Below are 70,690 nucleotides of genomic sequence, written 5' to 3'. Positions count from 1 at the left end.
TTTGTTGTTGTTGCTAAAGCTTTATTTATTTATTTGAAAGGAGGAGTTACAGAAAGGTAGAGGTAAAGAGATTGAGTCTTCCATCCACTGCTTGGTTCCCATCAGATGGTCGCAGTGGCCAGAGCTGTGCTGATACGAAGCCAGGAGTTTCTTCCAGGTCTCCCACATGGGAGCAGGGGTCCAAGTACTTGGGCTATCCTCTACCACTTTCCCAAGCCATAGCAGAGAGCTGGATCGGAAGTGGAGCAGCCAGGACTCAAACCAGCACCCATATGGGATGATGGCAATGCATGTGGTGGCTTTACCAGCTATGCCAAAACACCTGCCCCAAGAATGATTTCTTGAATTTTATATATATATGTAGAGAGAGAGAGAGAGAGAGAGAGAGAGAGAGACCCACACATGATAAAGCGTGGTCTGTTATCCACTGGTTCACTCCCCAGATGGCCACAGCAGGCAGACCAGGCCAAAGCTAGGAGCAAATAACTCAATCCAGATCTCCCACTTGGGTGGCAGGTGTCCAAGCATTGGGGTTGTCTTCTGCCCTCCTGGATGCGTTAGCAGGGAACTGAAGCAGAAGAAGAGCCAGGATTCAAACAGGAAGTCCCATATGAGAAACTGGTGTTCAAAATGCAGCTTAACCCTCTGCACCACACCTCCAGGTCCACTCAGGTTTATCCAGTATCAGACAAAATCTACTTTGTATTATTGAATGTTAAGCTCATTTTCACACAAGATCTTGCACTAGGAATGTATCATGGAATTCTAATAAATGGTGGTTTGGAAAGCAATATGGAAATAGATCTTCAAGAATGAAAGGTTCAAAAGGAAGATTGAGTCAGAGTTGGAAAGAATGTTTCTCAGGTTCATAATTTACCCTCCAGGAAAGCAGAATTAGCAGACAGCAAGTATCCTCATCTGTTACAGAGTAACCATTCCATGTTGGAATGTTCCCGTCTTGCTACACTCTCAACATTCTGGAAATGCTTTCATTTTGCATGAATCAAAAAAAAAAAAAAATCTGTGGGCCGGCGCCGCGGCTCACTAGGCTAATCCTCCGCCTTGCGGCACTGGCACACTGGGTTCTAGTCCCGGTCGGGGCACCGGATTCTGTCCCGGTTGCCCCTCTTCCAGGCCAGCTCTCTGCTGTGGCCCAGGAGTGCAGTGGAGGATGGCCCAAGTGCTTGGGCCCTGCACCTGCATGGGAGACCAGGAGAAGTACCTGGCTCCTGCCATCAGATCGGCGCAGTGTGCTGGTTGCAGCGCGCCGGCCGCGGCGGCCATTGGAGGGTGAACCAACGGCAAAAGGAAGACCTTTCTCTCTCTCTCACTGTCCATTCCTGCCTGTCAAAAAAAAAAAAAAATCTGTGTACCAGTGACTCCAGGATTTGCTTTTCTTCCAGACCTTTCTTAGGATCTTTATATTTGTGTATCCATCTATGTAGCTGTGGTTTACATTTGAACATCTACGTAGATATTTCAGCATTCTGGATTTGTCCCCAGTTCTGCTCACTTAGCATCTTTCTCCCTTTCAGTTGATGGCAATCTCATTTTTGCCAGGCCCAAACCCTCCAATCCATCTTTGATTTCTTCTTCTCTTTCACATCCCATAGCCAATGCACTGGGAAATCCTCTTGACTCTCCTAACAGTACTGTTATACCCAGACCACTTCATCACCTGCATACCTGCCAGTCAGCTCCAAAACCCCCTCATCCTTCCCTTGCAGTAGTTTAGCAGCTTTCTGTGTATTTCATTGCTCTAGCCCTAGCCTTCTTCTATAATTTGAATATGCACTGCCCCCCCAACAGCATGCAGACATTTAAACCTCAATGTCATATATTAATTGTACTCGGAGGGTAGCACCTTAATCCAATTATGGTGTTTTAAGAGGTGGACCTATAGGGACTCCTTTGGCCATTGGGAGTGTGCCCTTAGAGAGTTCTTGTGGTTATGACTGAGTTGGGCCTAGATGCTTTCAGCCTCTTGACTTGCCAGGTGTTCCTCCGCATACATCATGCAAGTGCCATACTTCTCCCTCACTGGGTGCCAAACTCATGAGTCCACTCAGTCTTCAACTTGAACCTCCCAAACTCTGAGCTAAATAAACATTTCTCCCTATAAATTTAGTTGGCTCTGATCTTCTGATGCAAAATTGAGTTATACACCTTCTTTTCATTGTGAACACGGTAGGCAAAATACTTTTTTTAAGATTGTCAAATCTGCTGTTGCCAACACTGAATTTCAGCAATCCTACTTTTTCTCAGAGGAAAACCAGTCATACTCATAAGAATCTCCAAAGCATCCATAATCTGCCTCCCCTCTGGCCTCCAACTTTGAAATCTTTTGTCTTCTCCAGCTGACAGTGCTTTTCTGATGTTCCTTGAACAGTGCATTCACGAGCAGCCCTCAGCACCTTTGTAATGACTCTTCTGACATCCTGGTGAACTCCTTCACCTCCTTCCAGTCTTTGCTCAGATGTCATCTCATCGAGCTGTGCTCCTCACATTGCCTTCCTTCCATCAGCCGTGGCTTTCTGATCTTCCGTACCTTGTGCTGCCCCTTCCTGTCAGTATAAAATTTAGACCTTTCTCTCATGCTGTCTGTCATGAGGGTGTTTCATGAGGGGACTTTCCATGAGCTTTCTGAAGTTCATATGCAAGGATTTTTTTTTTTTTTTTTTTGGACAGGCAGAGTGGACAGTGAGAGAGAGAGACAGAAAGGTCTTCCTTTGCCGTTGGTTCACCCTCCAATGGCCGCCGGTGCTTCTCCTGGGCCATCCTCCACTGCACTGGCCACAGCAGGGAGCTGGCCTGGAAGAGGGGCAACCGGGACAGAATCTGGCACCCCGAACGAGACTAGAACCCGGTGTGCTGGCACCGCAAGGTGGAGGATTAGCCTAGTGAGCTGCGGCACTGGCCCATATGCAAGGATTTTTTAAAAATGCACCAAAATAAACTTGTAACCACCAGTTTCCACAAACTTGGTGAAGTACTCTTGTATTTCTAATTGTTTTGCCTTTCATTGTTTTAATCCTCATTAGAACATAAGCTCTCTGAGATAGCAGAAACTTTTGTTTTGTTCAACAGGGTGTTAGAAGTCCCTAGCACATAGTATGTGCTCATGAACATTTGTCAGCTTCATTGAATCACAGAGTGAGTCCCAGGTCTAGCATTAAACACAATAAATTAGATGGTCCTATATTGAAAAAAATGCAATCCTAGGTGCAGAATTTGTTGAAATTTTGTAATCCCGTGTAACAAGTCATCCTCAAACACACAGATTGAATGGTAATTATTAATTTCTCACTATTTTGGGTATGGATGGGAGGTGCATACTTCAAGTCCCTTGTGTGCATAGTCTGATGGTGAATGGGGCTAATGGTTCCTTCATTCATGAGGCTGTTGAAAGTTGGTGGAAGGTAACCAATTCTTCCTCTAGGTGGTGTCTCTACTTGGCTGACTTCAGCTTCTTCGCAACATGGCAGTAGGTGTAATTTCTTATACCAAAGCTGGATCCCCATAGAGCCAGTGTTAGCAGGGGCCCAAGTGGCAGCTGCCAGTTGTCATGTTGCTTTAGAAGCCTTAAGACCATTTATGCATGTTCCAGGAAGGAAAGAATTTATCTCTAAGAGAAAAGGTACCCACAGGATGTTATAGACAAAGTGACCTTATGAACAGAATGCCATGGAAATATGGAGCAAATAGTATTGATTAAGAACGGTGTGTCTGGTTAGATTGCTTTGGGCAAGTCCTGACTTCACCATACCCTACTTACCTTTGGGATGATTGCATCCCTTTCAGTTGTTTTGTGCAATTTAAAAAGAATTGGGAATGGTTCTTCTTAAAATTTTGGTCAAATTCAGCAGTGAAGCCATCCACCACCTGCCAACCCTCCAGGTCAGACACAAAGTCAATGGGTTCCAGGAATTGATCTCTCCAGGAAATTCTCCCAGTTGTATGTGAGCCACAGCAGCCTTTGCTTGTCTTATTAAGATTACATTCTCTACCCCTGATAAATGTGTTTACCATATTCATAAGGATCCTACTTGCTCTAGGTAGTATAAATATTCTTAACTTTTTATAGACACAATTGAATTTATAACTTTAATGACTCTGGTAATAAGGTTTTAATTTAAAAGCAATATTTAAGTATGTCACATTTTGTATAACTCTTAATTCATTGGTAAACATTGGATTATTTACACTTTTTGACTTCTATGTGTAATGCTGCTGTGGACATTGGTATACATCTGTCACTTGGAATCACTGTTAATATTTTCTAGATTATTTAATAGTTTCTAAAATTTAATAGTTCTTATTTCCTAAAATGCCAAGAAGCAACTGGCCATTAAATTTGGAGTTCTGAATTTCTTTTGAAATGAAAACTATTCAGTAGGATTATGAGAAATAATTACTGTTGATTTTATATGTTTTATTCCTTATCCAGAAGGACAGTAAGTAATTGTCTAAACTTTTTTTCCTGCTGGGAATGTGTTTTCCTCTTTGGATGTTTGAAAGGAAGGAGATATCAGAGAAAAGTAAAAAAATGACCACTCTAGTATCACCTTATTGAGCAATAACTCTGCTCTGAATGCTAGAAGTTCAGGAAAAAACTCCTAGTTACTCTATGTTCATCAGCCTTTACAAAAACTTACTTAAATTTAATAAAGATTGATGTGTAGTCCAGGATCCTAATTTATTGATGTTTAGTGAATACTATGTAACTATTTATCAAGACAGCAGGATTCTCCTGTAATTCATGTTGTCCTTTAGCAGAAGTAATTCAGGATTGCATGGGCACTCTTAATATTGAGCAATAAGACAGCTGATTCTACTAAGGGTTGAAATAAAAATGGCTGTAGTACAGTTGAACTGTACAGATACACATAATTGGAGATCTAGAACATTAGGTTGACTGGTCTTTCTCATGACTTAGAAACTTTGAAAGATTATTTAACTAGACCTATAATAAAATAGTTCCATATATATGACATGACATTATGTTGATATATGTGGACTTCTGGATTGAAAATGACAGGAGGTATCCCTTTACACAATTGTCATACAGAAAAATGTTTAAAAATTAGACACTCAAAATTGATGCAGTATCTACATTTATAATTGTCCTTGTTCCGAATTCATGGTTTTCTCTAAATCCATGTAGAAAAGTTAATTCATAATCTATTAGAATTCTTAGTAACTATGAATCAAAAGTTAAATAAGAAACAGCTTTCAGCCAACACAATCAGTAGCCTCTAATTTTGCCAAAGGTTCTCATCCTATGTATCTCTCTACCAGAGAGTACATTGAGTAAGATATTTCATGGACACAATTTTAAAGTGAAGAATCTGCTTTGGGACATAGACCTAGCTCTAGCTGGCTATAATTGATATAGTTGAACATATCTGGAAGCAATCTCAGAAGGCTTCCTTAGGATAATATCTATCTATATCTATATCTATATCTATATCTATATCTATATCTATATCAAGAAAGCAGAGAAACCATAATCTGGCCCTTGTGAAAGATTTGCCTTAGAAAAGCAAACAACACAAAATATTCTGGTCAACATCCTATGAATGAACTTACCCCTAAGATGAGAAAACAACATTTCACTCAAAGATATACCGATAAGAATCAACATAAAGTATAAAATTTGAGTTGTCTACATCATGTGAATGTTTGTTATTCTGTGGTTCAGTATGTCATCTGTGAGTAGTGAAAAAGGAGATTAAAGATGAGCTTAATAAAGAGGAAACATTTCAAAATATGGGTTAAGCAGTCTGATCTGAAGACATGGTATTTAAGGAATAGTGAGAACATTTTTAAAGGATTTGAAAAAGGACTAAAATTTGAAGGCTTCTGCATTTGAAAGGGACATTGATATTAAATCAGAAGCAAAATTAAAGCTATACCAGCACAAATCAAATAATTTAATAATTTAAAATGCCCTGAAGGAAAATTCAGTCATATCTGAATATGGTCACATACAGAGCCAGGTAATTTAAAAAAGTGTGTACCCAATAGCTCAGAAACATACCTTGTCTCCAGGGGAAGAAAAGATGGCCCTAGGAAATATTTTACTTGAAGACACTGTTCTACCACTGAAATTTTAAGTTAGAATTTGTTAGTGCTCATACATATAGACTCATAAAAAGGATTTTATATTCCTAATATTAATTTTAATGCCTTTATCATGACATATTTTAACTCTGATGATGTTGACAGAAATGCTCATTCACAGGATTATTAGGAATTTAAACACTCAATTTGCTGGGTTGCCCTGACAGTTCCCCCTAAATGTCCTGATGAACTACAGCATAGATTTTATATATAACAATACTTTTCCTTTGAGCTTTATATATCTACATATGTATATATTTGCATATAGATACGTGATTTATTTATTTATTTGAAAAGCAGAGTTACAGAAAGGCAGAGGCAGAGAGATAGAGAGGAGGGAACCTGCATCTGCTGGATCACTCCACAAATGGCCTCAATGGCTGGAGCTAGGCCAATCCAAAGCCAAGAGCCAGGAGCCAGAAACTTCTCCTAGATCCCCCATGTGGGGACAGCAGCCCAAGGACTTGAGCCATCTACAGCTTTCCCAGGCCATGGCAGAAAGCTGAGTCAGAAATGGAGCAGCCAAAACATGAACTACCACCTATATGAGATGTTGCCAATGCAACTAGTGGCTTTATCCACTGTGCTACAGTGCTGGCCTCCTTTTTATGATTTTAGATTGTGTAATTTTATTTTCATTCATGCCAATTTGTCTTAAACCTTAAGATACCTCAGTATCAATTGATGTGGGGTTTTTTGTTTTTATCTCAGAGTCATTCTTCAATGGAATCTCCTAATAAATTCTGGACTTTGCAAAAATTTGGATAATCTTACCAAATCCACTTTAATTTAGTCATTGATACTTTACATTTCATTTTGGACATTTTTTAACAAATAATTTGCTTTTTTTCATTTCAATACTCCATTCCTATTGTTTGTGTTTAACTTGTTCAGTACAAAGATTGTACTATGACTCATAGATTAGGCATTGGATCTCCATTTTCAGAGGTTTGAAACTCTCATGATTAATAACTAAGAGTTGTGTGAGAAAGAGAAGAGTGTTACAGGAACTGAGGAAGGAGTTTGAAGAAGAGGTTTGCCTAAAGCAGTGTTGGGGATCATCCACTGTGTAATCATTATTTTTTAAAATGTATTTATTTATTTAAAAGTCAGAGCTACACAGAGAGAAATGGAGAGGCAGAGGGGGAGAGAGAGGCCCTCCATCTGCTGGTTCAGTCTCCAATTGGCCTTAACAGCCAGAGCTGTGCCAATACAAAGCAAAGAGACAGAGCATCTTCTGGGTCTCCCACACATGTTCAGGGCCCAAGGACTTGGACCATCCTCCATTGCTTTCCCAGGCCAGAGCAGAGAGCTGGACTGGAAGAGGGGCAACCAGGACAGAATCCGGCACCCCAACCAGGACCAGAACCCAGTGTGCAGGCGCTGCAGGCGGAAGATTAGCCTATTGAGCCACAGCGCCTGCCATCCATGTCTTTTTTTAATCAGAATAGTACTAAGACTGCCTTATTATTACACAACCACATGTTTTTGTCTTCCAAAATTTATATTTTATTGATTTTTTTAAAGATTTATTTTATTTATTTGAAAGAAAGTACAGAGAGTGAGAGAGAGAGAAAATCTCCATCAACTGGTTCAATCCCCAAAGGTTGCAATGGTGAGGGCTGGACCAGACCAGAGCCAGGAGCCAGTATTTTCTTCTGGGTCTTCCACATGATTGTAGGGCCCAAGTACTTGGGCCATCTTTTGTTGCCTTCCCAGGCACAGTAACAGGGAGCTGGATTGGAAGTGGAGCAGCCAGGACTTGAACCAGTGCCCATCTGGAATGCCGGCACTGCAGGTGACAGCTTTACCCACTATGCCACATCAGGCCCTGTCTTCCATAATTTAAAATGTTTGAGATTATTTTTAAAAGTAATACTCTTGGACTATTTTGAAATTTTGTCTTAAGCATTAAGTTACTGGGGCCAGTACTGTGGCATAGTAGATTAAGAATCCGCATGCAACACCAGCATCCCATATAGGTGCCAGTTTGAGTCTGGGCTGCTCCACTTCCAATTGAGCTCCATGCTGACGGCCTGTGAAAGCAGTGGAAGATGGCCCAAGTGCTTGAGCCCTTAACACCCACATGGAAGACTTGGAAGAGTCTATGTCTCCTGGCTTAGGATCAACGTAGTTCCAGCCATTGTGGCCATTTGGGGAGTGAACCATCAGATGGTAGACCTCTCTCTGTGTATCTCCATTTCTGTCTGTAACTATGCTTCTCAAATAAATTAATCTTTTTTTTTAAAAAGAATTAATTTCATTGAATTAAAATGCATATTACCAGAATATTCTATAATTAAATATTGGCATACACTAATAAAATATATTATATTCTTGAAACAAATATTCATATATATCATTGAAAAATTGAGTTCTATTTTTTTCATATCATCTCGTTTTCCTTTTTTCAAATTAGAGTTCTGTTTTTCATATCATCTCGTTTTCCTTTTTTCAAATTAGAGTTCTGTACAAATTTGCCTTATTTAGTTATAAGTTTACTGTACTACTATTTATCTTCCTGAAATCAAATGTTTTCCTTAGTGCATTCATCAGCTTCTATTCCAAAAAACTTCACCCAGATGTGTTTCCCAACTCTGTGTGGTGGCTCAAATATGAAAGGTACCAAATAGCTGACATCATCATGCATCTTTATATTCCTGCCAGAATGGTCTTTCTGAAGTGTATTTGTGATGACAGTGATGATATAACTGTTTTTAATGAGTGAATGCAACCTGTGATACCGCTAGTTGCTCTGTATTTTTTCTAAACATAACACAAGGTAAGCTTTTCTTACTACTTTATCATTTTATCCAACCATTCATCAACTGCCACTGTAGCTCTTTCCCTTGGTTTTCACTCTTGACCTAAAGCCAGGTCCCTGCAGCCACCACATCCTGCTTATCTCTAAACCCAAAGGTCCAAATCAACAGACTTCATGTTCTGCAGATTATTTCTCACCCTGAAATACACAGCATTCCCTTGGAGATGGCACCATCTAGATAAGAAGCAAGAGTCTCAGTCTACACATTTCTCACAAGCATAAAAAAAAGTTATTAAAAAAAAGAAAAAACAATGAAAATATCACTATTTACTTTCCAGAACATATTTTACATATTTCAAAGGCTTTTTCTACTGCCAATTGATGCCATAACCACTTTTAAGTGTCTGCTGAGTCTCAGATCCGTTATAAACTCTATGATGGCTTTATCTTACAGTATCCTTGGTGTTAAAAATTATTTTAAGCCTGACCATAAGGTAGATATCAAAACAAACACAAGGCAATCTAAGTGTCAGGTAAATGCATCCATGAGGTGGCATGGTAAAGGAAGTAAATTAAGAACTTGAGAAAGGCTTTATGAAGAGCTGAGCCTTGAAAGATGAATGGGATTCAGTTAGGCAGAAAGAATAAAAGAAAGAGGAGAGGGAGGGAGAGAGGAAGAAAGAAGGAAAGAGAGAAAGAAAGAAAAAGAAAGTAGAAATAACAAAGCTTTGGTGTGGCCAAAAAGATGGGTTTCATCAGAACAACAGGTTTACAGGTAAGGAATGAATGGAGACAGGTCTGGAGCTACAGACTACACAGGTGCTTTTTTTTTTTTTTCAAGATTTATTTATTCAGCTGGAAATCAGAGTTACACAGAGAGAGGAGGAGAGGCTGAGAGAGAGAGAGAGAGGTCTTCCATCTGCTAGTTCACTCCCCAATTGGCCACAACAGCTGGAATTGTGCCAATTAGAAGCCAGGAGAAACGAGCTTCCTCCGGGTCTCTCACGTGGGTGCAGGGGCCCAAGGAATTGGGCTGTCTTCCACTGCTTTCCCAAGCCATAACAGAAAGTTGGATTGGAAGTGGAGCAGCTGGGACTTGAATCGGCGCCCATATGGAATGCCAGCACTGCATTCCATATGGCCTGGAGAGGCAGTAGAAGATGGCCCAAGTCCTTGGGCTCCTGCACCCACATGGGAGACCCAGAAGAAGCTCCTGGCTCTGGGCTTCAGATCGGCCCAGCTCTGGCCATTGTGGCCATTGTGGCCATGAGTGAACCAGTGGATGGAAGACCTCTTTCCTCATCTTGCCTCTCTGAAACTCTGATTTCAAATAAATAAATCAATCTTCAAAAAAAAAGTTCTAATAAGAGTAGTTTACAGTCTATAAACACCAATCATGAAACACGTCAACCAATCAGTATTCCAATGACCACGGCTGCATTCTCATGAAATACAACATGACAAAAAGGAAAGATATCCAGGTAGCAAATCACAATACCAATGACAACTACATGGGAAATGAGACAGTAAGGTCACACCACAGACTCCTTAAGGTTGCCCCCAGAGGACAGCCCAACAGCCCCAAAAGATACCAGGAATAGCTCCATCTGTCTATCAGCTTAATGTGCAGATCCCTTCTCTAGACCAAGCCTGTGCTCCAGAACCACAGGGACTGTGTGACCATGACCTACTTAATCCTCCTGTTATCCAAAGAGGGGGTAGAGTGCTCGCTTCGGCAGCACATATACCAAAGAGGGGGTAGAGGGACAGTGCTGTGGCACAGCGGGTTAAAGTCACAGCCTACAGTGCTGGCACCGGTTCAAGTTCCGGCTGTTCCATTTCCAATCCAGCTCCCTGTTAACGCACCTGGGAAAGCCGTAAGAGACAGCTCAAGTTCTTGGGCCCCTGCACCCATGTGGGAGACCCAGAAGCTCCTGGCTTCAGATCAGCCCAGTTCCAGCTGTTGTGGACATTTGGAGAGAACCAGCAGATGGAAGATCTCTCCTTTTCTCTTTCCTCCTCTAACTCAGCCTTTCAAATAAATAAACTTTAATAAAAAAAAAATACAGGAAAAGCAGATTTGCATTAAGTAGCTAACTGCCTTAGATTTCCAATAGTCCATCCTACTGTGAACTCCTGTGTCTCAATATTGCTTACAAAACAAGGAAACTGGAGACATAAAGCAAGCAAAAGTGGGGTCAGGGTAATGGAGAGGAGTATAAGTAGCAAAAGGGAAAAAAAAAAGTGTTAAGCCACTGGATGCCTCAACTTCCAATTCACACTGACTATAGGCATTTTCTAAAATGTGCATTTCAAAGCACTTCTACTTTACTCCTTTCTCTTTTTGGGGGGAGGTGAAACAGTGACAGGATACAACGAAATTGTAATTTTGGCAAAGCTGATACTAGGACCTGTTCTGTCTCTAGTGACTAAATGACCAGACTGAATCTGCTCATTAGTAAAAGTGGCAAGCTTTCATTACCATAAGTCGGTCTTTATTATACCTCCGCTTATTTTTGCAGTGTCAGGCACTAACAGACATTCTATAGTGTCTCCTTCCAGAAGATTCTACCGCCTATACCTCTGTGGAAAAATCACTAACTTCAGGAAGCCCCAATTTCCTCACTTGTAAAACCAGAGTGAGGCCTTCAGTGTCGCTTGCAGATTGGATAATTATGTAAGAGTGCTTGTCACCACAGAGCAATGCAAACATAAAGGATACTTGTGTATAACACTATAGCAACTCTCCTTTTACCTCCTAGAACTGAAAACATCACGAGGTTAAACAACCCTTATCCTGCAAGATCAGGAAAGGCAAGGCCACACCTACCTGATCTCTTCCATCAATGCACCCTCGAAAAATTCAAGGCCTTCCCACATTAATCTTATCATTGGGCGAGCAGAGAGGCTACCAGAAACAGAGGGGCAAAGGGCCAGCGTAAAGTGATTTCGCCTCAGCAGACAAGGAAAGCCTGGCTTTTCACCAGCTCAGGCCTCATCTACCGAGCCTCTTCTTCCATCCGCGGAGAAACTATTTCCTACTCCTGGGCTCCACGGAGCTGTGTGGGAGCGGGGACCCAGCACCCCGAATGCACATCCCGCTGCGACCTCCACCTGCTCAGTGCCCAACGAGGCCCGCCCCCCTTCGCCCACATTCAGCTCTCCCTTAGACCCACGGCCCCACGTCGAGTCCGGGACCCCATCGCAGAACCTCCAAAACGTTAACATTCCTGCACGGCGGAGCCCCGCCGGCTCTGCCTGCCACGTCTGCGGCTTCACGAACTATGGCGCTGCAGACTAAGGTTACCAACGGCACAGCCTGCCAGCATCCCCAGTCGGAGCTCCACAGCTCACGGCCCACTTCCTCCGCTGGCTCCGCCCACTTCCTCCGCTGGCTCCGCCCCGCAGCGGCCGAGAGAAACCTCCGCCTCTGGAACCAATCGGGACAGGCAAGCCGGAGGAGCGCTTACGGTCAGCCGTCGCTACCAATAGAAACTCCTTCACTAGCGCGCCGCGCAGTTTCCGCGCTTCCGGTCTTGCGCAAGATGCTCACCGGGTTCCCGTGGAGGCTGCGGCGGGGAGGCGGAGCGTGGCCTCCGATTGGGTGAGGAGAGGGCGGAGCTCGCGAACACCACTCTTTTGCCTAGTGGGGGCTGCCGAGCCCAAGCTGCTGACTGTCCTGTGCTGGCGGAGCAGCAGTCGTCCCTGGGTGGACGTCTGTCTGGCCGGCTACGGTGGGAAGGGGCGCGTGGGCTTAGCGGTAGGGTGACGCTCCCACTCCCACTCCCTGACTTTTAGGGACCAACTCAAAGCTGTGCAGAGGGAAGCTCCAGGGCTACAGAGGCGCCCCGAGCTGGGTGTTTTCCGCGCTTCTGGGGAAGGGCATTTTCGGGGCGCGTGTTAGCGCTTCGCAGAGCGGCCCCAAGAGTGCTCGAGTGCTCAGCACCCTCTGCCCCGTTCTCTTGAAGAATCAGCACCGTGCGCTCTGAACTGCGGTTTCCTCCCGGCATTGGGCAGGCGACAGGGTGTGAGGGTGCTGGGGCTGCTGCAGTGCTGTGGACAGAACCGGGAAGGAGGGAGGGTCTGGTGCGAGAGGCGGACGCCCAGCCGCTCTCAGCAATGCCAGCCCGGCCCGGGGACCCACGGCGCCTCTGCAAGCTCGTGCAGGAGGGTCGGCTGCAGGCCCTGCAGGAGGAGTTGCGGGTGGCTGGAAGCTGCCAGGGGCCGGCCGGGGACACCCTCCTGCACTGTGCCGCCCGCCACGGGCGTCTGGACATCCTGACCTATCTGGCCGAGGCGTGGGGCATGGACATCGAAGCCGCTAACCAGGACTACAAGCGGCCTCTGCACGAGGCTGCCTCCATGGGCCACCGGAACTGCGTGCACTACCTGCTGGGCCGAGGGGCAGCGGTGGACTGTTTGAAGAAGGCCGACTGGTAGGTGGCCAGGATCCAGATAGACGCCCCGCCCACCTACTGCCTGTAGAAACGTCGGGTTTTGTGTACTGCATCCACCTTTTTCGACATCATAGCTTTTTTCAGCGCCCAGACCTCTACCTAGGCTTGCTCTACGGCAGGATCCTCCTGCCCCAACCTTCCTCTATAGTGGAAATGACTTGTGGTGTGCTTAATTCCTGCCCTTGGCGGGGAGGGGAGAGTTAGCTGGCTGGTTGGGGCAATCATTTCCCCTCGCAAGGTAGAGAACAGTGTAGATTGTAACTTTACAATGTTCCCAAACTACATGTAGTCCCCAGTGTGATGTTCTGGGAACACTAAATTATTACTTCAACAATTGCGTTGTTTTAATTGACATTGCTACAATCAATATACTCATTCAAGTTTCATCAGCTATACACACATTTCTGTAGAGCCCTGTGCAATTTTATCATGTGTATAGCCTTGCAAAACCACTACCACAATCAAGATATGCTACTGTACCACTACGCCAATTCCATTTTGTTTGTTAGATTCAACAGGTTTTCAGTACTCATTACGTCAGGTTCCTTGGGGGTTGTGTACCTCTTAAGGTTCAGAACATCATGAAGTGCCTGCGTTCCAATGATTCCTGTTCAGAAATAAATAAGAAACACAGGACAGAGTTATATTTAAATGAAGTAACCATCCCCACTGGGAATATGGATCCCTGCTGTACTGTGAAGAGCTTGTAAGCAGCTTTGCCTCCCAGCTGCCCTTTCTGTAGGTACACATTCAGCACAGTCTCCCCTTGTCTTCACAGTGGGCAGGCAGATTGCCAGCCAGAGCAATTTTCGTGGCTCCCAGACCCCCGAATCCTCTAGTGCCAAAGGATGTACATTTTCTGAAGACCTGACCCCTCACTGCTGTCTCAGCTGCCTTCCCTCTGACAGTTTCTCCTGGTTGGCCTTAGGACTCCTCTGATGATGGCTTGCACAAGGAAGAATCTTGAGGTGATCCAGGACCTTGTGGAACACGGTGCCAATCCACTTCTGAAGAACAAAGATGGCTGGAACAGTTTCCACATTGCCAGTCGAGCAGGCGACCCTGTGATCCTCCAGTACTTGCTCACTGTTTGCCCAGATGCTTGGAAGACAGAGAGCAAAATTAGAAGAACTCCTCTGCATACCGCAGGTAAGGCCTGCAGCTCTGCAGCGTGCAGGCACACATGGGCAGCCTGCCTCACCCAGCACTGTTGTTCAAGTCATCTGCAGAACAGAGGCATTGGGAAAGTAGAGGGCAGGGAGTAGGAGAACCCTGAGACCTTTTGGCAAATAATTAGTTTCCTAAGCTAATGTAACTCAACAAGCATGCTCTTCTTGTATTCACTTTTCATGTGTATCTGTATTATCCTCCAAGTTAGATGATAAGCTGGTCCCGTTCCTTCCAAAGTCCTTGACTTTGTGCAAGGGACTTGGGTCTCTTGTGAGCAAGTCTCCTCGGCCCCAAAAACTGATAGTAATGATACCCAAGTTGCAAGCTTGTTGTAGGGTTTAAGGAGCACGGTAGACGTGTGTAAACCCCTTAGCATGATGGTAGGCAGTGAGTGAGCACAGCTGTGATTTTCTTGGATCATTTTCCATTGGTATTATTAAAGGCAGGAGAAGGTACATGTCCTCACAACCTTAGTGATACCTACCATGCTGCTGTAATTGAAATAAATTTAAATGTTTCTAGTTAAATACCTGGGCCCAAATGTATTTGACTTATCTAATGATAATACCAGATATAAAATTGAGAGGCAGTTTTCATTGTCTGGAATAGTGATTGTTTACTCTGAATTTTTGTATTCTTTTCTTATTCTCCCTTATTCCCTGAGTTATCTTTTACTTCCCACCCTCTCCCCCTTCTTCCCTTTCTCTCTTCCTCCAAGTGACAGTTAAATAGAGAGCTCCCATCTAGTTGTTCACTTTCCTGGCCAGGGCTTAAGATGAGAGCTCAGAGTTCAATCCAGGCCTCCCTCCTAGGTAGTAGGAACCCAATTATTTGAGCTATCACCACAGCTTCCCAAGATCTGCATTAGCAGGAAAATAAAGTCAAGTGCTAGAACCAGGTGTTGGACCCAGGTACTTTAATATAGGACATGACCATCTTAACTGCTAAGCTAAATGCCCACCCCATCGCTTAGTTTAAATTAGTAAAACAAAACTTCTGGACCTAACAAGAAGTGGACACCAAAGGGCTCACTTATCCTGACCTAGAAATTTGTAAATTAACTTTTATCCTCCTGGATAGTACATTGAATTAAGGTATAGGACGTCTAGTTTCTCTCAAAGTCACTACCTTTGATGTGATATAGACCAGGAAATATGCATACAATTTTATAGCCACAATTGGAATTAAAGATTAAGAAATCTTTTTCAAACTTTGCAGGTTATAAAAAAACAGAAAAACTTTGCAAGTAAGTAGAAAAAGTTCAGTTCATGAATTATGTGACCTGCTTTCTCCCTAACACCCTTCATTCCCTTGGAGAAATAATCAACACTCAAAATAGTGGAGAGGAGACAGATAGTCAAAAGCTTTTGTGACTATAGTTAGTAGAATTAAATTTCTGATTATTTTGTTATAAAGTGATATTAAGATGTTTTGTGGGCCAGCATTGTGCCAGTGGGTTAAGCTGTACCCCATATTGGAGTGCCAGTGAGTCCCAGCTGCTCCTCTTCCCATCTAGCTCCTGGGAAAGCAGTGGAAGATGGCCCAAGTACTGCTGCTCATGTGGGAGACCCCAATGGAGTTATGAGTCCTGGCTTTGGCCTGGACCAGACCCAGATGTTGTAGCCATTTAGAGAGTGAAATAATAGATGGAAGACCTCTATCTCTTGTTTCTTTACTTCTACCTCTCCTCTCTCCCTCCTTCCTGCCCTCCCTCTCTGTCACTCTACCATTCAAATAAATAAATCTTTTTTAACAAATGTTTTGCATTTTCCTAGGCAGAAACTGACTGGCCCTGGAGATTTGTCACACAAAAGTGGGGAGATAATTTGTGATTGAAAGTTTGCCATGAAAGTGCTCATAAGATGACAGTATCAGGTGTTGGCTGTGTGATTGTCAAGTGAAGGCATAATTTCTTATCACTTATGCAGTTAAATTTTTATTCTTCTAGGGCAGTAGCAGTGAACTTAAAATTTAATTACTCCTTCCTGTAAGTCTTGACTACCAGTTGGGGCAGAGAATGGAGCCAGAAAGAAAGAAGCATTTTGAATATGCACTAAAAAAACTCTGTTTTCTCAACTCTCTTCTTCCAGCAATGCATGGCTGTCTTGAAGCAGTAAAAGTGCTTCTTAAAAGGTGAGAACAAAAAAGAAAATTGGGGGAAATATTTGTTAATTATTTCAAGGAGTTAATATTGGTGCTACATAAAAAGCTCAGATCAAGAAAGAAACTGGGCTTCCAAAAGACGGATGAATAAAGGACATAAGCAGATAACTAAAGGAATATAAAACAAAAATAGCTAATGAACACATGGGGAAATGTTCATAGTGGCAAAATCATCCATTTTTCTGTTTATTTGACAAGCATGCATATTTATATATTTATTGCCTAATAGAAATGAAACCCTGTGCCAAATGTAGAGACTTTAACCAATGAAACAGGTGTGCTTCCTATCCTCATAGAGTTGACAGGAAAGAAAGTCTAAGTAAGTACTCTCAGTCTGATAAGCATTATAAGGACCTACAGGATCCCTACAGCACATAATAAGAATGTCCAGCTTGGCCTGGAAGTAAGGAATCTATATGCCATTGATTTTTAAGCTGTGAGCTTAAGGAGGAATAGCAACGAGCTGAATGTGGAAGGCAAAGGAGTCTTCCAGACAGAGGTAGCAGCATCTGTGGGTGCTCTGAGCCAGGAAGAAGCACAGTATGTTTGAGAAATTGAAAAGTTCATAATGTGCTGATACCTTAACAGAGTTGGAAGAATGAGCTCTGTAGGCTATGATAAGGACTTCAGATATTACTCTGAGCTTGGAAGATGCCATTGAAGTGTTTTAAGTGGAAGAGTAACAAAATTTCAAATATCCTTTATTCTCTGGTGAAAATAGGGAATGGGTGGAGCGGGGATTGCATAAGATAATGTTGTTCAGCTGTTTGGAAGGCTGTTGCAATGAAACAGGAGAGAGATGGTGATAGCTGAATTAGAGATGGAATGAAGAAAAAGCTTTGGAGATATTTAAAAAGTAGAATCAACAGGGCCAGGTGAATAAATTGATGAAAGGAATGAGAGGGAAGGAGAAGTCAAGGATGACTCAAGTGTGGTGGTACAAGCGCCATTTCCAGAACCTGGGGGAGGGGGAGGGGAGTAGAGCAGATTTGGAGGAGCTATTTTCGCTTCTGGATGCACTGGGTTTCAAGTACTTGTGATATATGAAGTGAAGACATCATGGAAGCAGGTGTAGACACAGATAACTGAGATAGAAATGTGGAGCTTATCTACATAGAGATGATGACTGGAGCCAGAGGAACGGAAGATACAACCTGAGACACCACCTATTGCAAGATAATAGAAGAATACTTGACACTCTGCCTTGAGAGCATTGCTCTGTGGGAGGCTTGCCTCTCAGAAATGAGAACATACTTGATTGTCTGCAAACCTAAAGCTATTTTTTCCCTTTATTGATTCAAAAAAACATTTTGGGGGGGCACTTCCAGTGTGTTACAGTCCCGGCGATAAAGTAGCACCGTACTTTTTTTTTTTTTTTTTTTCAACAGTGCCTATAGGATAGTGTGGGAGACAAGCATAAACAATCCCACAAATAAATATCATGTAATTCACCAAGTGTGGTAACAAAATCAATGAAAAGTACAAAATGCTGTAAGAGAGCTGAGATCCTCACATAGATGGGGGAAGCAGAGAGGACAGGTCAGGCAAGGCCCTTGTTGAGGTCACTTACCTTGAGACTCTTGAAGGATACGTTGAAGTTAGCCAGGAGAGGAGTAGAGCAATAATGTTCTAAACAGAGGGCCCAGAAAGTGCAGAGGCAGGAAAAGCCCCAGCAGCAGGAGGACCAGGAAGCAGGGAGGAGCATGGCGAGCCTGGGGTGGGGAGCTCTGGAGCGATGAGCAGGTGCCATAGAGGTCATGCAGTAGAGAGCAGTTAAAGGTTTTAAGCAGGAATGACTTTCCTAGTTAAACAGGGGATTGCAGGGGACAACCATGGTTGCTGTGGAGAACTGTGCAGTGAGGCAGAAGTCAGCATGAGAAGACCGTTAGAAGGCTTATGGCCAACAGATTTGGTCTTAAGAGTGAAAGCAGAGGTGGAGGGAAGGATACTGATGTTTTAAATATTTTGTTTGTAGAACTGAGAGATTTGAGTAATAGCTTGGTTATGAGTATAAGGACAGGCAATGGCAAGGATGACTTCTTCTGGCATGAGAAACTGGAGAGACAAAGATGCCCTCGACTGGGATGGAGAAGGTTGAGGAGGAGGGGTTTACTGAAGGTGGTGATCCGCATGCTCCCAAAGACCTAGAGCTCAGTGTGCAGACCATTTGTACGGCACACAGTCTACTTGCTGATGATCAGTTGTCAGCTGTCATTGGGTATGAAGTGGCAAATGTTCTCAACTCCCTTGTTTTGTGTTTTGGCTCTAGATGCCAGTATGAACCAAATAGCAGAGACAACTGTGGCATTACCCCCTTTATGGATGCAATTCAGTGTGGTCACATCGATATAGCCAAGCTGCTCCTTGAAAAACATGAGGTATAAAAATGGTTTTCTTTTATTCCATCAGTCATACAAATTTTAGATCATAGGCCAGGTAGAGCACTTTGTTATTAAGTAAAAGGTGAAAGATTCATGTGATCTGAAGAGAAACCAGAGTGTACACCTTGTTATTTAGAACCTGGGTTCAAGTCCAAGCTCTGCCAAGTTACTCCTGTGGGACCCTGTTGACCTCTTTAAGCATCAATGTTCCCATCTATAAAATGGAGACAAATTTAATTTCTTCATAATGTTCCTATAGGTTTAATAATATAGTGTGCAGAAAGCATTTAGTAAAGTAAATATCTAATAAATAGCAACATACTCAATAGTAAAAACACAGTAAAAATTTTGGCACTATAGCCTGGACCACTGATTCTAAACCATTATTTTGGTTGGAGAGTCCTTTCAGAATCATACAAAAGTTGTTTATTTTCTGCCCAAAGAAATGTACACAGACAACTAAGTTTTCCCAAAATATCAGCAGGTACATGGACACAGTTAAAACTTATTTGAAAGGCAGAGAGAAAGGGAGAGACAGAGAGATCTTCTGTCCTCTGGTTCACTCCCCAAATGACCATATTGACCTGGGCTAGGCTAGGCCAAAGCCAGAAACCTGAAGTTCCATCTTGGTCCCCAGTGTGGGTGGCAGGAGCCCATATACTTGAGCTGTCTTCCACTGCCTTCCCAGACTCATCAACAGGGAGCTGGATCAGAATTGGGATGGCCAGTACTTGAACCTTTGTTCATTTGGGATGCCAGCATCACAGGTGGCAGCTTAACCCACTGTACCAGTTTTAGCCCCTCTCTGCTTCTTACCTTATCTGCAACTCTCTCCTGTCTACTAGGCTTGCTTTTCAGCTGAGGATAGCCTGGGACTCCAGGCTCTGCACAGGGCAGCAATCACTGGGCAAAATGAAGCCATTCGATTCTTGGTGTCTGATCTTGGTATGGATGTGGATGTGAGAGCAGCATCAACCCACCTCACAGCACTTCATTACGCGGCTAAGGTTGGTTTTTTTCTTCCTTACCCTTACCCTCGTCCACTAATGGATATTTCTGTATTCCTGGTTTCTTTGGCTCCCTTTCTGTAGAAGCTGCCCTTGTAAACTCCTAAAATATTTATGATTCTGAATCCCTTTATCCTTTTTAAGTAGAAACATGACTTACCTGTTTTCTAAGCAAATACTAGGGTTGAAAAAGAATCCTTATTCCATACAATGCCTTAGCTGTGTTCCCTCCTCCCTTTTGTTTTCAGGAATAATGTGATTTGAAGCCTCAGGGATCTGTTGTATGAGCTTCGCAGCTCTCTACCTGGATTTCAGAAGTTCAGATCTCTCACTTGGGAGAGGAAATTGCCTTACTGGGTCCTCTACTATATGTAAATTTTTCCTCTAGCAAAGAAACTTTTATATTTTAGGAGGGTTTTTTGCATATTTATTATTTATTGGCTGTGTGCCTTGTTTTTCTAGCAGCAGAATAAATTCTTCCCCCTTCATTACACTCTCCTGCCTGATTTCCCCCTTGTGGGCAGGTGGGTAGGTATATAATAAAGGAATGAGTCTGTTCTGCAGCTACAGGAAGAGAAAGCCAATGGATTCTCCCACAGGGAAATTGAATCTATAACCTTTATTTTAATTAAAGCCTATTAATAGACTAACTGGTAGACAAACAGCATATAAATTACAATACTAGCTGTAATAGAAATCCTATTTCTAAGAGGTTACAGTGTTTTCTAGTTTGCTTTACAGATTCTAGCAAAGACTTCATGTATTTGTTTAGGAAATTTTGGAATTGTGGGTTCTGAATAAATCACAGTATTTAAATTGCTTGCATTGATGGAAACACAACTGGCTTGGGTCAGTAGTTTGGCCTGCAAAGTTGGTAATCTGTTTTCTCCACTTCATCTTACACAAAAGGTGGAAAAACAACAATCATCTATATTCTAAATAATTAAATATCACCAAAATATTTATTTAATGACTTATACTAGTATTTGATATAGTAAGTCTACCTTTGGCTATGGAAATTCAGTTTTAGCAGTTGATTGTTTTACAAAAGATACCTAATGTTCATTAGAGATTGTGTTTAGAAGTTTGCTTTTGTTCTTACAAACATTGATAATGAATTTATTTTAATGCCCAGGAAGGACATATTAGCACAATTCAGACTCTCTTATCCTTGGGTGCTGACATCAACTCTAGAGATGAAAGAAATCGATCAGGTACAGCTTCACTTTATATATGCCTTGAAAATTATGAGTAAATTGAATGTAAGCAGTACACGTAGTTTCATATTAAAAACATTGGTTTAGGGGCATGCATTTGGCCTAGTAGTTAAGATGCTGCTTAAGATATCAGTTAAGGCCAGCGCTGCAGCTCAATAGGCTAATTCTCCGCCTATGGTGCCAGCACACCAGGTTCTAGTCCCAGTTGGGGCGCCAGATTCTGTCCCAGTTGCTCCTCTTCCTGTCCAGCTCTCTGCTGTGGCCCGGGAGTGCAGTGGAGGATGGCCCAAGTGCTTGGGCCCTGCACCCCTTGGGAGACCAGGAGAAGCACCTGGCTCCTGGCTTCAGATCAGTGCGGTGTGCTGGCTGCGGTGTGCCGGCCGCAGTTCACCAGCTGCAGCGGCCACTGGGGGGTGAACCAATGGCAAAGGAAGACCTTTCTCTCTGTCTCTCTCTCTCACTGTCCACTCTGCCTGTCCCAAAAAAATTAAAAATAAAAAAATAAAAAAGATATCAGTTAAGATGCTGGATTCCTGCTAGTGCAGACCCTGGGATATAGAAGGTGATGATAGCTCAGGTTGTTGGGTCCCTGCCACTCATATGGGAGACCTGGACTGAGTTCCTGGATCCTGGCTCCATCCCCAGTCCTGGCCATTACAGGTATTGAGTAAACCAGCAAGTGGGAGCTTGCTCACTCCTTGCCCCTTGAAATAAATAAAATTAGTTTCATATTTTAGCAGTTACTCATCAACTTTTCTTAAAAAACTTTTCCTCTGTTTGTAAAGTTATAGAATTATTGCTATTGCCATGACAATGATTATTGCTACTCATTATTACTGCTGTTGTTACTGTTGCTTTTATTATTTTTTAAAAAGATTTATTTGAAATACAGAGGTACAGAGAGAGAGAGAGATCCTCCATTTGCTGGTTCACTCCCCAAATAGCTGCAATGGCTACAGCTGGGCCAGACAGAAGCTAGGAGTCAGCAGCTTCCTTCAGGTCTCCCACGTGATGCAAGGGTCCAAGCACTTAGAGCCTGAAACAAATACATATGTCAATATCTCCAAGTTCCCCATTCATATCTCCTGCAAGGCCCTAGAGCAACATGTGCCAGAGAATGACTCGTCAGATGTTGAGGAAAAAGATGATGAGGGTGCCCAGCACTGTGGCACAATTTAATCCTCCACCTGCGACACAGGCATCCCATATGGGCGGTGGTTCTAGTCCCGACTGCTCCTCTTCCGATCCGGCTCTCTGCTGTGGCCTGCGAAACCAGTGGAAATTGGCCCAAGTCCTTGGGCCCCTGCATTCATGTGGGAGACCTGAAGGAAGCTGCTGGCTCCTGGCTTCGGATTGGCTCAGCTTTAGTCATTGAGGCCATTTGGGGAGTGAACCAGTGGATGGAAGACCTTTCTCTGTGTCTCTCCCTCTCACTGTCTGTAACTCTACCTCTCAAGTGAATAAATAGAAATCTTAAAAAAAAAAAAAAGATGATGAAGATGTGGGGAAAAGAGAATTTGTGTGTGACGATGAAAAGGGTGAGGGGAGTTAGGTAATTTGGGAAGATGGGTAAACTGGATGCCAGTGGTGATGAAGCTCAGGATGATAAGTGAAGAGGAAGAATAAAAGTCCCTTAATGCAAAACACAAAGGCAAAACAGCCTTGAGAGGACCTTTGCCGTGAAATCAAGCCTATGTAGAGAGTATGAACAGGGGGCAGAGCCCCATGGCAAAAGTCAGAGCCACATGATCTCCCTGCAAACATCTATAAACAGGACGGAACATTTAAGAAAAGAGAAAATGATTCTCAGAGCTGATTCTTGGGACTTGGGCCTCAGAATAAACCCTCTAATTAACATTCTGTGAGCCAATGGCTATCTTACAAAGACTTAGTTGGATTTTTTTAAAAGATTTTATTTATTTGCTTCAAAGAATTACAGAGTGTCAGAGGCAGAGAGACAGAGAGAGAGAAAGTAAGTCTTCCATCTGCTGGTTCACTCCCAAAATGACCACAATGGCTGGAGCTGAGCTGATCAGTAGCCAGGAGCTTCTTCCAGGTCTTCCATGTGGGTGCAGGAGCCCAAGGACTTGGGCCATCTTCCTCTGCTTTCCCTGGTCATAGCAAAGAGCTGGATCAGAAGTGGACCAGTGGGGACTCGAACTGGCACCTATATGGAATGCTGGCATGGCAGGTGGAGGCTTTACCTGCTATGCCACAGTGCCAGCCCTTTTAGTGGGATCTTTTATGATACGTCAGAGCTCTGCGGTAACAGCTCATTCTGTTGCTGGAAAGTTCAGCTGCTAAGTCCAGGAAAGGGTCACAGGCTTTCTTCTCAGGGCAGGGCAGCAGAACCACCAGTTTTTTTGGACTCTCAGCACATAACAAACGTCAGCACTGATTTCTTCATATGGAATAGGAAGATTTGTCAGTAGGGTTTTTTTTTTTTGGTCACACCATTCCTACCTATAGTAACACATTTACTTTTAAGAGAATTCAACAAAGCTTAGAGTTTTATGTACCATTTAAAATCTGTTTTATTAGCACACAGGAGTGACAGTGAGTTGGACTAGTCTCCTGTTTCTCATTAACTTGCTTGGTTGCTTTAGGTCAGTTTCTTAAATCCTCTCTAACTGGTTTTGTTGTCTTTAAAGCTGTTTAAACTCAGGTTAACAAGAAAAAAGTACTTTGATCCAGAATAGGCAAAGGCATAGTGATAGATTATGAAAGCATAAACCTGTATAATTGAATGAACCAATACTTTGAGGGCAGTCGACTCACATAGTATTGCTCTAGGGGTCATGTACTAAGCTTGTGTCATTTTTGTCACCCCTCAGCCCTGCATTTGGCCTGTGCAGGTCAGCACTTGGCTTGTGCTGAGTTTCTCCTACAGTCGGGGCTGAAGGATTCTGCAGACATTACAGGCACCCTGGCTCAGCAGCTCAGCGAGAGAGTGGATATGCCTCAGGGCTTTGACCGCAGTGCAACGACTTGAGCATGTTTCTGAAAGCAGGCCAGGAAGTACATGGTAATTTACATGCTGTTTTCTAAATCACTGACTGATTCCGTGAAATCAGTCCCTAAGCAGTGTTGTTTTATTTTGTTTTGTTTTTAAAGATTTATTTATTCATTTATTTGAAAGTCAGAGTTACACAGAGAGGAGAGGCAGAGAGAAGTCTTCCATCCAATGGTTCACTCCCCAATTGGCCGCAACGGCAAGGGCTGCGCTGATCCGAAGCCAGGAGCCAGGAACCTCTTCTGGGTCTCCCACATGGGTGCAGGGGCCCAAGGACTTGGATCATCTTCCACTGCTTTCCCAGGCCATAACAGAGAGCTGCATCAGAAGTGAAGCAGCTGGGTCTCAAACTGGTGCCCATATGGGATGCCGACGCTTCAGGCCAGGGCCTTAACCTGCTGAGCCACAGCGCCGGCACCCCTAAGCAGTGCTTTCCCTCTCCTCCCACTGTTCCTCCCACTTCATGCTCCACTTCTGCTGAAGATTTCCCAGATGACCCAGAGGCTGAGTTCTTGGCTCCAGGATTGGCATGCTGTGGAATTTTGAGCACAGTTGTGATCATTCCACAGTCCACATTACACTGTTTCTGCCCTTAAAGTGGAATTAGGTAATGTTTATGAAGTCCATCTCTGAAATCCTTAGAGAAGCATGTAACATACATGAATATAATACATGCTTTTATAAATATTTGAAATGTCTTATAGGGAGTACTGCATGAAAACTAATGATACAATTAAAAATATAACATAAATTGCTGTTAGCTTGAACCATAACACATAATTAATTTCTTCTTTATTAGGCTTTACTTGGCATACAGTGGTCCTACTTTTGGATTCAAAACTGGGAAGGAAATGCTTATAATGCGTTTATATAGACATTTGCAGGCAATTAATGAAAATATTCTACCTTTTAAACACTGCTAGGTAAACTATGAAGTTTTAGTCTTGCGGTTGTTGGTTGTTTTTTTTTTTTAATTAATTAATTTATTTGAAAGTCAGAGTTACACAGAGAGAAAAAGAGATGCAGAGAAAGAGAGAGGTCTTCTATCCACTGGTTCACTCCCCAGTTGGCCGCAGTGGCCAGAGCTGCGCTGACCAAAGCCAGGAGCCAGGAGCTTCTGGGTCTTCCCACGTGGGTGCAGGGGCCCAAGGACTTGGGCCATCTTCTACAGTTTTCCCAGGCCATAGCAGGGAGCTGGATTAGAAGTGGAGCAGCCAGGACTCAAATTGTTGCCTACATTGGATGCTGGCACTGTAAATGGCAGCTTAACCTGCTGTGTCACAGTGCCATCCCCCCCCCTTTTTTTTTGGTTTGTTTTAATAGATGAGTTCTGTGTTAGCTCTTTTCAGGTGATAAATATAACCAGAAAATGCAACTAAGATATTTCCAAAAAGTTTTTTGTCAACTGAGATTAAGGATGGAATTTAGCTCTTAAAAACCCCACACATTACATTTTCTATTTCATGCCATCTATCCACCAAAGCCTCTGACTGTGGAAGAATGAAACATTGACATTATAACTTTAAAAAAAAATCAAGCCGGCGACGTGGCTCAATAGGCTAATCCTCCACCTTGCGGCGCCGGCACACCGGGTTCTAGTCCCGGTCGGGGCGCCGGATTCTGTCCTGGTTGCCCCTCTTCCAGGCCAGCTCTCTGCTATGGCCAGGGAGTGCAGTGGAGGATGGCCCAGGTGCTTGGGCCCTGCACCCCATGGGAGACCAGGAAAAGCACCTGGATCCTGGCTCCTGCCATCGGATCAGCGCGGTGCGCCGGCTGCAGCGGCGGCCATTGGAGGGTGAACCAACGGCAAAAGGAAGACCTTTCTCTCTCTGTCTCTCTCTCTCACTGTCCACTCTGCCTATCAAAAAAAAAAAAAAAAAAAAAAAAATCTCAGTTCTCTTAAACAGATTAAAATGTAATGAGGTATTTAATTTCTTAAGGGTTTTTCCTTTTCATTTTTTTTTAACATTTTCTGTGAAAGACTCTGATCTCTAATTTTTTAAAAAAGATTTATTTTATTCATGTGAAAGGCAGAGTTATAGAAAGAGAGAGAAACACACATAAAGATCTTCCTTCTGCTGGTTTACTCCCCAAATGGCCAAAATGGCCAGGATTGGGCAAGGTGGAAGCCACAAGCCTAGAACTCTACACAGGTCTCTCACACTGATGAAAGAGCTCAAGTACTTGGGCCACCTTCTGCTGGCTTCCTAGACAGATTAGCAGAGAGCTGGGTCTGAAGTTGAGTACCCAGGACTCAAACCAGTGCTTATATGGATGCCGGTGTGTCACACTAGGGCTTAACCTCCTATGCCACAAAGTTAGCCCAAGACTCCAATCTTTTAAAAAAACACATGTGGGGCAGATGTTTGACACAGTGGTTAAGATGTCACATGGGAGGCTCACATCCCATGTCAAAGTGCCTATGTGCAAGTCTGCTCATTTCTTCTCATTCCAACTTCCTGCTAATGTGCACCCTGTGAGGCAAGCGGCCGATGGCCCAAGTACTTGGTTCCCTGTCAACCATGTAGAAGACCTGGATTGAGTTCCAAGAGTCAGCTTGGGCCTTGTGCAGCCCCAGCTGTAATGAGAATTTGGGGAGTGAACCAGCTAATGGAAATGAAAGATCTCTCTCTGTCTCGCTGCCTTTCCAATAAATAATAAATTTAAAAATTTTTTTAGCCAGCACTGAGGCTCAATAGGCTAATCCTCCGCCTGCAGCACCAGCACCCTGGGTTCTGGTCGCTGTCGGGGCGCCGGATTCTGTCCCGGTTGCCCCTCTTCCAGTCCAGCTCTCTGCTGTGGCCCGGGAGTACAGTGGAGGATGGCCCAAGTCCTTGGGCCCTGCACTCCATGGGAGACCAGGAGAAGCACCTGCTCCTGGCTTCGGATCAGCGCAGTGTGCCAGGTGCAGCACGCTGGTCGCAGCGGCCATTGAGGGGTGAACCAACGGCAAAGGAAGACCTTTCTCTCTGTCTCTCTCTCTTTCACTGTCCACTCTGCCTGTCAAAAAAAAAAAAAAAATTTAATAATGCACATCAGTCGCAAACAAGATTTAATCCTCTTCAGTGTAACCTTACAGGTACTTAATATACACCAACCTTTTCTTTAATACTTATTAATTTATCTGAAAGGTAGAGTTACAAAGAAACAGAAGGAGAGATAGAGATCTTCCATCCACTGGCTCACTCCTCAAATAGTGGGAACAGCCAAGGCTGTCCAATGCTAAAGCCAGGAGCCAGGAGCTTCTTCTGGATCTACCATGTGGGTACAGGGGCCCAAGCAGTTGGGCCATCTTCCGCTGCTTTTCCAGGTGCATTATTAGGGAGCTGTATCAGAAGTGGAACAGCCAGGACTCAAACAGTTGCCCACATGGGATGCCACACTGCAAGCCGCAGTTTAACCCATTGTGCCACAGTGCCAGCCCCTACACCCACCTTCTTTTCAGCCTTGTGCTCAGCTATTCTAGTTTCTCTTCATTATTCCCAGATGGCATTGCAGATTCTTGCCTTTAACCACCAAATTAATATTCTCATACAAACACAGTCTTATCTTGTAACCTGCAAATCATACTCTACATCTACACTGATTTTGAGATTTGATTTCCATTTTGTTGTTGTCAGAGATATCTTTGCATTGATGTCCTTTAAGTATGAAGGTAATCCTCTTGTGTGGATATTTCATAAGTGCAAGAGGAACCCAAAGATCATCCTGGTACTAGCCAGTTTTCCCCCCGGCACACACACAAACCTACCATTTGCAGCTATTCGGGTGCAGGGCCCAAGCGCTTGAGTCATCCTCCACTGCCCTCCCGGGCCACAGCAGAGAGCTGGACTGGAAGAGGAGCAACCAGGACTAGAACCCGGCACCCATATGGGATGCTGGCGCTGCAGGCAGAAGATCAACCCACTGCACCACGGCGGCAGCCCCCTGTGTGTTGATTTTATATCCTACCACTTTACCAAACTTTTCTATGAGTTCCAGTAGTCTCACAGTGGAGTCTTTTGGATCTACTATATATAGAAACATGTCATTTCCAAATAGGGAGAGTTTGACTTCTTCCTTCCGCATGTGTATCCCTTTCATTTCTTTTTCTTTTTTTTTTTAATCATTTTATTGGCTTTACTTTTTAAAAAAAATTAATTTATTTATCTGAAAATCAGAGTTACACAAAAAGAGGAGAGGCACAGAGAGAAAGAGGTCTTCCATCCACTGGTTCACTCCCCAATTGGCCACGATGGCCGAAGCCGTGCTGATCCAAAGCCAGGAGCCAGGAGCTTCTTCCGGGTCTCTCACACGGGTGCAGAGGCCCAGGGACTTGGGCCATCTTCTGCTCTCGCAGGCCTTAGCAGAGAGCTGGATCGGAAGTGGAGCAGCCAGGTCTTGTGCTGGCCCCTCTTTTTCTTGCCTAATGGATATTGCTGAAACTTCCAGGACTGTATTGAATAGCAATGATGAGAGTGGGCATCCTTGTCTGGTTCCGGATCTTAGAGGGAATGCTTCCAGCTTTTCCCCGTTAAATAGGACGCTGTCCGTTGGTTTGTTGTAAATTGCCTTCATTGGGGCTTGTGTTGTGGTACAGTGGCTTAACACCCTGGCCTGAAGCACCAGCATCCCATATGGGCACCGGTTTGAGACCCAGCAGCTCCACTTCTAATCCAGCTCTCTGCTGTGGCCTGGGAGAGCAGTGGAAGATAGCCAAGGTCCTTGGGCTCCTGCACCCGTGTGGGGGACGCGGGGGAGGCTCCTGGCTCCTGGCTCCTGGCTCCTGGCTCCTGGCTTTGGATCAGCGCAGCTCCGGCCGTTGCAGCCAACTGGGGAGTGAACCAACGGATGGAAGACCTCTTTCTCTCTGACTCTCCTCTCTCTGTGTAACTCTGACTTTCAAATAAATTGCCTTGATCGTATTGAGGGATGTTTCTTCTATACCCAACTTAAAGTTTTCATCATGAAAGGGTGTTGTATTTTATCATATGTTTTTTCTGCATCTATTGAGATAATCATACGATATTTGTTCTGCAGTTTATTAACATGATGTATCACATTAATTGATTTGTGATTGTTGAACCATCCCTGCATACCAGGGATAAATTTTTCATCCAGGTGAATGATTTTTCTGATGTGTTGTTGGATTCAGTTGGCTAGTATTTTTGTTGAGGATTTTTGCATCTATGTTCATCAGGGAAATTGGTCTGTATTTCTTTCTCTGTTGTATCTTTTTCAGGTTTAGGAATTAATGTGATGCTGGCTTCGTAGAAAGATTTTGGGAGGATCCCCTCCCTTTCAGTTGTTTTGAATAGCTTGAGAACAATTGGAGTTATTCTTTAAATGTCTGGTAGAATTTAGCTTTGAAGCCATCTTGTCCTGGGCTTATCTTTGTTGGGAGGGTCTTTATTTCTGATTCAATTTCTGTCTTGGTTATTGGTCTGTTTAGGTTTTCTATATCTTCATGGACAATTTAGGTAGGTTGTATGTGTCCAGGAATCTATCCATTTTTTCTAGGTTTCCTAGTTTGTTGGCATACAGCTCTTTATAGCAACTTCTGATGAGTCTTTTTATTTCTGTGGTGTCTGTTGTTACATTTCTGTGGGGAGCAACTCGGACTAGACTAAGTTACTGAAATTAAGACTTATTCTATGCATCTGCTCTCCCACAATATGGTGCTGGGAGAGGAGGAAACAGCTTCTAATCAGCTGCCTCCAGTTCAACCAATAAACAGCAGGACCTGATCCTGATTGGAGGAGAGCAGCGTACTCGGCGTGTGGGTAGCAGAGTTGGGATTGGTGGAAGAGGACTATAAAGGAGGAGAGAGACAACATGCACCAGGAACATCTATCTGAAGGAACACCTGAGCAGCCCCCGAGAGAGCCGGCCGGTGGTGTGCTGCTCCCCTGCGGAAGTGGGGAAAGTGGCAGGGGGAACCGCCCTTCCACGGAGGTGGAAGGGTCGGTAGCCAACCAGGGAAGAACCAGCAGCAAACCCGGGGAGGGCCGAGCAGACAAAAGAACAGTGCAGGGTCCTGTGTCGTTCCTCCACGAAGAGGGGGAGCGAAAATTTCCTTTTAAATTTCTTATTTTTTTTTATTTGGCTTTTTGTCTCCTCTTTTTGGTTAGGTGTGCCAAAGGTGTTTCACCTTTGTTTATTTTTTCAAAAAACCAGCTCTTTGTTTTGCTGATCTTTTGTATTGTTTCTTTGCTTTTGGTTTTGTTTATTTCTTCTCTGATTTTATTTCTTTTATCTTACTAGTTTTGGGTTTGGTTTGCTGCTTTTCTAGATCTTCGAGATGCATTGATAGTTCATTTATTTGGTGCCTTTCCAATTCCTTGATGTAGGCATCAATTGCTGTAACTGTTCCTTTTAATACTGCTTTTGCTGTATCCCATAAGTTTTGATATGTATTATCATCTTCATTTGTTTCCATAAATTTTTTGACTTCTCTTTTGATTTCTTCTATGACCCACTGTTCATTCAGGATCATGTTGTTCAGTCTCCTTGTGTTTGCATATGTTCTTGAGATTCCTGAGTTGTTGATATCCAGCTTCATTCTATTGTGGTCAGAGAAAATACATGGTATGATTTGATTTTTTTGAATTTGCTGAGACTTGCTTTACAGACTAGCATGTGGTCAGTCGTAGAAAAAGTTCCATGTACTGGTGAGAAGAATGTGAATTCTGCAACTATTGAATGGAGAACTCTGTAAATATCTGTAAGTTCCCTTTGGTCTAAGTGTCGATTAACTGTGGTGTTGACTTGCTGATTTTCTGTCTGGTTGCTCTGTCCATTGCTGAAAGTGGGTTATTGGCCGGTGCTGCGGCTCACTAGGCTAACTAATTCTTGCGGCACTGGCACACCGGGTTCTAGCCCTGGTTGGGGTGCCGGATTCTGTCCTGGTTGCCCCTCTTCCAGGCCAGCTCTCTGCTGTGGCCAGGGAGTGCAGTGGAGGATGGCCCAAGTCCTTGGGCCCTGCACCCCATGGGAGACCAGGATAAGTACCTGGCTCCTGCCATCGGATCAGCGCGGTGCGCCGGCCACAGTGGCCATTGGAGGGTGAACCAACGGCAAAGGAAGACCTTTCTCTCTGTCTCTCTCTCTCACTATCCACTCTGCCTGTCAAAAAAAAAAAAAAAAAAAAAAAGTGGGTTATTGAAGTCTCCCATTACTATTGTATTGTAGCCTATGTCTCCCTTTAGATCCATTAGTATTTCTTTTAAATAGCCAGGTGCCCTGTAATTAGGTGCATATACATTTATAATAGGCACATCTTCCTGTTGAATTGATTGCTTCATCATCGCATAGTACCCTTCTTTGTCTCTTTTTAACAGTTTTTTTGTTAAAGTCTATTTTATCTGATATTCGGATGGCTACAACAGCTGTTTTTTGGTTTCTGTTAGCATGAAATGTCTTGCCATCCTTTCATTTTCAGTCTGCATGTATCTTTGTTGGTGAGATGTGTTTCTTGTAGGCAGCAAATAGATAGGTTTTTTTAAATCCATTCTGCCAGTCTGTATCTTTTAACTGAATAGCTGTGGCTATTTACATTCAAGGTGACTATTGATAAGTAACTCCTTTCCTCTGCCATTTTTCATAAATATTCCTATTTTTTATTTTGGATTTTCTTTGTACTTTTCTGGGAGATTTTCTGCCTTCACCTTTTGTAGTGTTGACCATGTTTCTATGTTTCTGTGTGTAACATATCCTTGTAAGGCTGGACGGGTAGTAACAAATTTTTTCAATACCTGTTATGGAAGGTCTTTCTTTCACCCTGATTCATAAATGAGAGCTTTGCAGGATACAGCTTCAAACAAATAAATAAAAATCTCTCAGGTAATGAGAAAAGGGAAGAGCTGGCACTAAATTTAATTTAACCTGGGACATTGCTAGAATTCACCAGCAGATGGCAGACCAGAAAAATAGCCTTTATTCTCCTAGATATTTTTTAAAGGCTTATTGTAAAATATAGAAAACATAGAAAGTAGTAAAGAAAAAAATGAAAATAACCTTTGCTTCCACCACCCAGAAATAACTACTCTGTCAGTCTTCTTAAATGTATGTGGCTGAGATGAAGCTGTATGTATAATTTTTTCCTTAACTATAGTACAAGAAAAATCCTAAGGCTATTAAGAACCTTTTGAATTTTGTTTCTATGGTTTTCTAGTGTTCCTTCATATAATTGTCCACATTGATTCTTTTATGTTACCATTGGTTTGTCTTTGCTTTTTTTTTTTTCATATTTATTTATTTATTTGAAAGGCAGAGTTACAGAGAGGCAGAGGAAGAGTGAGAGAGATCCTCCATTTGCTGGTTCACTTCCCAAATGGCTGCAATGGCCCAGGCTGAGCTGATCTGAAGCCAGGAGCCAGGAGCTTCTTCCAGGTCTCTCATGTGGGTGCAGGGGCCCAAGGACTTGGGCCATCTTCTACTGCTTTCCTAGGCCATAGCAGAGATATGGATCATAGGTGGAGTAGCCAGGACTCAAACTGATGCCCAAATGGGATGCTGGCACTCCAGGTGGCGGATTTACCCACTATGCCACAGCACCAGCCCCGCTTTTTTGTTTTTTTAAGTCATAGACAGTATAATCAGTAAAATCTGTTAAATTCAACTGAAAGCAAGGGCAAATAACAGGGACTGAAGAAAAGGCTGTTGGATTTCAATGATAGAAAGTTGGAGGCTAACCAAATGGTTGGGAGACAACCAGGGCCACACAGGTAGGGACATGAGCAACCCGATACTCTTTAAATATATTATATGGTAAGAATAGGAAAGAAATAGGGTGATTTGACAGGATAGTAGATTTTGTCAAAGAGGGTAAGGGGGTAGTGTGCTAACAGAGGGAAAAGCCATGGCTTCAAGCACTATGCCACAGCTCCAGTCCCCATCAGTGGCTCTTCAGGAGTTCTTGCCAACTGGCCAGCGTCAGCATCACCTTTGGACTTGCTGGAAACACAAAGTGTCGGACTTCACCAATTCCACTGAGCTGGAAATATCAGGTATAGAGTCCATAAATCTGTGCGTGTTTAAGCATTTTAAGTTATTTATTTATCGCTTTACAGACAGAGAAAGAGAAACAGGCAGAGAAAGCCCCTACACAGGGTTCATGCCTCATATGACCTCAGCAGCTAAGGCTGAAACAGGCAGAAGCCAGGACCCAGATCTCCCATGTGGAACCTACTACTTGAGCCATCACCTCTGCCTCCCAGAGTGTGTATTAGCGAGAAGTTGAAATCTGGAGCACAGCCAGACCTTGAGCCCAGGCACTCCAGTACGGGATGTGGACATCTCAACCCAGGGCTTACCTGCTGTGCCAAGTGCCCCCCACCCCCCAAAGTCTGTGTTTTAACAAATTCCCTGGACGATTCTGGAGAAGTGCTGTTCTGAATGAAGACAAGAAAGGAGCCCCCGGCCATGTGGGCTGTTGGCTAACATTCCACAGGACAAATGAGGGTGCATCCAAGCCTGGCTCAGACTTGGACTCTGGAACCAACACTTTCATCCTGTGCTCTCAGCTTCCTCAAGTGCCAAGCAATGTGTCACCTTGGTCCAGACTACCCTCGTGGCTGTGGTCGGGTCTGTCTGCCTCCAGAACCTGGATATTCTCCCTGGGAACTGGAGCAAAGCTAGTAAGTAATCCACGGTAGAGTTCAGTAGAGCAGTCCCCAGGGACCCCATATCTCCTTACTTTGTTTTTAATCTGTAGTATCGGTGGTTCACTTCCCGGTCCTGCAAGAATGGTTGGCAAGCCTCAGTGGTTAGGTGGGAGAAACACAGCCCTGGAACATGGAGATCTCGTTGTGCACAAAGGAAACAGTGTGGTCCTGTGAACAGCCTGGGAACTGAGATAGCAGCAGCACCGCCAACACAGCCCCAGGAAAGAGGGCGAGAAGCAATTTATTTCAGGGTTGTTCTCTTCTGATAGATGTAAAAAGCTACAGAAGAGTCTAAAGAGTACTGTAACTAAAACCCATATTCCCGCCACCTAGAGTTCACTGCCAACTGCTGGGTCAAATGCAAAAGCAGCGTTTCAGAGCAGTGACGAGGCTAAGGCAGCATCTGGCACTGGGCTGGGGAGAGGGGAGAGCAGAAAGGAGAGCAGTCAGAATAGGGAGAAACCAGCCAAGTATTTCTGAAATATTTTTTCACAAAGAATGTTCTTGGTCTTTTATCAGAAAGCATTTGGAATATGAGGCTTCCACATAGCTACTATTAATAGGCTGTAAATTTGCCTAGCTGGAGGCTGGAGAGTTGGAATTAAAAAATAATGAAGAACAGAAAAGTAGCTGGAGAGGGAGCCTGCTCTTTTCCTTGGGAATAAACACAACATGCTATGGCCACCCCACCACCACCTCCAAAGCGAACAGAACAGAAACAGGCTGGTCCAAGAGAAAGCAGGCCTTACATCATGCATGGGTAGGGCTTTCCCATCACCGTTGATGAAGCTGGAGCCAAACGCTGGAAGACCTAGAAGAGGAAACCATCAGCAAAGGTGTTCCCTCCCTGGCTGAGCTCGGACTAGTCTGGTGTTACCCATCAAAGACACAGTAAGGGCTGGCGCCGTGGGTCACTAGGCTAATCCTCCACCTGTGGCACCGGCACCCTGGGTTCTAGTCCCAGTCGGGGCACCAGATTCTGTCCTGATTGCTCCTCTTCCAGTCCAGCTCTGCTGTGGCCCAGGAGGGCAGTGGAGAATGGCCCAGGTCCTTGGGCCCTGCACCTTCATGGGAGACCAGGAGGAAGCACCTGGCTCCTGGCTTCAGATTGGTGCAGCATGCCAGCTGCAACACGCTGGCCGTAGCGGCCACTTGGGGGGTGAACCAACGGAAAAAGACCTTTCTCTCTGTCTCTCTCTCTCACACTAACTCTGCCTGGCAAAAAAAAAAAAAAAAAAAAAAGGCTGGTGCCGCGGCTCACTAGGCTAATCCTCCGCCTAGCGGCGCCGGCACACCGGGTTCTAGTCCCGGTCAGGGCGCCGGATTCTGTCGCGGTTGCCCCTCTTCCAGGCCAGCCCTCTGCTGTGGCCCGGGACTGCAGTGGAGGATGGCCCAAGTGCTTGGGCCCTGCACCCCATGGGAGACCAGGAAAAGCACCTGGCTCCTGGCTCCTGCCACCGGATCGGCGCGGTGCGCCGGCCGCGGCGCGCCGGCCGCGGCGGCCATTGGAGGGTGAACCAACGGCAAAGGAAGACCTTTCTCTCTGTCTGTCTCTCTCTCTCACTGTCCACTCTGCCTGTCAAAAAAAAAAAAAAAAAAAAAAAAAAAAACACACACAGTAAGACCATCAGCTGAAAAGTTTCACAAGCAACAAGCAACTAGTGCTCCTTCCCTGAGTGGGAAAAGAATGGAGGTGTAAGGCTGCAGGGCTGGTCCCCAAAGAGGACAAAACCATGTGGTGCTGACATGAGCACCCAGATGAGAAACCTGGATCAAGTTCAGAATTCCTGGCTTCTGCATGACATATCCCTGGCTGTTACGGCTATTTGTAGGAGTGAATCAGCAGATGGAAGATCTACCTCTCTCCACAAACTTTCCAAATAAAATGAAAACAAGTACAATTTTAAAATGTAGATATGTTCCATCCTCCTCCTTTTAAAATTTATTGTTGGATTCACAATGTGTTCAGGACAAAGCCCAAAGTCCTTAGAATGACAAATTATTTAGCCTGTCCCTTTAAAATTTATTCTCTGATTATGGCTCAAGTCTTCTACCACTTCTTGCCTTATATTTTGAGCTCATACAGAACAACTTGCAGTTGCCCACACGTGTTCTGATTCCTCTCACCAGGAATTCTCAATCTGGAACAGCCTCCCCCTCCCTCCACGCTCTCTGGCCTGACTCAGCTGAAGTGTCGCTTCCTCTGGCTCCCTTCCCCGGGGTTCCCACAGCACCCTATGCACACCTCCATCATCGCACTCACCACACTGTCCTCCTCCCTAGGCTGGGAGCACTTTGCGGCCCTGGACTGTGACTTTTTTTTTTTTTTTTTTTTTGACAGGCAGAGTGGACAGTGAGAGAGAGAGACAGAGAGAAAGGTCTTCCTTTGCCGTTCGTTCACCCTCCAATGGCTGCCGCGGCCGGCGCGCTGCGGCCGGCGCACCGCGCTGATCCGATGGCAGGAGCCAGGAGCCAGGTGCTTTTCCTGGTCTCCCATGGGGTGCAGGGCCCAAGCACCTGGGCCATCCTCCACTGCACTCCCTGGCCACAGCAGAGAGCTGGCCTGGAAGAGAGGCAACCGGGACAGAATCCGGCGCCCCGACCGGGACTAGAACCCGGTGTGCCAGCGCCGCTAGGCGGAGGATTAGCCTAGTGAGCAGCGGCGCCGGCCCCTGGACTGTGACTTTTATCCTCACATCCTCAGCGTGGAGCACACAGCATAGCACGTTCTGAGTGTTGGTGATCAGAGAAGGCTTCCTGGAAGAAATGACCAACTTGAGTCCTAACACATGGCTAGGAATTGCCCAGAGGAAAACAGGTCAGTCAGCTACCCGGAGGCAAGGGGGTCACATCGGACGGTTTCCATCATGGCTAAGGCAGTATTTGCTGCTTACTGGAACATTTTTTCTAGGGAAAGCCTTACTTTGCTTGGCCTAACGCTTCTGCCAAAACTATCTGCGGACTTCGCAGCCAAAGTTTGCGATGGCCCCTCTCACCGAAGCAGCTGGAACGGGGCGGAACCAGCCAGGTGGCCAATCCTTGCAGGGCTGGCACGGGGTTCCCCAGAAGGCGGCCCTGCTCTGAATCAGCTGACTCAACATAGAGAGTGGGTTCTGCATCAGCCGGTGTACTCTCAGGGCCCGGAATCCAGGCGTGGAAGTGGGGACAGCATGACTCCCTCTCACCCGCTGGCACCCAGTCAGCGCAAAGTTCCCTGTTCCTGCCGCAGGAGGCTTCTTAACCACTATACCAAATGCCTGCCCCCCTGTGGCTTCTTGCCTGCAGCAGGGCATGATCTGGGCTTCTTGCCTGCAGCAGGGCACGATCTGGGTCACTCAGTACAGAAGTGAATGCCGCACTGTAGCAGAAGAGCGGGCCCAGGATTTCCCCGCTGCTCGACGGGATGCTCACCCACGGTGGCATCTCCCTCTGAACCTTCCTGGACTGTGTCATTGGCCATCCGACATGTTCTCTTCCATGCCGGGGGCCCAGGGTGGGTCTCTGGGAGGGGTGGAGGCTAATGGCTCAGCAGAGAGAGTAGGGGAGAGAGCAGGGAAAGGCAGTATAGAGAGATGCACTCTGAAAGCAGCCAGAATGATGACCTTTAAGATCCTGACACCCACAGGTATTTTCTCCAGGTTGTGGATGGATGATGCAGTTGATAAAATGGCAAGGGTCAGATGCCCATGTGAGTGCCCGCCCTGGGGCTCAGACTGTGTGGCTTCATTCACTCAGTATCTTTACTGTTCCCACCCTCCAAGAGGTTACACCTGCCCTTGGTCCCCAGAGGGCACCTGGAGGCTGTCTGGGCAGCCTGCTGTGTATTCAGGTAGTGAGCAGCTTCCAGGGCCCAGGCAGATGGCTGGGGTTGCGACATAACATTGATGGAGCAGGCTGGCTGGGCAGGTGGCCCAGGGCTTCGTAGAATGTAGAGCAACATGGTGGCTTAGAGGCTGTGGGACAGCCCCTGCTCGTTTGTCCAGCCTCCTTCTCCATCTGTGGTCTACCAGCTGGTGTACCAACTCTTCTTGTCTCATCCCCTTGACCACACTAAGCTTTCAATGCCTCAGGGCCTTTGTGATCACTTTGCCCTGCTTTGTGTGACCCTACCCCATTCTTTGCCTCATGATTTAGGCCGCAGCACCGGCCCTGCAATTATTGTTTCTTGGTTGGATTTTTGTAGCAGTCTCCTAACACGCTGTCCTGCTTTCACCCCATCAGCCTACAGTTTAAAGGGGCACCTCAAAAACATGGAAAATGGAATTGAAAGATAAGTGTTTGGGGATGGTGTTTGACATAGTGTTTAAGATGCCACTTGGCACATTCTATATTTCCCATGAACTTTTTGAAGTATTTTCAGGTTTTCTACCCAGCATCCACAGTGACCTTTTTCCTAGGTAGCCCCTTGTTCTGACCCTCTAGTAGCTCATCTTACAGTCAAGCCCCTCCCCTCACAGTTCTCCAACTTTTACTGTCCCCTCTGCTCGCTCTCCTCAGCCCACACCAGCCTCCTGATTGTTTGCACATTTCAGATGCCTTGAGATTCTGCCGTTCCTCTTCACTTTTCTCTGAAAACTTTCCCCAGGATACTACGTGGCAGTTCCTGCATTTCTCTGGTGTCTGTGTCCATCTGTCCCTTCTCAGTAAGGCCTTCCTGGACCACCTGTGATTGTGATTTACAATAAGAACCATAGCTGTTGATCTTTGTGCCCAGTTTTCTGGCACAGAGCTCCTGCCTAGCACTCCTGTTGATTGGGAAACAAGGATTTTAGGAGCACCACTCCCTTCCATCTGACTCTAACTTCATGTAGACAGTATCAGAAGGTAGTTAAACTGTAGGACACCCTCCTAGTGTTGGAGAACTGGTCAAGGAGGGGAAAACTCCACATACATTTTGGTGATCAAAGGTGAAGTATTCTGTGTTGAGTGTGAATAGAGAAGGGAAACCAGTTGGTTTTTCCTATTGTACACACCCTATTTAAATTGCAATAACTGCCATATCTGCTTTGGCAATCCGATCCTTCCCTGCTTAATTTTTCTCCACGACTTTTATCTTCTAGTCTGGTATATCATTAACTTACTACATGTTTTTTAAAAAAAAGATTTATTTATTTATGTGAAAGTCAGAGTTACACAGAGAAGGAGAGGCATAGAGGGACAGAGAGGTCTTCCATCCACTGGTTCACTCCCCAGATGGCTGCAACAGCTGGAACGGCACTGATGCAAAGCCAGGAGCTTCTTCTGGTCTCCCATGTGGATGCAGGGGCCCAAGGACCTGGGCCATCTTCTACTGCTTTCCCAGGTCACAGCAGAGAGCTGGATTGGAAGTGGAGCAGCTGGGACTCGAACCAGTGCCCATATGGAATGCTGGCACTGCAGGCAGCTGCTTTACCGGCTATGCCAAAGCACCGGCCCTAACTTACCAAATCTTTTGAATGTTGTTTATCTCCTCACTACCGTTAGAGTAGAAACTACAAATCAGGAAGTTTTGTCTGTTTTGTTCATTGATGCCCAGCTCCTAGAATGGTGCCCAGCACATGGTAAACCTCAGTCATCATTTCATGAATAAATGAATGCTGAAGCAGTGGTAGGAGGTGAGATAATCAGGATGGCTATTTCAGCCTGAGAGAGTAGCATGGAAAAGCACTGAGGGAGGAAAGAATGTGATGTGATCACAAAATGGAGATTAAATGGATATAGCTAGAATGAGGAGCAGTAGGGATGTAACCTGGAGGCAAGGGCTGGTTTGCCACACTAAGGTATTGGAACTTTGGCCTGTAGGCAACAAGGTGTCATTCAGAGGTTTCAAGCTGAGGCTGCCATGAGTGGTGAAATCTGATTATGTTAGAAAAGTAGAAAGGTCACTGTGGTCAGAGATGTCAGTTTAGGGGTGACGAAGCCAGCCACAAGGAAGTCACCTGGCTTTGATTTCAGTAACACTGATCCTCAACAGTGAGGATGTGAAATAAGACTAGTGGCCATGGGGCCGGCGCTGTGGAGCAGCAGGTTAAAGCCCCAGCCTGCAGCGCTGCCCTCCTTTATGAGTGCCAGTTCAATTCTGGCTGCTCCACTTCTGATCCAGCTCCCTGCTGATATGCCTGGGAAAGCAGCGGAGGATGTCCCAAGTCCTTGGGCCCCTGCACCTACATGGGAGACCTGGAAGAATCTCTTGGCTCCTGGCTTTGGATCGGCTCAGCTCCAGCGATTACGGCCATTTGGGGAATGAACCAGCAGATGGAAGAACTCTCTCTCTCTATCTGTGTGTATAATTCTTTCAAATAAAATAAATCTTAAAAAAAAAAAATTGGCCAAGGCACTCAAGAGGAAAGGGGTGGGTTGGAGAAGTATCTAGAATGAAATCTTCAGGATATGGTAAACAAATTAATTGTGATATGTGTGAAGCAGAGCAGGAGTCAAGGACTACAACCAGTTCTAGCTTGGGTGGATTGACAGATGGTGGTGCTGTTCACTGAACACAGAGGTAAAGCAGTCATACAACCTCACACTCAGCTTCCTGATACTGGACTGCAAAGCCCTGGTAATGATGGGGCACAAAGCCCAAGGCATTCATCTGTGTTCACCACATGTGCTAACCCCCCTGGTGGCAGGAAATCTAACCTGAGTGTTGTTAGTCAGTAACCTCCCTTCTATTACCAAAGAGCGGGCTGTCATATAAACATCGCTTTAATTTGTTAGACAGGAATTTGTGGTTTCTTACCACATCTAACTACTCCATGCAGCAACCACAGCAGGAAATTATGCATGGATTTCCCTAAAGAGAAGTTCAGATTTGCCTAAGTTTATAAAGGCACAGGCAGCAGGGTTCATCACTGCCATCATCCACAGTGACAACAAATCCTTATGCAAAAAAGCACAGTGCTAGATATCAAATTAAGCTTGTGTACCCCTGGTTTGCACCTGCACGCCCTAGCCTTCATAAGAATATCTTTTCTCTGAATTGAATGGTGAGGGGAGTAGTGAAGAAACTGCTTGGGCAACCAGCCTGGTCAACTATGGAGTCAGTGGTCACCTGTAGCCAGGTGCCCTTTACCACTCAATTCCTCCTTTCTCAAGATCTCTTCCAGGCTGGCACTAGATGGAATTATGGGGCAGGTTGCCAGATGTGGAGCTCAGGAACAGCAGCCAAGAAGAGAGCCGGAAGCTTCTTTCACCAATCAGCTGGATTAGACCAAATGGGTAACAATTGGCAGTTGGGTCTTAAGCAAAGGAACTGTAGCAGATTTGAGTCCCAGCTGGTCCACTTCCCATCCAGCTCCTTGCTAATGTGCCTGGCAAAGCAGCTGAAGATGGCCCATGTGCTTGAACCCCTGCCACCCATGCAGGAGACCTGGATGGAGTTCTTGGCTCCTGGCTTCTGCCTGGGCCAGCCCTGCTCCATTGTTGCAGCCAGTTGTGGAATGAACTAGCAGATGGAAGATCTCAATCTCTCTTTGTGTGTGTGTCTCCTCCTCTCTTTGTAACTCTGCCTTTCAGATAAATAAATAAATCTTTAAAAAAGGAAAAAAGATTCCTGAGGGTCTGGAAAGTAAAAAAGAATCTATAGATATGGGCAAAATTGTTAACACAGTTTACTTGAACAAGCAACTTACATAGCAGTGGCCCTATATTTATGGAATGGCAGTGGCAGGGAGCAGCAATACTGGGGGATAGGATTTAAAGACATGCACTGTAGGAAGTAGAATATCTCCACTCATTCATTTAAAAAGCATCTATTAAGTGTCTACATGCACATGAACTAATAGGCAGCAATACAGGTTTGTTACCTGAATGAATAAACAGGTAATTACAGTTTGGTACATTTAGAGGTGGCTTTTAATACATATATAAACTTCTAATGAAGTGTTTTACTTAGAGGAATGACGTGTATAATTTTTAAATGATGATGTTAAAGACGGCAGCTTGGAGTTAAGCATATCTGAGTACCTTTTGATGCTAAGAGTAATAGCCCATAATTTTGAAGTGGCTAAATCTCTTGGCCATCAGTTGGCCCTACTATGAATTTTAGTGAGTGAATGAATCAAGTCAGGAGGCCCATCTTCATGACGAACATTTTAAAATGATAAATAGGGAGCCAGCATTGAGGTGTAGTGGGTAAAGCCACTGCCTAAACCACCAGCAATGCATATGGGTACCGGTTGGTGTCTTGGCTGCTCCACTGTGATCCAGCTCACTGATAATGTGCCTGGGAAGATGTCCCAAGTGTTTGGGACCCTGCTATCCACGTGGGAGACCAGATGGAACTCCTGGCTCCTGGCTCCTGGCTTTGGCCTGGTCCAGCCCTGGCTGTTGTGGCCATCTGGGGAGTGAACCAGTGGATGGAAGATGAATCTCTCTCTCTCTCTCTCTCTCCCTCCCTCCCTCCCTCCCTCCCTCCCTCCCTCCCTCCCTCCCTCCTTCCCTTTCTCTCTGTAACTCTTTCAAGCAAATAAATACATCTTTATAAAAAATAAATAAAATGAAACATTTTGAGCTCAAAAGTTCTTCAAAGAGCCTTTACTTTTGCAACTATTTGTACTATATTTTTGGACAATAGATAGCTTTCTTGAACTATTGAGAAATGACCTGAATTAGTGGACAGATTTGAAAAAAAAGAACTTGTGCCATATGGCCAAGTAGATCTTGTATAGCTTTATCACTCTGAATGAAAAAGAATGTGTCTTTTGGGGCATAAATATGAAATGTGCAGTATTCCATGCTACTCACAATACCAACTTGTCTTTACTCTCACATATATAACAATGAACATTGAAGAAAACAGCAGGCACTGCAAAAAACCGTCACCTATAAAGCTTACAAAACAGCAGTCATTAACACCCTGCCTGAGTACAGCAAAATGTGCCAGGTTACTGGGAAGTCTCTAAATGTAATAGTTTTATCTAAAACTACGTTCCCCTTTTTGCTGATATGTTTACAGTTTGAACAGAAAAGAGGAAGTATCTCAACATGATTAAGTTTCCTTAAGTAATGACATGGCAAAATATATGAACACTGACAGGAAAAACAAGCAATTATAAGTAAATTCTTCATGAAAATTCTTGAAGTTTTGTTCTGCTGGGAGAAACACTAAGCCTGTTCTAAACTGGGCTTTTATTATAGTGTGGTTTGGTTTGTTTCAGAGTCCATTGTGAAACATATAACCTGATGTACTTACACGGATTGAGGTGCAGTGAAATTGATTGTCTCATGAAGATAACAACCTGCCAGGATATCTAGCCACTGCTACAAAAGCTGATGCAGCTGCCGCAGAGATTGTCTTGCTGTCAAGGAAAATACTCTCTATCCATCACCTACTGTCAGACTGCTCTGCAAGGGAAAGCGAAGACCATCTGGCTGCTACCTTCCTGTGTCATTGGCACAGAGATGTTGCACTTTGTAAGCAAAAGGGCAAGTTATAAAAAATGCGACTGGGATGGGAGTTGTGGTGCAGCAGGTTAAGCTGCTGCTTCAGATGCCAGTATTCCATATCAGAGTGCTGGTTTGGATGGAGTCCTGGTTGCTTCACTTCTGACCCAGTTTCCTGCTAATGCACCTGGGAAGCAGTGGATGATGGTCCTAGTACTTGGATCCCTACCACCTACATGGGAAGTCCAGATCTAGCTCCAGGCTTCTGGCTTCAACTTGGACCAACCTTGGATATTGTAGGAATTTGGGGAATGAACCAGTGCCTAGAAGATTTCTCTCTGTTTCTCCCTCTTTCTATGCCACTTTGTCTTTCAAATAAATAAACCTTTTATAAAATAAATAAAACTAAAAAAATGCCCTTTTGGAGTTTCTCTGGAATAAGAAGACATTCTTTTTTCAATTCTGTTGCAAAGAAAGATGTGAAACCCATGCAAAGTTTTTCATAATATGCATCCTCCATGAACTTTTTGAAGACCCATGCATGTAACCTTTGTGTAAGAATGACTGCCAGTCTAGAGGTCAGTCTTATGGCACTGGAAGGGCAGCACATCTTCTCCAGTCACTAAGGCTGAACCTCAGCAAAGGTGAAACAGGTGGGTTTGGACCCTTTCTCCCAAAGCAGCCAGCAGGCATCGCCTGTCCCTGGCCTGGGATTTGTGTTGCTGGGCTGTGTGGCTGGGGAACGTGCACCAGTACTCGGGGTTTTGTTCTCCTGGTTGAACAGTTCTTAGCACTCTTGGCCCTCGGGGAAATTCAGGACAAGCTCTTTCTGTGTCTTGAGGGCTGGCCTGACTGGCAAGAGTGCCTGGCCAGAGAAGGACAAGTTGCGGTCATCTGTCCATTCATGTGCCAGTGTTCTGTACTCAGCAACAGTTGTTCTAAGGATGGCACAGAGGAGGATTCAGGGATTTATGAACTTCTGAATGGCTGCCCTCTAAGGACATCTGGAGTCCCATATGCTCCAACTTAACCCCGAATTGCAGCTTGCTTTATTTTTATTACCAAGGATATTCTGTATATTTTTTTAAATAATCATCATCTAAGTCCAAATTTACAATTTTTTGATGACCTTCCAGAATTCATTAATGAATAAAACAACAGCTAGGAACATCATGTTAACCATTTAAATATACTAGAATCTGCTCATGTTCCTTAAGCCTCCCTCCAAAGTAAGCCTGGGATTTGGCATATGGCAGGGAAATATTTAGACAGTAGAGCAAACCAAGATCCTAGGAGTGTGAAACAACCTGATTATTGGGACCCCTTGGAGAATGGTGCTGGGGACAAGCCCTTCTAAAGAACCATCCTTGTATCATGATAGCCTTTTCCTAGGTCTCCTTCTGTGTGACTGAGAAAGGCAATAATTTCCCAAAGCAAGTTGCTGCATATTGTTAGAGTGAAAAAGGTGAAATAAACATGGAAAATAAAAGAAGCATAACATCACTTATTTAATCTACTTTCGTTCAACAGATACTCATTGGGTATCTAGTATGTGACAGAGACACAAACAAAACTTTAGAGAAACTTGTAATTTTAATATTCTTTGTCTAATTAAAAAGGCAAAAACAAGGATATATGTTTAGTCTAATAATGTAGATGCTGATTGAAATGCCTATATCACATGTCAGAGTGCCTGGGTTCAAATCCTGGCTCTACTTCAGATTCCAGTGTGTACCCTGGGAAGCAGCAGGTGATGGCTCAAGTTCTTGGATATTTGCCACTGACGTGGGAGAGCCAAACTGAGTTCTGGGCTCTGGCATTAGCTTGGCCCAGTTCCAGCGATTGCAGGCATTTGGGGAGTGAACCAGCAGATAGGAAATCTCTCTCATCTGTCTCTGGTTTTCAAATAAATGAAAATCAATTACATTTTCAAAAACAGGGACTGGTGTTGTGGCATAGCAGGTAAAGCCATTGTAGTGCCAGCATCCAAAGTTGACACTGGCTGTTCCACTTCTGATCCAGCTCCTTGCTATGGCCTGGGAAAGCAGTGAAAGATGGCCCAACAGCTTGGGCCCCTGCGCTTGCATGGGAGAACCTGGAAGAAGCTCCTGGCTCCTTGCCTAGCTCCAGCCGTTGCGGCCATTTGAGGAGTGAACCAGGGGATGGAAGACCTCCCTCTGTCCCGCCCTCTTTGTCTCTAATCCTGCCTTTCAAATAAATAAATATTTTTAAAAAATTTAAAAGACTAGGATTTATTATTTGTATTATGAGGGTTGATCCTAAGTAAGGGACATGACTGAAGAAACTAGTTTTGTTTAATATTTTTACATCTGCAGTGAGCATACTAAATGCCAAGCACAGTTCTAAGTAGTTTATAGATGTTAACTCATTTAGTTTTCATAATAATCCTCTGAGGATAAAACTGAATCTTTTTGTATTTAGGAAAAACTAAGATGTGGAGTGATTTAAGTAACTTGCTCAAAGCTATTTAACCAGGAAATGACAGAACAATAAAATGTCGATAATCCTTGCAAATCTCTGTAATTTTCATCTTTTTTTTGTATTGGATGTGTTAATTTAAAAGGATTGTGTCTGGGGCTGGCGCCATGGCTCACTTAGTAAATCCTCCGCCTGCGGCACCAGCATCCCACATGGGCACCAGGTTCTAGTCCCAGTTGCTCCTCTTCCAGTCCGGCTCTCTGCTCTGGAAGGCAGTGGAGGATGGCCCAAGTGCTTGGAGACCAGGAAGAGGCACCTGGCTCCTGGCTCTGGATCGGTGTACTCTGGCCACTGTCTAACTCTGTCAAATTAAAAAAAAAAAAAAAAAAAAAAAAGGATTTGTGGGGAGCAACTGGGAGCAACTCGGACTAGACTGTTACTGGAATTAAGACTTATTCTATGCATCTGCTCTCCCACAATATGGCGCTGGGAGAGGAGGAAACAGCTTCTACACAGCTGCCTCCAGTTCAACCAATAAACTGTAGGACCTGCTTCTGATTGGAGGAGAGCAGCGTACTCGGCGTGTGGGCAGCCGAGTTGGGATTGGCGGAGGAGGACTATAAAGGAGGAGAAAGACAGCATGCACCAGGAACATCTATCTGAAGGAACACCTGTGCAGCCCCCGAGAGAGCCGGCCGGCGGTGTGCCGCTCCCCTGCGGAAGTGGGGAAAGTGGCAGGGGGAACCGCCCTTCCACGGAGGTGGAAGGGTCGGTAGCCAACCCGGGAAGAACCAGCAGCAAACCCGGGGAGGGCCGAGCAGACAAAAGAACAGTGCAGGGTCCTGTGTCGTTCCTCCACGAAGACGGGGAGCGACATAATGGTGCTGTGACTCGGATATGAAGCCTAGGCAGGGTTTAGTGTCGTTCCTCCGCGAAGAGGGGGAGCGACAAGGATTGTGTCTAATCACAAGGGATAGAAAAACTGAATCTCATCAGCAGTTATATTCAGAACACTCAAGAGCTTGACCTAGTCTTGTATTAAAGCTTGGCCTTGGTAAGAATACACCAACTTTGTCCTTCTAAAAGCTCACAAATAATAAAGTACAAGAGTACAAGCAGGTGATGACCAGAGAAAAGTGTGTGATCATATCCTCCTTTTATGAGATATACACATTTGGCTTTCAGTAACTGAAATCTAGTATACAACTTCAGCATCAGATGATTCTATTTTGTAAAATGGGGACACATTTTTTTAGAAAACTTTAATAAATATAAATATCAAAAGTACTACTTTTGAATTATAGCGGTTTTCCCCCCATAACCACTCTCCCACCTGCAAACCATCCCATCTCCTACTCCCTCTCCAATCCCATTCTTCATTAAGATTCATTTTCAATTATTTTTATATACAGAAGATCAACTTCTTATATACTAAGATTTCAACAGTTTGCACCCACACAGAAACACAAAGTATAAAGTACTGATTAAAGAGTAGTTTTACTGTTAATTCGCATAGTACAACACATTAAGGACAGAGATCCTACATTCGGAGTAAGTGCACAGTGACTCCTGTTGTTGATTTAACAATTGGCACTCTTATTTATGACATCAGTAATCACCCGACGGTCTTGTCATGAACTGCCAAGGCTATGGAAGCCTCTTGAGTTCACCAACTCTGATCTTATTTGGACAAGGCCATAATCAAAGTGGAAGTTCTCTCCTCCCTTCAGAGAAAGGTACCTCCTTCTTTGATGGCCTGTTCTTTCTGCCGGGATCTCTCTCACAGAGATCTTTCATTTAGGTCATTTTTATTTATTTATTTGACAGGCAGAGTGGACAGTGAGAGAGAGAGAGAGACAGAGAGAAAGGTCTTCCTTTGCCGTTGGTTCACCCTCCAATGGCCGCCGCGGCCGGTGCACCGCGCTGATCCGATGGCAGGAGCCAGGAGCCAGGTGCTTTTCCTGGTCTCCCATGGGGTGCAGGGCCCAAGCACCTGGGCCATCCTCCACTGCACTCCCTGGCCACAGCAGAGAGCTGGCCTGGAAGAGGGGCACCCGGGACAGAATCCGGCGCCCCAACTGGGACTAGAACCCGGTGCGCTGGCACCGCAAGGCGGAGGATTAGCCTAGTGAGCCGTGTCGCCGGCCAGGGACGTTCATTTTAAAAATAAAACACAAATACTAGTTCTTTCTGTAGCGTGAGATAAAGAAACATTACTGAAGCAGTAAATTCTAAAGCTCAATTAATTGCCTATGAATTTTAATGTTGTAAACTCTCTATATATTTAAAGACACACATACAATTATTAGGAGACAATTGATGGTCATGCTGTGTAATACAGAAGCAACTAGTCTTTTTCATTTGTTTGCAGTGTGAACAAGATGATGTAGATGGCCCTCCCTACCCTTGGGATGCAGATTCAACTGGCCTTGGATCAAAACTATTTGGAAAATCGAAGCCAGTGCTGTGTTGCAGCAGATTCGATGCTGGCCATCCTATATTGGTTCAAGTCCCAGCTGCTGTAATTCTGATCCAGCTCCAGGCTAATGTGTCTGGAAAAGCTGCAGCACATGACTCAGGTACTTGGGCCTCTGCCACCCATGTGGGAGACGGAGGTGGAGTTCCAGTTTCCTGACTTCGGCCTGGCTGACCCTCAGCAGTTGTGGCCATTTGGAGGAGGGAACCAGCAGATGGAAGATCTCTCTCCTTCTGTCTCTCCCTCTCTATTTGTCCCTCTGTCTTTCAAATAAACGAAATAGATCTTTCTAAAACAAGATTTTTAAAGGAAATATTTAAAATTTTTGAAAAATATTTCATCTATGGCCAGCGCTCACTAGGCTAATCCTCCACCTGTGGCGCTGACACTCCAGGTTCTAGTCCCAGTTGGGGTGCTGTATTCTGTCCTGGTTGCTCCTCTTCCAGTCCAGCTCTGTGCTGTGGCCCAGGAGTGCAGTGGAGGATGGCCCAAGTGCTTGGGCCCTGCACCCACATGGGAGACCAGGAGGAAGCACCTGGCTTCTCCTGGCTTCGGATCAGTGCAGTGCACTGGCGTAGCAGCCATTTGAGGGGTGAACCAATGAAAGGAAGACCTTTCCCTCTGTGTGTCTCTCTCTCACTGTCTAACTCTGCCTGTCAAAAAAAAAAAAAAAAGAAAGAAAAGAAAAATGAATATTTCATCTGCACCGAACATGTAAAGACTTCTTGTAATTATTCCCTAAACAATGCAGTATAATAAATATTTACATAGTATTTATGTTGTACCAAATATATTTTTATGTAACACTTTTTTTTTGAACTACAGACCTTTCTCTTTTTTTAAGATTTATTTATTTATTTGAAAAGCAGAATTACACAGAGAGAGGAGAAGCTGGTTCACTCCCTAATTGGCTGCAGTGGCCAGCCAGAGCTGTGCTGATCTGAAGCCAGGAGCTTCTTCTGGATCTCCCATATGGGTGCAGGGGCCCAAGGACTTGGGCCATCTTCGACTGCCTTCCCAGGCCACAGCAGAGAGTTGAATCGGAAGTGGAGCAGCCAGGACTTGAACCGGCGCCCATATGGGTTGCAGGCACTGCAGGCAGCAACTTTACTCGCTATGCCACAGTGCCGGCCCCATTGTACCAACTATTGCAAGCAATCTGGAGATTTTTGAAAGTATATGTGGAGGGGTGTTTATCCTAGCAGTCAAGACAATGGTTAAGACACCTGCTTACATCAGAATTGGAGTTGGAGACCTGGTTCCAGCCACTGACTCCAGCTTTCTGGTATTGCAAACCCCAGGAAGCTGCAATGATGACTAAAGTAGTTGGATCCCTGCCATCCATGAGGGAGACCTGGATTGAGTTCCTGGCTACTGGTTTTGAACCAGCCCAGCCCTGGCTATTGCACACATTTGGGGAGTGGGCCAGCAGATGGGGGCTTTCCTCTCTCTCTCTCTCTCTCTCTCTCTCTCTCCCTCTCTAGTAAACAAAGAAAACATTTAAAATAAGATCATAGAGCATACAGGAGGATGTGTGTATGATGGCATTTTATGAAACTGACTTGAGCATCCGAAGATTTTGAAATCCTTGGATGTCCTGGAACCAAGAACACTAGAAGGATGAGTGTGTATGACAAAGTCCCACTAAGCACAGACTCGACGGTGAGAGGGCGTGGGAAAGTGGGGGACCTTTGAGGAATGCGAAGGAGCAGGCACTCTGGAGAAGCAGTGGGGAGGAGAACATTCAGCTCAGTGAGGAGGGCAAGCCCAGAGTTCCAGAAAGAGAGCTCTTTAGGAGGCTTATGTCACTAGGTCCAACATGAACAGACTGGGCCAGAGCTCAAAATTCTCTCCCAAAATCGACTGAAGGAAAGGACTCTGCCGTGGTATTTCTTTTCTTACTGTTGTGGGGAGCAACTCGGACTATACTGTTACTGGAATTAAGACTTATTCTATGCATCTGCTCTCCCACAATGTGGCACTGGGAGAGGAGCGTACAGCTTCTACCCAGCTGCCTCTCACCAACTTGACAAGCTGCAAGAGCCGCTCCTGATTGGAGGAGAGCGGCGCGCTCGGCGTGTGGGTAGCAGAGCACGGATTGGTGGAGAGGACTATATAGGAGGAGAGAGACGGCATGGTGGTGTGGGTTGGTTGGAGAGTGCGTTGGAGAGTTCGCGGGGAAGTTCGTTACTTTGTTCTTTCTCATTTCTCTCTACTCATTCTTGCTTTGGGAGTTTGCTGTTTACTTATTCTTACTTTACTATAGAAAGGACTTGTAAAAAAAGGGAACAACAAGCGTCCGGTCTGGTGCGGCTCCTCCGCGTGCGGAGGAGCAGCAACTCTTACCTGCACAGTCCTTCAGCTGCCCTACCCCTACCTTCAAGTATTTTCTGAAATTCTGGAGTTGTTACTGTTAGAAAACTTGCATATGTTTACTGTTCCCCAAAATATGCAAATACTCTCGCAAATGTCCTTAATGCTGCTGAAAGAGAAGGAAGAAAACTAATATTCAATGAACACCTGCTCTGTGTCTTGCCCTGTTCTAGGTATTTTACACAGAGCATGCAATTTAGGTCTTGTAATAGCTCTACAGGGCAGCACTATTATGCCAATTTATAGAGGAGAATAGATGCTTAGACAGGCATGGAATCTTCAGAATAATGAGGTGAACAGCTGTATGTGAAACCCTTGGCCCCTTGCTGCTTTTGCCTTTTCTGAGCCTGTTGCCAGTTTTATACTTTCTGGGAAAGTTTTCTCTTAGTGCTCACTGGTGCAGCAGAAACTGACAAAAACAACCACAAAGGGTGGGTGTTGTGGTGTGTTAAACCCTGCTTGAGATGCCAGCATCCCAATCCTGAGTGCCTGGTTCAGGTCCCAGCTACTCAGCACTTAGGGTATAGCTTCCTGCTAATGTGCCTCAGAGGCAGCTTATGATGGTTCAAGTATTTGGGTACCTGACACTCCTGTGGGAGACCCGAATGGAGTTCCAGGCTCCCGGCTTCAGCCTGGCCCAGCCTGGCTGTTATGGGCATTTGGGGAGGGAACCAATGGACAGAAGATTCTCTCTCTCTCTCTTACTCTCTTTCTCTCCTCTCTCCTTCTCTCACTGTCACTCTGCCTTTCAAATAAATAAATAAACAAGTAGAGCTTTAACACAACAATAACAAGCATGTGTGTCTGGCCTACAAGGTTAAGAATCTGACTGGGCTTGGGCCCTGCACCCCATGGGAAACCAGGAGAAGCACCTGGCTCCTGCCTTCGGATCAGCGAGGTACGCCGGCCGCAATGTGCCAGCCGTGGCGGCCATTGGAGGGTGAACCAACGGCAAAGGAAGACCTTTCTGTCTGTCTGTCTCTCACTATCCACTCTGCCTGTCAAAAAACAAAAAACAAAGAATCTGACTGGGACACCCACATCCCATATTGGAATACTTGGATCTGACCCTCAGCTCCAGCTCCTGACTTCAGCTTCCTGATAATGTGGAAACTGGGAAACAGCAATGATGATTCAAGTGCCTGGCTTCTCACCACCCACATAGATTGAGTTCCTGGTACCTGGCTCCTTGTCCAGCCCAGTCCCAGTTGTTGCATACATTTGGGGGGTGCACCACTGTATGGGAGCTCACTCTCTCTCTCGCTCTCTCTGGCCCTCAAATGAATAAATTTTTTTTAAAATCATCAAACAGCAACAAACAACTATTTATTGTACATCTAGCATGCCAGGCATTTTGCATACATCATCACCATTAATTTTATCCTGATAATAGCAACCCTATAAAATTTGTATTATTTTCCAAATTTTTTATAGATATTTATTTACTTAGAAAGTCAGAGTTATACAGAGAGGTCTTCCATCTGCTGGTTAATTCCCCCAGATGGCCGCAATGGCCAGCACTGGGCCAGGCCGAAGCCAAGAGCTTCATCCGAGTTTCCCACGTGGGTGCAGGGGCCCAAACACCTGGGCCATCTTCTACTGCATTTCCCAGGCCATTAGCAGGGAGCTGGGTCAGAAGTGGAGCAGCTGGGACTAGAACCGGTGCCCATATGGGATGCTGGTGTCTCAGCCGGCAGCTTTACCTGCTGCACCACAGTACCACTTCCCCCATCTTAATGATAATGAGTCTAAGTGAGAATGCAGCTGCTTCCTTCATTGAGAAAGTTTTACTCAGGAAATAAAAAAAAGTCAGCTGAACTAAATAGTGTGCTTAGTGCAACAGGTGACTTGACATTCTGTACCACTTCTTCATCTCCTTTGCAGACCTGTCCAGGTAGTTTGAAGACTACACCTGGAGTAGCACTGACTTAGAAAAGATTAAGCATGGGGCCGGCGCCATGGCTCACTAGGTTAATCCTCCACCTGCGGTGCCAGCATCCCATGTGGGCGCCGGTTCAAGTCCCAGCCACTCCTCTTCCAGTCCAGTTCTCTGCTGTGGCGTGGGATAGCAGTGGAGGATGGCCCAAATGCTTGGGCCCTGCCACCTGCATGGGAGCCCGGGAGAAAGCTCCTAGCTCCTGGCTTCGGATCTGCACAGCTCCAGCCGTTGCAGCCATTTGGAGAGTGAACCAATGAAGGAAGACCTGTCCCCTCTCTCTCACTGTCTATAACTCTAGCTGTCAAATAAATAAGTAAAATCTTTAAAAAAAAAAAAAAGAAAGAAAAGATTAAGTATAGGCGCAGGCAATGTGGCATAGTGGGATAAGCTACTGCCTGTGACACTAGCATCCCATATCAGTGCACAAGTTTGAGCTCCAGCTGCTCAGCTTCCAATCCAGCTCCCTGCTGATGTGCCTGGGAAAGCAGGGGAAGATAGTACATGTGCTTGAGTTCCTGCCATCCCTATAGGAGACCTGGATTGAGTTCCTGGCTCCTAGCTTGAGTCTGGTCCAGCCCTGGCCTATTGCAGCCATTTAGGAAGTGAAGCAGCAGATGAAAGATCTCTCTCTTTCTCTCAGTCTCTGTCTCTCTGTGTGTGTGTATGACTCTGCCTTTCAAGTAAAAAAAATTCTAAAAATAGAAAAAGTCAAGTAATCACCCAGCACCTCCCAGTATGAGTAGAGGAGTCAGAATTCTAACCTAGGTCAGAGTGTGCTCTTTCTCAGTACCACCCCACCTTGTTAGTATTCAAGGAATGAGGCAATGGCCTTAGCAAACAACTTGGCAACTCCTCATTCTTTGCAGTAATTTCACAGTGTGTACATTTTACTAAAACAACAAGCTATTATTTATTGTTCTTTTACAATTACAGGAGAGGATGATATTGGTACATGATAATCTATCAAGGTGAAAGCCAAAAACTAAAATAAGGGAAATAAGATTGCTCTCTAAAAATAACAAAAAATCCATACACATAGTGAGTATATTTGACCACAGTGGGAGTAAATCAGGGGGACTGAATGCATAGATGTGTGGTGGAAGATCTTGGAAGCACCCAATACTCCACTCACAGTGCCCTGGAAACAACCCCAGGGATACGAGCCTGACTGTACTTTTATCAGCAAAATCCCACTCTTTGTGCTGTGCCCTGTTGGGGCTGACCTTGTGCTCAGGAAGGCAATAGCCAAGCCAGGGGAGGAAAGGAAGTCAGAGGCCCAGAGTTGGCTGTGTTTATCCAGCACCAACTGCTGGGTGTTGAGAGGCAATTGTGAATCATCAGGCTGCCCAGAACCTGGGTCAAACACCTCTCAAAATCACCCTTGCCTTTATACACTCATTTCTTTTTTTTTTTTTTTTAAGATTTATTTATTTATTTGAAAGGCAGAGTTACACACACATACACACACACACACACAGAGAGAGAGAGAGAGAGAGAGAGGTCTTCCATCTGCTGGTTCACTCCCCAGATGGCCACAGTGGAGCTGCGCCAATATGAAGCCAGGAGCCAGGTTCTTCTTCCCTGTCTCCCACGTTGGTGCAGGGGCCCAAGGACTTGGGCCATCTTCTAATGCTTTCCCAGGCCATAGCAGAGAGCTGGGTCAGATGTAGAGCAGCCGGGACTTGAACTGGCGCCCATATGGGATGCCAGCACTGCAGGCGGCGGCTTTTATCCACTGTGCCACAGCGCTGGCCCCAATACACTCATTTCATGTTCACCAAGCAACCTTTGGATTTCTCGGTTTCCCATGGACCTCGCTATCAGAAGAGGGAGTGCCTTGCATTGGGCATATAGAGATCCTAGCCAAGGCAAAGAAATATCCAGGATTGTCATTCAGCAAATTAGAGCTTTGGTTTATATGTAAATTTCTAAAGAATGTGGTTCCTACTAGTCAGTCTCCAGGAGCCCTGGTTTCCCTCAAAGCCAAGAATAGAGCCAGGGTTAAGATGTTGTCGCCCCAACAGGCCTGCATGTGCCTCAAGCCAGATCCCACTTCTCTTTTCACCCATCTTTTCAACCTTCAGAACTAAGCACAAGTGTCGGTCATATAAAATGCCAGGAAAGAAGCAAGAGTCCAAGGGAGTAAGAACATTTTCAGAAGACTAAAAAGTAAGTAAGGAATCAAATAGCATAAAAATTGAGAAAATAGTAGTGACCATATAGTTCAGAAAAGTGACCAAAGGCGAGAACAAAGAAAGGGCTTTGGACAAGAATGAAAACAAAATATAACATAGGAAGACAAATGGAGGTTTTCTTTCTTCTTTTGAAGAAGGATTTACTTACTTGAAAGACAAAGAAAGGGGGAAGAGAGAGAGAGAGAGGAAATCTTCCATTTGATGGTTCACTTCCCAAATGCTCACCAACACCTGGCAATGGGCCAGGCTGAAATCAGGAGCCGGGAATTCCATCTGGGTCTCTCACGTAGGTGGCAGGGAGTCAAGCGCTTGAGCATCATCTGCTGCCTCTCAGGTACCTGAGTGAAGTAGCTGGGACTCTAACCTGCACTCTGATTTGGGATGCATGCGTCACAAGTGGTGGTTTAACCCACTGCAGCACAACACCCACCGCAAGGGTAAATTTTCATTGTGTCCACAGAAGACATTCAACCACACAGTAATACATAGGACCAGGAAAAATGAGGAAGCAATCAGGATGGTCAGCATGAAAAGTACCTAGGCTGAGAAAGTGGTGGGAAAAGACCTAGGCTAAGAGGGTCAGAAGGCTGTAGTGCAGTGGGGCAAGGATGGCATCTGATTAGCTGTGAAGGATGTAACATTTTCACTGCTCACTCTTTCAAGGGAAAGACAATGCAGGCGTGGGGGTGGAGCTAAAACATGGGCAGGTGATTGACCTAGCAGTTAGACTCAGATCAGGGTTCCCATGCTCCCACATCAGAGTGCCTGGATTCAAGTCCTGACTCCAGCTCCTGCTTCCTGCTTCCGGCTAATGTGGATCTGGGAGGCAGCACGTGGTGGTTCAAGTAGTCAGGTCCCTGCCACCTATCTGGAAGACCTGGATTGAATACCTGGCTCCCAGCTTCCCCAGACATTAAGGACATTTAGTGAGTAATTGGGAGCGTTATCTTTGTCTCTCTCTCTGTTTCGATGTCTCTGTTTCTCAAATTTTTTTTAAAGTTAATAAAACAAAAAAGTTAAGACCACCTGTATTTATGGAACTATCACAGAGCTTTAGACCATTGTCATCTTTTTGTCACCTGAAATTTCTCAGGGCATCAAGAATTTGAAATGGCAATAAATAGGCAGATTTGTCTTTTGATCAGAAATTGCTTAACACCTGAGCACAAGTGCTATCCCCGGGAGATACTCGGTGCGTGAACAGAGTCTGGTGGAGGTTCTGCCTCTACTTGAATACAGTGCCTGGATTTTGTGCTTTGAGGGGTTGATCCACGTCCAACTCAACTGAATCAACATGAGTTGTAAATTAAAACACATCTCTAAAAACACTGGAAGTAAAATAAAGTGCAATAAAGCATACCTCTCACGGAATCTATTTCTAATGGATACCACAGGGAGAGTCCCTCAAGTTTCCTTTTATTGTTAGATACCTCTTTATCTTTTTTTCTGTCTTGCCTTTTTTTTTTTTAATTTGAAAGGCAGAGTTACAGAGACCCAGAGGCGGTGGGGGGTGGGGGGGAGAGAGAGAGAGAGGAAGAGAGAGAGAAGAGAGGTCTTCCATCCACTGGTTCACTCCCCAGATGGCCACAGTGGCCAGAGCTGGGCCAATTCAAGCCAGGAGCCAGGAGCTTCTTCTGGGTCTCCCATGCAGGTGCAGGAGCCCAAGCACTTGGGCCATCTTCCGCTACTTTCCCAGGCCACAGCAGAGAGCTGGATCAGAAGTCGAGCAGCTGGAACTCTAACCAGCACCCATATGGGATGTCAGCACTGCAGGCGGCGATTTTACCCACAATGCCACAGCGCTGGCTCCCTGTCTTGTTCTTAACTGGGTAGAAGGGAAGATGTATTCACTCACTCATTCATTAAAAAAAAAAAAAAAAAAAAAAAAAAAAAAGTGAATACCTGCTATATACCAGGTACTTCGCTCAGTGTGGAGGAAAAACGTTGATATTGTTTTTGCCCTAATAAATCTCATAATACAGTCAGGAAGACAATTTACTAAATGCAATTAGAATACAGGTGATAGAAGCTATAATGAATCCTTATCCCCACTTCTATTACAAGGCAGCAGGCTTCTCATCCAGGTGCAGATAGCAACATTATTCATTAACTTCCTTTGCTGGAGTACCCTTTCTATTAACTTGGTGCCAACAATTACAGTGTAAGATATTTTTCTCGTTCATTCAGCTGGAAATGTTTTGTTTCTCTTTCATATCTAAACTGCATTTTGTTTCCTGTTTAATTATCCACATTGATTTTTTAAGTGGGCCAGAGAATAGAGTGTATTTATTTTATTTGCAATTGTGTCATAAAGGTGATTTTTTTCTTCTAGAGAAGAAAGCAAAAGACAAAGATTTAGGAACCCTAGTGCATGGCTGTCTAGGATTGCCAAAAGCTAAATATGACTTTGAGCAAAAATCTCCTCATTGAAACAAGTTGGATTAGGTCTTTTCTTTTTTAAAAAAGATTTTTAATTTATTTTTCTCCACGTTTTTGAGTGCTTACCACTTACGTGGGAGATCTAGACTGAGTTCTGGGCTCCTGGTTTCAGCCTGGCCCAGCCCTGGCTGTTGCATGCATTTGGGGAGTGAACCAGTAATGGGACATCTCTTTCTGTCTCTTTGCCTTTCAAATAAAATAATAGCACAAACATTACATGGCAAAAAATTGTTACTATATATCTACACTTTTCTTAATCAAATCCAACAAATCTACCTTAATTTTATTAAAAACCACATAAAGGATCCAAGTAGGAGTAAAGATCAGAAAAGGCAAAAAGCAAAACCAAACCAAAACACACCCTCACCCTTAATTTACAATATAAACCATGCAATATTGCTTTGGCTAACAATTTTTGTTTTTAAGATTTATTTATTTGAGAGGCAGAGTTACAGAGAGGCAGAGGCAGAGAGAGGACAGGCCTTCCCATCTCCTTAAATGGCTACAACAGCTGAAGCTGGGCTGATCCAAAGCCAGGAGCCTGGAACTTTTTCTGAGTCTCCCACATGGGTGCAGGGCCCCAAGGACCTGGGCCATCTCCCACTGCTTTCCCAGGCACATTAGCAGAGAGCTGAATTGGAAGTGGAGCAGCCGAGACTCAATGAGTGCCCATATAGGATGCCGGCACTGCAGGCATTGGCTTTACCTGCTATGCCACAGTGCCAACCCCTTGACTAGCAATTTAAAATGCTTTGGAGACTTAAACCACCCTGTAAACACCATGATTGACACAGGAAATGAAAGCTTAACAGGATTAAAAGAAGTTCATGTGACAAAATAAGATTGAGAATCCATCTCATAAACTTGACACAAGGCATTTGTTAAGATACCCTCTTCCCTCACGGAACACTGGAAATGATTCTACTCATTTCTATCTCTTTCTAACTCTGCATAGTCAACATTTCTCATTTGGATTTCCTTAAAGGCAGAGAACTTCAGACAAGTGAAAGATTTGTGATTCCTCAATAATGTTGGCAATATTGTTGGTTAAAAGAAGCATATAACCATCACATGCCCTCTGGAATCTTATATGACAATGCTCCAAAGCAAGCATGAATCTTGAGGAGCTAGAAATTGAAAAAAAAAATATGCAAAGTACACATTGCTATGTGAGTACACACCCTGCAGGTAACCATAGTGGTATTTCAAAATCTACCATTAAAGATGCCCTTTGGATTTAAGAAACATGGATTGTTTTAGAAAAAAAAATATAGATTTTATTTATCTATTTATTTACTTTGATGTCAGAATGACAGAGAAAGAAAAGAGAGAACAACTTGCTGGTTCACTCCCCAATTACCCACAACAGGCAGGGAGCTGAGTACTTGGGCCAATTTCTGCTGACCTCCTAGGTACATTAGCAGGAAGCTGTATTGGAAGTGGAGCAGCTGGTTCTCAAGCCAGCACTCCAATATGGGATGTTGGCCTCACACATGGCGGCTTAACCCACTGTGCCACAACACCAGACCCAATATGTAGACTTTAAAAAGTAATTTTGTTTTTTTTTTTTGCCTGCTCCTCTTACCCCTGAGGGCTGCTCTGGCTGCACCACGCTGACTCTGAACTCTGAGGTCCAGCTGAGCTAGCACTGCTGTCTCCTCCCAGCCACCATCATGGTTATCCACCAGGACCTCATCAGCTATGATGAGATGGTCTCCGAAATTTACGAGATCTGGAGATTTCGGCTAGAGGTTGGAAGGGAAGATAGTCAGTAGGACAGAGGGTAACACTAATGATTTTCTTGTTCAGAAAGCACAGTAATCACTGGTGTTGTCATGAACCATCACCTGCAGGAAACCAGCTTCCCAGCAGAAGCCTACCAGTGTATCAAAGATTACAGAAAATCAATCCAAGGCAAACTCTAAGAACAGGGACTGGAAAGAGTAAAACCTTTTATGCCAGAGGCTGTGGGACAAATCAAGGACATCTTTGCTATTTTTAAAAACTACCAGTTCTATATCAGTGACAACATGTGTCCAGATGGCACTGTGGCTCTGAGGGACTACTGTGAGTATAGTATGACCCCATTTGTGACTTTCTTTAAGGATCATTTAGAAATGGAAAAACGGTAACAAAATTGGCAATTACTTTGGCTCTATCACTGCTCGTCAGAACTGGCTGCTGTTTGTCACCCACAACTGATGTTATTTTGAGTTCTTCATTTATTTTAACCATGATTAACTTGGAGTGGAGGTATTGTTTTTAAGGAAAAAAAAAATTTTTTTTTTTTGACAGGCAGAGTGGACAGTGAGAGAGACAGAGAGAAAGGTCTTCCTTTTGCCGTTGGTTCACCCTCCAATGGCCGCCGCGGCCGGCGCGCTGTGGCCGGCGCACCGCGCTGATCCGATGGCAGGAGCCAGGAGCCAGGTGCTTTTTCTTGGTCTCCCATGGGGTGCAGGGCCCAAGCACCCGGGCCATCCTCCACTGCACTCCCTGGCCACAGCAGAGAGCTGGCCTGGAAGAGGGGCAACCGGGACAGAATCCGGCGCCCCGACCGGGACTAGAACCCTGTGTGCCGGCGCCGCTAGGTGGAGGATTAGCCTAGTGAGCCGCGGCGCCGGCCAAGGAAAAAATTTTGTCTTGTAGGTTGTCTAAAAATAAAATGCATTTAAACTCATTTGAGGGAATGCCTCTTAGTTTAATATACATTTAAGCTAAATCCATCTTGTAGTGTTCCTGGAGAAGCTAAAGCCTGGTTTGTAGACCACTTCTAGAACATAGAAGACTGTCTTCAGATAACTTCTACAGTGAAAACTGCTGAAACTGGAATATAAAAACCAAGAATCCAAAGTTTAACTCTGAATTACAGTAAAGGGAATGACCTTGCTCAAAGCAGTGCTAAGATTTGAAGTGGAGACTTAACACATTTCATCACTTACAATGGAAGTAGCTAACTCTGGAAGAAATTACCAAAACAAGAAGAGATTGATTGAGTTGAGAAAAGTAATTTTGAGAGATGAGACTATGAAACAGAGAGAGTGGCAAAAGGAGAATTTTTTTTAAAAGATAGATTTATTTATTTATTTATTTATTTGAAAGGCGGAGTTACAGAGGGGCAGAGGCAGAGAGAGAGAGACACAAGTCTTCCATCTGCTGGTTCACTCCCCAAATGGCCACCATGGCTGGAGTTGGGCCAATCTGAAACTAGGAGCCAGGAGTGTCTTCCAGGTTTCCAACACAGGCACAGGGACCCAAGGACTTGAGCCATCTTACACTGCTTTCCCAGGCTATAGCAGAGAGTTGGATTGGAAGTGGAGCAGCTTGGACTGGAACTGGAGCCCATATGGGATACCGGGACTGCAAGTGGTGGCTTTATACACTACTCACAGCACGGGCCCAGGAGAATGATTTTTAAGACAATATTAATTTTGGTACCATATTTATCACAAATATTACCAGTGTTCAGAAAGAGAATATTTGCAGCTTTTTGGGGTGTCATTTATACAATTTTCAAATGCATAAAGACTATATTTTAGCGATAAAAATATTTACTTTTCAAGGCCAGCATTGTGGCATAGTGGGTTAAACTGCAATCTGAAGTGCTGGTATCCCATATTGGCGCCAGTTCAGGTCCCAGCTGCTCTACTTCCAATCCAGCTCCCTGTTGATGTGCCTGGGTAAGCAGCAGAGAATGGCCCAAGTGCCTGGGACCCTGCACTCATGTGGGAGACCTGGAAGAAGCTCCAGGCTTCTGGCTTCTGCCTAGCTGAACCCTGACTGTTGTGGCCATTTAGGGAGTGAACCAGCAGATGGAAGATCTCTGTCTGTCTCTCCTTCCCTCTCTGTAACTCTGCCTTTCAAATAAATAATCTTTAAAAAAAATTTACTTTTCGGCCGGCGCCACAGCTTACTTGGCTAATCCTCTGCCTGTAGCGCTGGTACCCCGGGTTCTAGTCCCGGTTGGGGTGCCGGATTCTGTCCCTGTTGCTCCTCTTCCAGTCCAGCTCTCTGCTGTGGCCCGGGAAGGCAGTGGAGGATGGCCCAAGTCCTTGGGCCCTGCACCCACATGGGAGACCAGGAGGAAGCACCTGGCTTCTGATCGGTGCAGCGCGCCGGTCTTAGCAGCCATTTGGGCGGGGGGGGGGGGGGGGTTAACCAAAGGAAAAAGAAGACCTTTCTCTCTGTCTTTCTCTCTCTGTCTAACTCTGCCTGTCAAAAAAAAATTTACTTTTCTTCTTTAAAAACTATAGATTTTATTTAATGCTGAAACATTACAGAATATGTCACCCCAAAATATGCCACTTTAGCATAAGGATTATTTCAAGCTAAAAGGCACTTGAAGAGCAGATATGAGGATACTTCAAAAAGTCTTGGAAAATGGAATTAAAAGACAAGGCTATTTTAGTGCAAAATGATTTTGGAATCCCTGCATAGTTTTTTTTTTTCATAATGTGTTTTTAAACAAAATTTTTGAAGACTACTTCTATGCATGATTTCAAAACTATTTTTTGCAAAAAAGTAAATTTATCTCAACTCCATTTTCTGCCCACATTTTGAAATGTCCTTGTACAGAAAGGATACATTGTCCTTCTTGATGCAGGAGAGAAGAAACATTCTTGCCACTTAAGGTGGGGAGTCCAGGCTGAGAAAAATCTGTACAGACTTTGTGGAAATGCCTCTTTTCTTCCTTAGTCCTTCCTGTTCATTTTAGCTGCTTTTCCACAAACATCATTCTGTTTGACCTACTATACAAGCATTTAGGTTTTGTTATTTTTGGAGGGCTTCATCTTCCTATAGGAAACCCCACTTACAAGTGAAAAATCTGTATACTTTCCCCCTTAATTTCTATCAATTTAATTCTCAAGCCCAGTCAGAGACTCTGAGACGGTAAAGTTTTGCCTTCTGCCATACCTATTTTTTTTTTTTTTTTTTTGACAGGCAGAGTGGACAGTGAGAGAGAGAGACAGAGAGAAAGGTCTTCCTTTGCCGTTGGTTCACCCTCCAATGGCTGCCGCGGCCGGCGCACTGCGGCCGGCGCACCGCGCTGATCCGATGGCAGGAGCCAGGAGCCAGGTGCTTTTCCTGGTCTCCCATGGGGTGCAGGGCCCAAGCACCTGGGCCATCCTCCACTGCACTCCCTGGCCACAGCAGAGGGCTGGCCTGGAAGAGGGGCAACCGGGACAGAATCCGGCGCCCCGACCGGGACTAGAACCCGGTGTGCCGGCGCCGCTAGGCGGAGGATTAGCCTAGTGAGCCGCGGCGCCGGCCCATACCTATTTTTTTAAAGTCAGTCTCTCTCTCTCTCTCTCTCTCTCTCTCTCTCTCTCTCTCTCTCTCTCTCTCTCTCTCTCTCTCTCTCTCTCTCTCTCTCTCTCTCTCAAGGATTTATTCATTTGCAAGGCAGAGTTGCAGAGAGAAAAGGATAGAGATCCTCTATTCACTGATTCACTCCCTAAATGGCTGCATCAGCCAGGACTGGGCCAGGCTAAAGCCAGGAGTCTGGAGCTTCTTCCAGATCTTCCATGTGGGTTCAGAGGTCTAAGTGCTTGGGCCATCTTCCATTGCCTTCTCAGGCACATTAGCAGGGAGCTGAATGGGAAGTGGAGCAGCAGAGACATGAACTGGCACCCACATAGGATGCTGGTGCTGCAGGTGGTGGCTTTACCACCAAAACACTGGCCCTGAAATATGAAGATCTGTACTAGTTATCATTTTCTATGCCTTTCATCAATATATAGTAATGTAATGGCTATATAAGTGATAAGAGAATGAGGTTCTGATTTAGGTACATACTTTTTATTATTAGAGATTTAGTAATTTATTTGAAAGTTAGAGTTACACAGAAAGAGAAGGAGAGACAGGGAGAGAGAGAGGCCTTCCATCTGCTGGTTTACTCCCCAGTTGGCCATCATGGTCAGAGCTGTGCCCATCCCAAGCCAGGAGCCAGGAGCTTCCTCTGGGTCTCCCACACAAGTGCAGGAGCCCAAGGACTTGAGCAATCTCCTGCTGCTTTTCCAGACCATAGCAGAGAGCTATATCAGAAGTGGAGCAGCCGGGACTTAACGCAGCACCCCTATGGGACACCGGCACTGCAGGTGGCAGCCTTACCTGCTATGCCACAGCGCGGCCCCCATACTTTCTTTTAACATCTGCAATAACTCTGCAAAGAAAGTATCATCTTTTCTTCTTAGTGGAGAAAAGAGGCTCAGGGAGAAAAGTAATCTTGTTAAAGTCAAGTTGCTAGAAAATAGTGAAAAACATTAAAACCCAAGGTTGTCTGGCTTGGAATGGTCATGTTCTTTTCACCACATATGCTCTCCCCAGGAAGAGACAGCTTTGCAGCTGTGTTTTTTTTTTTTTTTTTTATCTTTTATTTAATGAATATAAATTTCCAAAGTACGACTCATGGGTTACAATGGCTTCCCCCCCCATACCGTCCCTCCCACCAACAACCCTCCCCTTTCCCACTCCCTCTCCCCTTCCATTCACATCAAGATTCATTTTCGTGCAGCTGTGTTTACTATTCTGTGGAACACTAATGGGAGCAAAATGTCCCACAGCATAAATGGGTGCCATGGTAAAAACACTTTGGGACAAGCCAAGCACATTCAAGGCAGTGAAGTGTTACATAAAAGAGACTTGATTATTTAATCAGCTTTCCCTCAAACTCACTTGATTGCCAAACCTGGATTTTTAAAATTTTCTTTAAGCTCATTAAAATAAACTGGCATATACATAGTTAAACGGTTGAAAGAGGAAAAAGAGTTGAATTAGAGCTTTGCATTGGGAATTCAGTTTACAATGCAATTGAAAGACTAGCAAGTCAGAGGGCAACGGTTTAAAGAGATACAGTATACCTCTCCAGTGTGGCTGGCTGACAGGGGTGGTGGGGGCAGGGAGGCAGGGGCAGAGGCAGAAAAGGAAACACATGCACTAACACAGGCAGCATATTTTCATCGCAGGTTTTTATTGATTGAAGTGGACTCTCAGAAACTATGTGGGGAAATAGTCTAGGTCAGATACAGTTGATCCAGATGATAGACAGTCATCCAGAGATCACTCTGTTGGTGAGGATGGAAGCAAAGATTGAAACTGGAAGTTTAATCCCAAGGCCAGTTCATAGGGATAATAAGTATCATGAGACAGATTTCCGAATTTGACAACTGATTCGGTTCTTAGGGCAAAGTTAATGTCAGTCAGTCAACCCTGTAATCCAGTCTCTCTTGCTCTACAAATCTGATAACCAGGGCCAGAGATTTCGCTTGATTTTCATGTCGCATAGCTCACCAGCAGCACGCCCGGGTTGTTAACTCCTGGCTCTGACTACCCAGAAGTACAGTACTCATGAACTGAGCACAAAATAACGTCAAAACATGGAAGTGTAGCACGTGGAGCAAGGCAGCCACCCACATCAGCACCTGGGACAGACAGATGGCTTCTGTTTGAAGGAGTATTTAAAATAATTATGAGGATCAACCCAAACCAGTACTCTTAACTCCTTCCCTGCCACAACTTAGCACAATACCTTATAAAGCTCTGAAGTTATAACACAAATCATAGAAGTTATAATAAACACAAATTATAGAACAACTTTTTAAAAGGCAGTATCCGAAAAAGCAGGTGGGATAACAGTGACAGAAATGGAGAAACTTTCCTGCTTTAGTGCAGCCTGCAAGAATCCTCACCTTATAAAGCTTCTCTTTCCTGCTCAGTACTGCAGACACAGTCCCGGCTATTTGCCTAGAAACCTGTCTGGTGCTGGGACAAACTTCTAAGGTAGTAACGATAAACCGAGAAAGTGACACACACACACACACACGCACACACAGATAAAATGTTAACGAAAAAGATGAAGCTAAGCCACGTGAGCAACCTTTGGGCAGGAAAACACGCTAGAACCTCAGGGAAAAAAAACAAAAGGTGAAAAAGCGCTTCCCCAAGTTGTACACGGACCCCATGTTGGGCAAAAAAAGACGCAGCGGGGCCCGCAGCTGCCAGCACGGGACGGCAGCGGGGCCGCAGGGTCCCCGGCGAAGCCGCCACTCCGGACGCCACAGCTGGCGCGCGACCGGCGCCCCGAGCCACTTGCGGCGCAGGGCGCTCTGGGGCTCGTAGTCTTTCTCTCCCTCAGGGCCCCCGGGCAGAAAGAACCTATCATACGTAAAAGATCCGCCCTTCCCCATCCGGCTTCTCCCTCTCCCTCTTCTCTCCCCCGCCTCCCAGCTTCCAGAGTTTTGAAAATTCCCGCGGAGTCGCCGCCCAGGGCCGGAACCCTCGCGAGAACTCAGGACTCCGCCGCCGCGAGCTCCCGGCCTCCTCCCTCCTCCTCCCTCCTCCCCCGCCCCTCCTTTTCCGGGCGTGCGGGACTCGGTCTGTCTGCCCAGGGTAACGCTCAGAGCCGTGCCGGCGCTGTCCGAGCGGAGCAGGCAGAGTCGCGGAGGGCAGGACCCAGCACCGCGGCGAGAGCAGCGCCCGCGTTGTAACCGCGGGGGCGGTCTGCAGGCTTGCAGCCGGCGAAGGCGCATCTCGGGCGCGTGGGTCCGACGAGGCCGGGGAGATCGCAGGCGGAGGCTCGCGAGCGTCAGCTTCCGCGGGGCGGAGGTGTGCGCTCAGCCCGTGGCGGCCGTGTCTCCCGGGAGATGCTGTGACGGACCGCGCGGGGGGAGCTCGCGCCGCGCCTTGCGCCCCACTGGACTCCGCGGCCGCGGCGGCTCGTCACCCGCCCGTCTCAGGTAGGGGGCAGGGCGGAGGGCGGCTCGGCGCGGCCCGAGCCCGGAGCCGCAGCCCGGCTCCTCCCGCCGCGGCGCGCGGGCGCGCGCGGGGCCTAGGCCGGACGGGTGGCCGCCCGGGCCTCGGGGGCGGCGGCCCGGCTCGCGGATCGGGCCCGAGGGGGCGGACGCGAGCGGCGGCCGTTGGAGCACGCTCCAGGCTCCGCGAGGGAGTTATATAACCTCCTCCGTGACGGAGCGGCGCAACGGCAGAACGGCGGCTACACATGGCGGCGGAGGGGCGCTGCGGCGTTCTCCTCCCGCGCCCGGGCCCGGGCCCGCCTCGGGCCGGCGTGGACCGCGGCTCCTCGCTGGTGGTGTTCTCCGGTGCGGCTGGAAGCCGGGCAGACGCTGCCCGGGCGAGTGTTGCCGACGCGCTCGGTCGGCCTCTGGTGGAAGTGTGCTCCGCATGCGCCTGGGCCTGGCCCGGGTGAGTCTGCGGCCGCGGGGTTTGACTCGGGGTTCTCGGGGCTGGCGGGCTGGCTGTCCTCCCGGAGGTTTGAGATAGCACACGTCTTCCCAGATGGGCAGTTGCCGGAGGTGGGCTGTGTTTGAGGGATAGGTGGATGTCGTTCATATTCCAGGTGTTTGGTTCAATGAGTTGTGGGTGTTTGTTTTTTTTTTTTTTACTATTTTTTTAAAAATAAGAAATCTTGAAATAACCTGGGTTATTTAAAACAAAACATGGGTTTTTCTTTGTTTAGTTTTTTTGAGACTGGATTTTAGTCTATTCCCAGAATATCCTGCAGAGCCTTTTTATCACTGATGGATAGGGCATGGGAGGAGAGAAGTTAGGTTTACTGATTTCCGAGGGTGTAACCGGGAATGAGAAGCCCAGCTCAAGTTAATGCTTGGGAGATTCTCTGTGCGAAGTGTTACAAAGAGTTAGGTTGTTTTGCAAACTAGTGTCGTTGAAAAGAAAAAATTTTAAGGTTGTTAGATGGCAGTTTGGGACACAAAAAAGATGAAGCAAGAAATAAAACTTTTGATCCTGTGAATAATTTCAAGGATTCCTCATCCCTGTCCTCCCCCCCTCTCCTCCCCAAAGGGGAGCTCAGAGCGTCTGCACAGTGTTAGCCAGCCTCATGTGTTCACGATTTTGTGCTTCAACTTGCAGAATCGTCACCGATTCTGGGCCCTTGCTCTGGAAAAGACGTTGGCACTTTGATGTTTCTTGGCTGCTGCAGCCCGGAGCTGTCTTTTCTCTACACCCTTTGATTTCTTTCATCCCACATCTTTCCTAAGCTCTCCACAGAATGTTGTAGCGTTTATTTATTGTGCCTGATATTCCGATGGTTGATTATGTATCTCGTCTAGAATAAACTCCTTGGGGTCAGGAAGTAGGTCATCTTTTTGCCCTTGTATTCCCTTTCCAATACAATGTTTTAAGAGTGGTTGATTAATACATGTTTGAATTAAATTTGAAAACAAACTGCTGCTTTGCTAGAAATTTCCTCTGGTAGTTTACATTTAAATAGCAGTTCATGCTTTCATTAGTCATAAAATGTAAGATTGCATATAGAATGTTTTGGAGAAATGTTTGTTCAGTATGTTGCGATATGAGTATTGAACATCTAGAGTTTGTTTTCTGTGGTGAAAATCGGGGACTTTGGGAGATTTCTGGGGGCAGAGTTTTGGGTAGCTGTTAAGATGCTGATTAGGATGCCTGTTAAGAGCAGTAAACTATGATGCATCTTCATCCCCTATGGAAGTTCCTGGTTCCATAGCCGCCTCCCGCCTCCCCTGGGAGGCAGTGGCAGTGGCTCAGCTAGTTGGGTTTTTGCCAGTTATGTGGGAGGCTTGGGTTGAGTCCTCCCGCATTCTGCCTTGTCTCTTGTGGGCGTTGCAACCCTTTCATCCCCACTCCTTCACCGAGCAGCAGTTAGGGGCATTTAGTGAGTGAAATCATTCAGTTGATGGGGGAATCTTCTCCCTTCTCATCTCTCTGCCTCTCAAATAGATTTAAAAAAAGAAAAGAAAAAAATTGCATTGAACAAATAAAATTGATTTATGGTATTCTTTTTAAATATCCTGGTAATTTTATGAATTTTATTTTGCTTCTTAGTATCAAACAATATATACTTAAATAAGGGCCAGTATTTAGTTTTTAAAAATAAATTATTGTTCCTTTTTTTAATTCCAAAAGCAGAGAGATGGACAGATCTTCCATCTACTAGTTTACTCCTTAAATACCCCCACCAACAGCTAGAGCTGGGCCAGGCAAAAGCCAGGAGCTAGGGACTCCCTCCAGGTCCCTCACATGGTTGGCAGGAACCCAGGTACTTTGAGCCATTATCTGCTTCCTCCCAGGAGGTGCATCAGCAGGAGCTGGTTAGGAATCTAAGGTGGAAGTTGAACCAGGCACTTCCATGTAGGATGTGGAGTCCTAAGTCACATCTTTACTATATTGTACAAGATGCCTTCTCCAGTAATGTCCTGCTATCCTAATTTACCATGTTTAGGACCTATTAGTTGCACTTGTGACCTTGTAGAATGTCCAGGAATATGATATGAGATTTTTGCCTTTTAGAAATTTTCGATATAATGGAGAAGACAGGGAAACAGTAATGAGCTTTTAAAATTCGTTTAGTATGGATAACTTAAAAGTGAAAAGGAGTAGGGCCGGCGCCGCGGCTCAGTAGGCTAATCCTCCGCCTTGCGGTGCCGACACACCGGCTTCTAGTCCCGGTCGGGGCGCCGGATTCTGTCCCGGTTGCCCCTCTTCCAGGCCAGCTCTCTGCCGTGGTCAGGGAGTGCAGTGGAGGATGGCCCAAGTCCTTGGGCCCTGCACCCCATGGGAGACCAGGATAAGCACCTGGCTCCTGCCTTTGGATCAGTGGGATACGCCGGCCGTAGCGTGCCGGCCGCGGTGGCCATTGGAGGGTGAACCAATGGCAAAAAGGAAGACCTATCTCTCTGTCTCTCTCTCACTGTCCACTCTGCCTGTCAAAAGAAAAAAATAAATAAATAAATGAAAAGGAGTGAGCACAGAGATAAGATCACACTCACAGAAGTTACTCCTTGAATGATGACTGATAATTTGGCAGATGGAGGTGGAGGATGAACTGCATGAATAAAAAAACTGGACGCGCTATGCCATGGCAGGCAGCTAGAGGAGGGGATTTGGGGTGACAAGACTGACAGGTCTGTCAGATTGCAGAGGGCCTTGATGACCTTTGTGTGAGATATTTTTTATATGTAACATGGAGTTATTGAAGGTTTTTTTTAGGAGAGTGACATGCTCAATCTATGCTTTGTCAAGACTAACAGTATTTTCATTCACAGTCAGCAGAAAGTTGCTGCTTTGCCTTGGAAGGAGTTGAAACCTTATCAATTAGTTTTGGAGGTTACTGGTGCTGGCATATCAATCCTACAGTTTTGCACAATACTGAATGCAGATGCTTTATGTGTGATTGTGTTTTGATATGTCTTTGTATGAGATATTCTTTCTAATAATACAGTTTTTAGAAATTCTCTTCTGTGTGCTTACATTTGGAAAGTCTTAAAACCAATTTATGGGATGAGCATTTGTTGCAGCAGTTCAATCATGTCTTGGGACATAGGCATCTCATATTGGAGTGCCTGGTTTGAGTCCTGGCTACTCTACTTCTGATTTAGCTTCCTGCTAATGCACACTCCAGGAGACAGCAAATAATGGCTCAGGTACTTGGGTCCTTTCTGCTTACTTGGGGAACCCAAATTCAGTTCTGTGCTCCTGATTTTGGGCTGGCCCAGCCCTGCTACTGCAGGCATTTAGGGAATGAATCAGTAGATGAAAGGTCTTGCTCCATCTCTATTATATCTTTCTCACTACTCCCCTCTCTCACTTTGCCTTTGCATTTAAGATTTTTTTTTTATTTGAAAGACAGAGGGAGAGAGAGAGAGAGAGAGAGAGAGAGAGAAAGAAAGAGAGATCTATGCACTGGCTCACTTCCCAAATGTCTGCAACAGCAAGAGCTGGGCTGGTCCGAAGTCAGGAGCCAGGAGCTTCCTCCAGCTCTCCCACATGGGTGCAGGGGCCCTAGGGCGTGGGGCCATCCTCTGCTGCTTTCCCAGGCACATTAGCAAGGAGCTGGATTGGAAGTGGAGCAGCCTGGACTCCGATATCCATATGGTATGTCGGCACTGCAGGCAATGGCTTTATCTCCTATGCTCTCTGCCTTTACATTTGAAAAAACACTTGAAAAAAAAAAGCCCAATTTTCCCCTATGGATTTCAAAGGTTAACTTCCACATTTGTAAAGCTTTTTCTTTTCATTCACTGTACTTGTTTAAAACTCTTTGTGACTGTAAGTCGATTCAGAGATAAGTACTCCCCTTTTCTAGAAGCTTAGATGCAAAAAGGGAGACAGAATATGGAGATACAAGATGACATGTACTAGTAAGTGGTAGAACCTGGATTCAGAACCATTTTCATGTAATTTAAAAGTTTGTATCTGGGGCCAGCATTGTGGGGTAGCAGGTAAAGCTACAGCCTGCCACACTAGCATCTCATATAGATGTTGGTTAGTGTTCCAGCTGCTCTTCTGATCCCCCTCCTTGCTATTGGCTTGGGAAAGCAGTGGAAGATGACCCAAGTGCTTGGGCCTCTGCACCCATGGGGGAGACATGGAAGAAGCTCTTGGCTCCTGGCCCCCACCTGGCCCAGCCCTGGTGAACCAGCGGATAGAAATTTCTCTTTCTAACTCTGACTTTCAAATAAACAAATCTTAAAAAAAAAAAAAAAAAAAAAAAAAAAAAAAAAAAAAAAATTCCCACTA

The 70,690-nt window shown here is 45.2% G+C and overlaps 2 protein-coding genes, 1 long non-coding RNA gene and 1 pseudogene across 9 annotated transcripts in view; 3 read left to right on the top strand and 1 right to left on the bottom strand.

Moving 5' to 3' along the window:
- The first annotated feature begins 12,364 nt into the window (after window positions 1–12,364).
- Window positions 12,365–43,716, top strand: ANKRD16 (ankyrin repeat domain 16). Of its 6 annotated transcripts, none has more exons than XR_007909727.2 (9): window positions 12,365–13,323; window positions 14,273–14,493; window positions 16,605–16,647; window positions 18,947–19,055; window positions 19,904–20,065; window positions 21,201–21,279; window positions 36,223–36,258; window positions 36,628–36,757; window positions 43,077–43,716. XR_007909727.2 is itself a non-coding variant. In XM_008268149.4 (8 exons), the coding sequence occupies exons 1-7, from the start codon at window positions 13,007–13,009 to the stop codon at window positions 24,272–24,274; spliced, it is 1,089 nt and encodes a 362-aa protein (XP_008266371.1). In that variant the 5' UTR covers window positions 12,374–13,006; the 3' UTR covers window positions 24,275–24,307; window positions 43,077–43,716. The 6 variants fall into 6 exon arrangements, 4 of the variants coding, with proteins under 4 accessions (XP_069911734.1, XP_069911733.1, XP_051676773.1 ...); XR_011381548.1 differs by lacking the exon at window positions 43,077–43,716 and adding an exon at window positions 24,117–24,307 and having other exon boundaries at window positions 12,370–13,323; window positions 36,628–36,721; XM_008268149.4 differs by lacking the exons at window positions 36,223–36,258; window positions 36,628–36,757 and adding an exon at window positions 24,117–24,307 and having other exon boundaries at window positions 12,374–13,323.
- Window positions 32,507–36,254, bottom strand: LOC103350905 (uncharacterized). Its single transcript, XR_518751.4, has 2 exons — window positions 36,203–36,254; window positions 32,507–34,750 (listed from the first exon to the last, which is right to left on the bottom strand). It is a non-coding gene; the product is annotated as an uncharacterized lncRNA (long non-coding RNA).
- Window positions 43,717–58,836: 15,120 nt separating the features above from the next.
- LOC138844990 (translationally-controlled tumor protein pseudogene) lies at window positions 58,837–59,410 on the top strand (annotated as a pseudogene).
- A 6,101-nt stretch (window positions 59,411–65,511) lies between these two features.
- The window catches only part of AHCTF1 (AT-hook containing transcription factor 1), a 78,066-nt gene continuing 72,887 nt past the window's right edge, over window positions 65,512–70,690 (top strand). The window contains exon 1 of one of the 2 annotated variants that reach the window (XM_008268157.4): window positions 65,512–65,895. Coding sequence is in view for 1 of the 2 variants with exons in the window: in XM_017347697.3 (XP_017203186.3) it covers window positions 66,159–66,361 (203 nt within the window). In the remaining variant the exon portion in view is untranslated. Of the gene's footprint in view, window positions 65,896–66,085; window positions 66,362–70,690 lie in introns of those variants that run through there. The other variant, XM_017347697.3, reaches the window with a different exon arrangement.

This window comes from Oryctolagus cuniculus, chromosome 13 (assembly GCF_964237555.1).
Source record: "Oryctolagus cuniculus chromosome 13, mOryCun1.1, whole genome shotgun sequence".
Classification (NCBI taxonomy): domain Eukaryota; kingdom Metazoa; phylum Chordata; class Mammalia; order Lagomorpha; family Leporidae; genus Oryctolagus; species Oryctolagus cuniculus.
The sequence above is the reverse complement of the archived record's forward strand: the minus strand, read 5'-3'. Positions and strand labels throughout refer to the sequence as shown.

What these genes read in the sequence shown, in the direction of transcription:
- ANKRD16 (XM_008268149.4), top strand. Translation starts at nt 13,007, where the DNA reads ATGCCAGCCCGGCCCGGGGACCCACGGCGCCTCTGCAAGCTCGTGCAG. An exon ending in CACTTCATTACGCGGCTAAG is followed by an intron (nt 20,066 to 21,200) that starts GTTGGTTTTTTT and finishes TTTAATGCCCAG; the next exon opens with GAAGGACATATTAGCACAAT. An exon ending in AGATGAAAGAAATCGATCAG is followed by an intron (nt 21,280 to 24,116) that starts GTACAGCTTCAC and finishes GTCACCCCTCAG; the next exon opens with CCCTGCATTTGGCCTGTGCA.